Raw genomic sequence first — 70,744 nt, forward strand, 5'->3', positions numbered from 1 at the left:
ACTATAGATAGGTGTAAATATCATACTCTTTCTTCTCTATTTGTGTAATTTTCTTCATATCTCAAATCACCCTGCCAAATAGATTTAGATACAAAAAAAGTCATAATTTCTTAACAGAACCCAAGACCCACAAACATCGATTGATACCCAGAATTTTATGATTATAAGAAAAACCCAATCTTTTAATTTCCGCGTTTAGTTGATATACTTTATGACTCCAATTGTTCATATAGGCGATTTAATTTTATATGCACCAGAGGATTAGTCTACCTGATAACAAAAACCAAAAGAATGACGCCGGTTCGTCAAGGATGAGAGCAATCACTATAACCTTTTTCTTATCATCTACTAGGTTTTATGTTTTGTTCATATTCTTCATGTCTAGAATTGTGTTTTTTTTCCTTTTTATTATATTGAAATTAAAATATTAACCCTTATGAAAGACGCAATTAACAAAATTAACTACGGAAAAAATTTATGTATGTCCTAAATAAACAATTAAATATCATATTTATCTTGTCTAATATCTAAATATCATATATATATCCTATATAAACATGCATAATATCCTATTTACCCTAATTTTTTTATAATCAATATTTGTTACTAATGGCCTTGCATGAAGAGAGAGATGGCTTGATTTATTGAGAGGTGTTTGACATGTCGGAAGGTAAAGGCCGAACATTAGAGATCGCACGACAAGTTGCATCCTTTATAGATTCCTATGTGGAAATGAGAGCAAATCACCATGAATTTTATCACAAAACAACGAAGGATGACTAAGGGATTCGACGTTACTTGGGTGATTGTCAACCTCGTGACCAAGAGTGCCCATTTCCTTGCTATTCAGGAGAGTTCCTCGGCCGGAAAATTGGTCGATATCTACGTGTAAGAGATCATTGCTCGTCATGGTTTACCTATTTCCATTGTATGTGATCGAGATGTTTCATTCACTTCCGGTTTTGGAAGAGGTTCCATGATGAGTTGGATACTAGATTGTTTTTTAGTACTGCATATTATCTGCAGATAAATGAGCATAATGAGCGGACTATTCTGACGCTCGAGGATGTGTTGAGAGCCTACATTATCAATCTTAGTGGGAGTTGGGACTCCTACCTTCATTTGACTGAGTTTTCGTACAAAAACATCTATCATTCTAACATTGGTGCACCTTCTTATGAGCTTCTTTATGGGAGGAGGTATCAGACCCAAATTTGTTTGGAGAGGTCAACCTTAAGGTCATGGGGAGCACCGAGGTAGTGCTCTAGACGACGAGGCTCATCCAACAGACCAGATAGAGATTATAGACAACACAGAGTAGACAGGAGAGTTATGTTGACAAGCGATGTTTGGAGTTGGAGTTTCAGGTTTGTGATATGGTATTGCTGAAGGTATCACCCTTGGAGGGTGTTATACGCTTCAGGAAGCGGGGCAAGTTGGGCCCCAGATTTATCAAACCATTCTGATTCGTGGATAGAGTGGGCAAGCTGACCTACCGGTTGGATTAACCAGAGGAGCTTCGCTAAATTCATAGCACTTTCCACATCTCTCAGCTTCGAAAGTACTTAGTGGATGATATAGTTGTGATCCCGTTAGATGACTTCCAGATCGACGAGCACTCGAACTACGTGTAAAGACCAGTGACGATTGTTGATAGGAAGACTAAGGACTTACACAACAAGGTGATGCCCTTGGCTAAGGTTTAGTGGAAACATTAGAAGGTCTCATATTGGACTTGGGATCCCGAGGCAGAGATGCGCGAGCACTACCTATATCTTTTCTAGATTGAGGATTTTAAGGACGAAATCTAGTTCAAGTGGGGGAGAATTGTAACACCAGTTTAGATATATATATATATATATATATATATATATATATATATATTTCTTTTGTGTTCTTAGCAATTAAGACTTTAATATAGGATTTTAGTTGTCCACAACGTGGTGGTGAATACACCACGACGTGGAATCAGTCGATGAGAACACACATCTTTTTGGACACCATGATGTGGCAAGGTCTAGGCCACGACGCTGTGGTGGCCACCATGCAAAGCCTAATCTTTTTGGGTTTTAAGGCCTATTTAAGTTTTCTCACTCTCAGCCTCCATCACATCCTTTCGACCTAAAGCAAACCCTAGCCTCCATTGTTGACATTTTGAGCTTTTGTGGTGTTTTATGGTGCCTTGAAGAAGAAGAAATTGATCATGGTGCATAGATCCAACACGCAAACCTCCTCATCACTTTCTTGCATTCATTATGGACTCTTGCAAATCCACAAGTCTCTATCTTTTGTGTACACTCCTCTTAAATCTAGGTTTAAAAGCTTGTTGTTCTTCATGTTCTTGATATTTTGGATGGATGGATTCCATAAAGTTGGCAACTTTATGGATCCTTGAGGTCCATTTGTGGTTATATGCTCTAGATCTAGTATTTTATGGAGTCAATGATCTCATGCATGAGTTTTGAGTTCATTTCTTTCATTTTTTACCTAACTTGAAAAAGACATTGTAACACCTGTTCCAGGTATTGATTAATTTATATAATTTTAGGGGTTTGTGCATGGACTCGGCGAGTTGGGGTGCTTCAACTCGTCGAGTAGAGACTATTATGAGGATGCGGGATTTGGGTTCTACTCGATGAGTCGGAAGGCCCCGACTCGACGAGGAGGAGCTGTAAAGAGAAACCCTAATTTTTAGGGTTTGCACCCTATTTAAAGAACATAATCCACTTCTTGTGGCCTCCCTTATCACTCTAATAGTCAGAGAAAACCCTAGATCAACCTTGGATCTGAAGTTTGGGACCTTAGATCCCATTGAAAAGGGCTGAACTTGGAAAGGACTGAAGGAACTCGTCGAGTCCCTTAGCTGACTTGACGAGTCGAGGTAGGGTTTGCCCATTTCTGAGTTTCTGGATGAGTGCAGTGAAGGATTAGGGCTTTGGTCTGAACGGAATCTAGTTTTCAGGACATTTGAGGAACTCGATGAGTCACTAGGGTGACTCGACGAGTTGATGCGGGATTCAGAGGAATGGACTTGGGAGGAACTCGACGAGTTGCTGGATGCACTCCACGAGTTAAGGTCAACATGGACTGTTGACCTTGACTGTTGACCTGGACTTTGACCAGGGTTGACCAGGGTTGACTTTGAGGGTATTTATGGTATTCTGGGATCATGAAAAATTAATCACATGTTGGTTATAGGCAGTTGAGGGGGAGCATCGCGTGGGACATATCTGATCTTAGTTCAACACACGAGAGGTGAGTCTTCTCACTATACCAATGGGTCTACGGCACCAAGGTCGACCCATTTTATGATATGTGGTACACTAGCTGTAGTGGAGATATGTGGTATGATAGTTAGCTTTATGCTAAGTGGTATGCTAGTGATTATGTGATATTTGCATGGAACCGTGGCAGTTGGATATAAGACCATGTGGGGGAGCCCGTGGCATTCCTAGGTAAATACCATGTGGGGGAGCCCATGGCATGATGGTATAAGACCCTAAGAGGAGCCCACGACATCCTTATATGTTTATGTATGTGTTATGTAGTATGATAGATACTTCTGTGATATATGATATGCTAGTTGATTATGTATGTTATTGCATGGAAGACCTTGGGGGAGCCCGTGGCAGTTGGATATAATACCATGTGGTGGAGCCCATGGCATTCCTAGGTAAAGACCATATGGGGAGCCCATGGCATGAAGGTATAAGACCTTGGGGGAGCCCACGGCATCCTTATACGTTAGTATGCATGGCTTATGTGGTATATGTAGCTTTTATAGCTAATATGATATGTGTTATGTGGATTGTGTGTGGGGTATGCTCTGGGGGACTCACTAAGCATTAGCTTACAGTTTGTGGATTTGTTTCAGGTACATCTGAGCCCAAGGGCAAGGGCAAGGCTTTATGGCGCGACGTGTACTCTCTCAGGCGTTTTATGGGACACTCTGATGTTTAGAAATAATTTGAAAACAATTGTATTGAGATTTCATGATTTATGGAAAAGTGTTTGATTAATTAAAATGAAAAATTTTCTTTTGAAAAGTTGGGTTGTTACAGACATGTATTGGACATGCATGTCCATAAAGCAAAGATTTTATGATGCATTTGGGTGTAAGAAAGTCTCCTGGAAAGTATGGATGAATAGCTTAAGGATTAAGAGCTTAATCCATTTAGTTGGCTAGAACAGGTGTCACGACATGGTGGTTTGATCCCCACGACGTGGTGATAGGCAGTCTTGTGACTATTTTGTCGTGAGGCTACCACAATGTGGCCTATGTTTGGCCACAACGTGGTGGTCAACTGAGGTTGACTTTGACCTTTAACTTTTGACCGGGAGGGTTTTTAGGCTATAGATTGAGAATGTGTCTTTGATTGTTATATATATGGCTCGTAGCACCAGTCTTTGTTTCGTGCGAGCTGTGTTGATTGTCTACTAGTCTGTGAGGTGAGTTTTCTCACTATACCTTGTATTGCAGTATGTATTCTTTATATGTAGGATGTTGATATGTTGTACTGATCTGTTAGATTAGTAGAATTGTTATGATTACTTGTGCTTACTGGTTATAATTGTTTGTTTGTCAGCATATGTCGATATATTGTGGTTGGTTTGAGGAGGTCTTGCTTTGTGATGTAGGTCAGGATACCCGGGCGTTCCAGTTGATATTGTAGGCCCAATGAGAGCGGTCTAGATCCGTGTTGTAGGCTCAGGAGAGCGGTCCAACTATATGATAGCTCATGAGAGCAGTCCAAGTGTATTGTAGGCCTTGCGAGACGGTCCTCTCAGACTGAAGACTCATGTGTGCATGCATTGTATGCGTATTATTGTGATAGGTATACTGGGGAACTCACTAAGCTTTGACTGACAGTTGTGGATTTAAATGTTTCATGTACTTTAGAGGACCGGGGGAAGACGAAGGCTTGACTGTACACCTCATCTAGTGGTTTATATGTTTTTTAGAGATATTATGTTCTGATACTCTAATTTTATAATATGGTTGTGAAACAATATGTCACACCCCCAAACCAGAAAGGCGGAAACGTCCGGGGGTGGGTGACTTCATGTCAAGTATAACAACACATGCATTATAGTAATCAAAGTACAACAATCATTGCATTAATAATGTATAAGTTTTTACATAGGTGTTCAAACATTGAACATTTGACATCGAAAGTAGATAAAGTAAAAGACAAAAGACGCAGCACGGTACTAGGTTGTCTCCTCAAAGGCTCTGGGAGTGTACCTGTCTACTGGATTCCCTGAGAATACAAGTTATTTTGAAAGAGAGTATCAACATTTAAGTTGATGAGTTCATAAGTATTAATTTCATTTATGGTTGCCATAATTTTAAGAAAATGATAGAATGAGTTCCAGAAAATCCCCTTATTTTCTATTACAACTGAAAAGTAGTTTTAATACCATAAAACCGTTTCGTTTAAGTGTTATTGTACTCATAACAAAGGATAACATAATTTTAACTCACCATAAAATTATAAGAAGAATGTTTTCTGTTTTGCTTATGGAAAATGATTGATGCAGTAGTATTTCTTAAAAATACACTACTGGTGTAATAACTACCCTATAATTAAACTGGTTAATTAGGGTTAAAATGTGATGTGGTTATAACCATGCTGATTGACTAGTATAAACACGACGACCTTCTGGTGTCGAAACTGATGTGACATTTGTCACCCATAGACCGACATGTCCCACTGTAGCTAGCAGCGAGGTGTGGGATTGTCAGTCCCGTATAGATATATACACACAATGTCCGCTCTCCTTCCAGGAGACTCTGGTTACAAAACACGACATAACAAGTATATTGCTATGCCGTGAAATAGTATCTCACATTTTTGGTTTATCTAGTTTTAAGTAAATATTGAATTATATCCTTTTCTTAACAAAGTAGTTTAAACCTTGAATACTTATCTAGTAAAAATAGATTTCTCGTTTGTTTCATAAATTATACATATTATAATTTATATGTTCTATCTGATTAGCATGATCTCTCATGAATGTACCCCTTTGCTCAACGTGATACAAAGGTAACAATATTGATTGAAGTAACCTTTTATATTCTTATATGTATAATATATATAATTAAGAAGGAAACGACATTCGGACAAATAACTCCACCTTAAGCCCACATCCAAACAAGGAAAAGGAAATAAGGCAATTCATTAGTTCTAAGCCCTTTAAGTCTTATTTATATACTTATACATATATAAACATGATTTTGACAAATATAAGTTTAAAGAGTTTATAAGACATTTAAAAGAGTTTAACAGTGTTTAAAAAGAGTTTACATGACTTTAAGTCATTTTGGAAGTATTTGGTAATCTTTTATTGTAAACACAATATTTAAAAGCATAAGAAAACCTTTTGTGTGATTGTTATCACAGGTAAATATTAACACAATTTAATTGTGTTCAACTTGTATCCCCCCCCCCCTAAAAAGCATTTAAAACCATTTAAAAAGATAGATTATAGAGGTATGAACTCACCTTATGTTGGGGATTCGATTGAAGATTTGGTATAGGACGTTAACTCCACAAGTGAAGTCTTGTTAACAAAACCGGTCCTAAACACAATTTATGTAATATATAGGTATACTATTAATGAATATACTCATAAGAATTCTAGGAAAACAAACTAATTTGCAAGTTTAACTTACAAATAAGGGTGTTAGAAGCAAAGGTGGAGGGTTGCATGTTGTTCACGGCCAGGCTGTGTGTTCACACTACAAATAAAATGATATTTAGTGGCACAGAAAAAGTGCCACTAAAAACTAAAAAAAAGTGCCACTAAAGGCACCATTGGCAATCAACGGTACAAAAAAAAGTGCCATTAAGTTTACAACACCAAAATTATTTTCTGTAAAGTTTCAAACCATAGATAAAGCATGTTTCAGGAGTTGCATATCACAGGTTGTTTCATTCAAAAATATTTCCTAGTAATTTAACATAGTGTTATAAAGCCTCAACATTTAGATAATTGACAAAAAAAGATGTAATGATGTATAACACTCATCATTTATTCTTTTATGTATTCGTAAAAACTAAAACTTAAAATAAGTTACAAGAAAGATTTGTAAAACATAAACAATGTAAATAAAAAAACAAAGGAATACAAACTTAACCATCTTGAAAAAAAAATGAGAAACCATACCTATGGACTAGGGAGAGTAAAATATATGTATTAAACTATTAAGAATTAAACAAAATGATTACCTTTTGATGAAATTGTATGCAAAAGAAACTATGATCGATGAAATTACAAGGTGATTATTGTCGAACTCAATCAATTCCACTTTATGATTCTTCGTCCTGGATTAGACAAAGCAACACCTTCTCCCCAATTTCTGAACAAATTCCATTTCCTGGCCACCATAATTATACAGTACAGCCAACAAACTCTGTGAACCCAGGTCGAAACCCTAGGGTAAATAAATCGATATTATGGACAAGCAAAGGGTTTTAAAGTGATATAAAAACATGTATAAGGATGAGCTAAAGTCGAAGAGAGATGAAGAGACCCGCTAAACATAAAAATACAAATTAAAGTTTACCTTAGAATCAAATATCGCCGATTGTTAAGGTTCCTAATCCAGATTCGTTAATCTTTGCCAAAACTGAAGATCCATGCACCCCTATCATGTGTTTTACATTGACCCCCTCTCATAATCTCGCCTTTGTCCCTCTTTCTCGGCTCTAATTATTGTCCGATTTGTGATACACAAGCAACAAAGTAGGAAAATTTACGATCTCAAAAAAGGCAACGAAAGTTTAAGTGTGTAGGTCTGATTAAAATTTAAAATTTTGGTGTTGGCGGAAGCATTTTAATCATGGGGGGAATTAGGAAAGGGAACATGAAAATTAGAATTTTCAATCATAAAGTGGCATAAAATGATAAGTTCCACTAAAAACAATAAAATAGTGGCACAAAGGCTTGTGCCATTAAAAACTTGTGTCACTAAATGTAATTTTGTTTGTAGTGTCACGGCCCAAGAACAGGATACCCGGGCGGTCCAGTTGATATTGTAGGCCCAATGAGAGCGGTCTAGATCCGTGTTGTAGGCTCAGGAGAGCGGTCCAACTATATGATGGCTTATGAGAGCAATCCAAGTGTATTGTAGGCCTTGCGAGACGGTCCTGTCAGACTGAAGACTTATGTGTGCATGCATTATATGTGTATTATTGTGATAGGTATATTGGGGAACTCACTAAGCTTTAACTAGCAGTTGTGGATTTAAATGTTTCATGTACATTAGAGGATCGGGGGAAGACGAAGACTTGACTATACACCTCATCTAGTGATTTATATGTTTTTTAGAGATACTATGTTATGATACTCTAATTTTATAATATGGTTGTGAAACAATATCTCAATGACTGATGTTTTATAGAAAAATGTTTTATTCCTTTTTTTTAAAATGAAAAAATTTTATTATGATTTTTTGGACGTTACACACTGTCCTCATAATCATCATACAACGGAAGTGGTCTCTAAAAAAAAACAAGTAACCCAAAAGTAGAACTTATCTCAGAAGGACGACGACGAGATTGCCTGCAAGAGTAACCAAACCCAGACGATTGCCCCAGTTTGAAAATGGAACTACCCCTTCTACTCTTTCAGCAACGGAGAGACGAACCAACAGTACATGTAATTGCCCAAAAAAACATAAAATGCATATACAAACAAAAGAATCTAAGGACAATAGAAACCAACAAACCCACAAAACAATAACAAAATAGATGCATATGAATGCAGGAAGAAAACCCTAGACAATGTACCAACCAACAACGGAAGAATGACGAAAGAAACAAATGAAAATCAACTTTAGAGAGACCTAGAATGACACAAATGGAAAAAGCAAGGGAAAGCAAACATGTATACACCAAAAACCACTCTCCAAATACCCCCCCCCCCCCCCAAAAAAAAAAAAAAAAACAACAACGAAGCCAACTATTAACAAAGATCGACTCCAAACATGACGGTAACATCTTGCCTTCAAACCTGATCTTGTTCATAGGCTGCAACCCATGTCTTTGTTTCTAAAAAAATTTGTATACATTTTAGGTAGGGGTGTGTATCAAACCGCACCACACCAAACTGCACCACATAACGCGGTTTATAACTTTTACGGTGCGAATTGTGGTGTGTAATTTTGTTAAACCGCATTATGCGGTTCAGTTTGTGGTTTTTATTTACAATACTGCAGTTAAAACCGCACCACACCACATATTATATATATAATGATCTAGTAACTTTTCTATATGCATGAAACAATAACGGTTATAGTTTACAAAAACTTTGAGCAGTCATAATTAGTAATGAGAATGTAGGAGGTGCAATGGTGCTTTTGCTTCACATAGAAATCAATGAAAGTATATATTTGGTTGTTAGCTCACATTTTTTAAATCGACATATACAAGTTTCAAATGTTTATAAACATTAATAAACCATGTTGATAACGTATTAGCAATTTTGTCATTCTATCTGATTGGACTATTCTAAAGCACTAAAAGGAAAATAGAGTTTGAGAAAACAAAATATAATCATGCAAAACACCTTACATATACAAAACAAAATACAATGATGTATATACTCAACAAAGATTTGGCTAAATTTAATTATTTATGTTTGTCAAACTGTATAAACCGCACAAACCGTCCGCATAAAATTAGACCGCACCGCATAATATGGTTTAAAACTATCACCGTGCGGTTTGTAATTTTGACTCTAAACCGCAGGACGGCCTATTAAGGTATTTTGCATGATCACATTTTTGTTTTAGGTAAGAAAGATTAAAAAGTCCGTTAGCATTGGGCCAGCCTAAGTTTTTATGACCGGATTCGGCAGGCAAATATCCACCGCTAGATTTGATATTTTATCAAAGATCCTACCTACGCGATACCACATGTGATAATGGATCTCTTTCAACGGCTATAGTGATCGTCCCTCTCTCAAAACCCTAATTGTCGAAATTCTCTCTACTAAATCGCCCTCACTGCCAGATTTTCTCATCATCAAGGTACACCAACATCCACCTTCAGTAGATCAATTTTTCGTTTTTCCGTACTCAGATTCCGCTTACTCGCGCATATGCATGCACGTATTCATCCCTGAATTCAAAATTGGTTAGCTTTAATGTTGGATTTTTCTATTATTCAATAGGTCTGTTCATTCGCAAGGTTATGCAGTCGATTTTTGCAGTTCTTTGTGTAAACTAGTAATTTGATTTTATAATTTAGGTTAATTTAGAAAGTTTTGGGTGCGCTTCTTATTTATTGAATTATTTTAAATTTCTCTGAGTAAATTGAGTTTTAAATTCTCGCAGTTTTCATGTCACCAGGAACATTGGGTCTCTTTATTTTTCTGATAGTGTTATGTTTTTTAACCTTTCTTAGTTTTGGTGCCACCAGGAACATGAGTCGCTCTAGCAGAACTCTATATGTTGGCAATCTCCCTGGGGATATTCGCGAGCGAGAAGTGGAAGATTTGTTTTACAAGGTAATTACATCCGGTTTCAGAGTCACACCCAAATTTGAACTCGTATTTTTATTACGCCTGGTTTCAAACTGAGTTTCACATGTCCCAACAAATGGTTTCACAAGTGTGGCAGCATATGGTTTTCAAAATTGATTCCTTACACATCACAACACGGTTTCAAATTGAACTCTACATTCCAAAACTTGGTTCCAAACATTTTTCTAGGGTTTTACGTAGCCATTTAAGTGCATTTGCTAGATTTTATGCCTTGGTGAAAGTGGACAGCATTTCCGCTTCCAAGAGTTGTGAATTAGTTGGATTTTTAGAAGATATATATTTCAAAGCACAAATCAATATGATTTACCATATTAACCAGGAAAAAATAGTAACTCATATGAAGCACTTCATTTGGAAAGCAACATCACTCTTTTGTGAAAAGCTTTTGGAAGGAGAAAGTTAATCTGATTCATTCATGTATTAAATATGTCCATCTTACCCAAGAGTAAGAATGAGATGAATGATTAATCTAAAGGTTGTATTAATAAATTTTGTATATTTTTATTTATTTGGTTGCAGTATGGCCGCATAGCCCATATTGATTTGAAAATTCCACCAAGGCCTCCAGGTTATGCTTTTGTTGAGGTAAGCTTCATCATTGTTTTCATTTTTATCATTGTTTTCCTGATACATGTTAATGTTGTTTCTTTTAGTTTGAAGAGGCTCGTGATGCTGAAGATGCTATTCGTGGTCGCGATGGCTATGATTTTGATGGACACAGATTAAGGGTGGGTCCCACTCCCACATTTAATATCATTATTACCTTGTTTCTATTATAGTCAAAACATTTAATATGAATACTTTGAACAGGTGGAACTCGCCCATGGTGGTCGTGGTAACTCATCTTCTACAGACCGTCATGGCAGTTATGGCAGTGGTCGCGGTGGTGGTGGTGGTCGCAGTGGTGGAGTTTCTAGACGCTCTGATTACAGAGGTCTGTCTTTATTTTATTTTTACATGTTTCATTATGAATACTAATTTCTCAAATATAATTTTTTTTATTATATTTGACACAGTTATGGTGACTGGCTTACCCTCTTCTGCATCATGGCAAGACCTAAAGGATCACATGCGCAGGGCTGGAGATGTTTGTTTCTCCCAAGTTTTTAGGGAGGGTGGTGGTACTACAGGGATTGTGGACTACACAAACTATGATGACATGAAATATGCTGTAAACATTTTTCTATTTCACCTCTTCAGGGCTATGTTTAAAATTTGAAGCTTATAATTTCTTTTATAATTTTGCTTACAGATACGGAAATTGGATGACTCTGAGTTTCGAAACGCCTTCTCTCGTGGATACATACGTGTATGGTTTCAATTAATTAATATGGAAACTATGCATATATATAGATATATGATTAATATTTCAAGCATATATATATATATATATATATATATATATATATATATATATATATATATATTCATGGGTTATAAAGTATGTTTTTAATCTACTTGTAGGTGAAGGAATATGATTCAAGCCATTCTAGGAGCCGGAGTCGCAGTCGAAGCAAAAGCAGGAGCTATAGCAGGAGTCGCAGCAGGAGCATAAGGTTGAAACATTTTCTTATTGCATCATTTATCTGACATGTCATGAAAATGAAATTAACAAACATATGTTCAAATTCTGATGCAGCAAGTCCCCAAAAGCAAAACCCAAAGCTTCAAGATCTGTCTCACCTCGTTCTGGATCTAAATCAAGGCATGCTTCTTTTCTCCCTTGTAATATTTTTGTTTTGCTTTTTCTGACTTAAGATTCTATATTTTTATGATGACATGAACAAGTCTTATTCTACCATGTTAGTGATACTGCCAGTACTGTTTAGTTACTATGCATTGTTGCTTATCTCATTTTCAATGCTTTTCGTTGTCTGGATAAAATGATGTTTAAAAAATACTTGAGAAAACTCATGCACACATTGGGGAGTTGGAATATATATATATATATATATTTTTTTTTTCCTTTGCTACTTTTAGATATGGGTATATGGGATTATGATGGGATATGGTGCAATTGCCTATAACACTTTTGGTTGTTGAGGTATTGTGGTTTGTAGATGCGAATTTTGGAATTCCTTGTGGTGTTGTTAAATAAGCATATTGGGAAGAAGAAGAATGATGGAAATGGATTTGCAATGGTAAAGCTGGAATGTGAAGTAGGGGACTATACGGTACAAAAACAAATTTGGACCATCTGATTGCCACATATACAATACACGGCTTAATAAATTTAATTATAATTTATTTTTGGTTACCTCGTAATTGATTAGATCCTGCATGTGGTATATTGGTCTCTGTTGGGCTGCTAAACATGTGTGGATTTTGCGTTGATTAATACTCTATTGATTATGGAAGTGGGCATCAAGGCTCTCTCCCACTCTCTCTCTCTCTCTCTCTCTTGGATCAGAGGAACATGTGGATATTAAACTCGCTTGTTTCTGGAACTTTTGCAGATCTCCTTCAAGATCCAGATCTCCCCTACCATCTGTAAGTCAAACTCAAACCATAATTTTATCTAATCTGCTAATTTTTAACCTTTTTGTAGTTTGGTCTAAACACAATTTTTGATTTATTTGTTTATTTATAGCATCTTATTTTTTGATTTATTTGTCCATATAATGATTGTGTGACATTGGAGTTCAGCGCCCTAAGCGGGTAAGTAAAAGCCCAAAAAGACGCAGTCCTAGCAAGAGCCCCAGCAGAAGCAGGAGCAAGAGTTTATCTCGGTATATAATTTTTTAGCCTCATTCTCTCTCTCTCTCTCTCTCTCTCTCTCTCTCTCTCTCTAAAGATATATGTATCCAGGTAATAAGTTAGCGGGTTGATGATTATGGAGGGAGTGGAAAAGGAGCATGAGTGATATGGTGATGTTGCTTACTATTTCAGTTATTAATAGTGGTGGATTATGATTATGATTATGATTATTGATGAGATTCGGGAAGAATGGATTTGTGATTTTGTTTCAGTTATGTGACTGAGTTTGGTGTTAGTTTCTGCTCTATTTGAAACAATTTGTTCTTGTTTTTCATGTATCACTTGGTACATAAAAAACTTTGCATCATTTATGGTAATCTTTTATGGTGTTTGTGTTGTCTGGAAGTCTTGGAACAAAGGCTTTGTTTGTTATGCATCACATGATAGAACACACAGATATCAACTGGACAAAAATTTTATTTTTTTAGTTCATTAAAAAGGCTACCAGTCTCTCATCAAAGGTTAAAAATGTTATACACTATACCAGTACAAAAAGGTATAAAAGCAAATATGTTGTATATCTTTTAAACCAAAAAACCACTAGGTTAAATAAACTAATGGCTAAATATGTAATTTTATTTGCTATTTGATAACAGGTTTATTGCAATAGATACGAAATTGATTACTTGACTCCTAATATATAAATAATCAAAGACAATTTCTTTATCTAAAGACAATTACCTAAAATCTCACAATAGCAACAAGTTTCAATGTTAAAATATAAGTTTAAAAAAAAATACATATTAGATATCTAACAAATTTTCTAATGACAGGTGATTTACGGGGTTTGTTTATTTAAAGTCTTAAGTTGGTATTGGTAATAAAATATTTTTAGTGTTTGCATATAAGAATATTTTTGTTAAGTGAATTCACCACTGATTATTACTTAAATAAAAAGTTTGTCAATATGCCAAATGCCGTATGCCGTATGCCGTATTTTACAAGTAGAATATGGTTGTATAAGTTATACAAATTAGTAAAAATATGAAATATTGTAGCGTAAAATTGGTACAAAAATAAAATAATGTTGCATGGTATAAGTAAGTATTTAACATGTGTCACTGCATGTACTAAAGATATTTGATACAATGTTAGCATATTATACTCTTAGAATGAACTGTGATTTTATATTTCGTTTAAAAACTCAAACTTATTGCATAGATTGAGAAAAAATGGAACCCCATTATATAAAGAAAACACTCAACACCTTTTATGATATAGGTCTAAAGCTGTCTCGAAGAAGAATCCAATTTGTAATTTGTGTTGAGTATTTACTATTAACCATGCTCAATTAAGTATTTAACCAGCTTATTTACAACTTACATACTCCCTCCGTTCCAAAATTATAGTTCATGTTTCATTTTTGGTTTGTCCCAAAATAATAATCCACTTCTAAAAATAAATAACATTTTTACCAAAATACCCTCTCATTATTACTTAACCAAGTAAACATTTAATGGAACATTTAATGCAAAGTAAGGGCAAAGTTGTAATTTTATTAAATAAAGTTAGTGGTAATTAATGTTTTCTTAATATGTGTGTTTTTTGTCTGTAGACAATAATATTGGGACGGAGGGAGTATTATATAAATTCCAAAGCCTCGATACGATCAAATCTAGTCCTTACAATCTTGAGCTGACTGGTTGTATGTTTCAAACTTGTTTTTATTTTATTTTTATTTTATTTTATTTTATATATATTGATATCCTAACCTGAATTCGATAAAGATGCTACTTAAACGAGCTCGAATAACTTAGGCTCATCTACAGCCATGGAATTAAACGTTATATAGTAAACAAATATACGACACACGTCCTCCCAAACTATTGGTTGATGGAGATTATGTCGTACAAGATGCCGTTAAGGCTAACACCGTCTTATTCTGCTGTCAATTCCCCCAAAAAAGCTTTGCCCACTCAAAACCCTCTCACCCGAATCAAATCCCTGATTCGGATCATCAATTTTACCTTGAGCCCTAGACTTGAGAATTCTAACCTAACGCTTCTTCTTTCTGATTCGTTAATCCAGAGCAAACGAATCGGACACCAATTCGATGTGTTTTTACTGGTGATTTGATAAGAAATGTCTGAAACTGTAGCTGAAAATGTGTTTTCGTATCTCCCCGATGATGTAGTTCTTAACATATTCCTCAAGCTTGTTGATGATCCGCGTAACTGGTCGCGTCTCGCTTGCGTTTGCACCAAATTCTCATTTCTGATGCGCACGATTTGCTGGAAGAACAAATGCCATCAAATGATCCCCGCCGTCGTCTTCAATCTTCTCCCACCAGACGCCTCCGTCAATTCAACGGTATCTCCTCCAGGCGGCTGGGCGTCGCTGCACAAGCTCGCCGTCTGCTGTCCTGGCCTCATGCATTCCGGTGTCCTCCTCGAGAATTCCGATTTCGGACTGGAGCGTGAACTAGGTCCCGACGAAAACTTTCAGGAAACGAAATTGTTTCAGATAGGTAAGTCTCAACCAAATCCTTCCTGTTCTAGCACTGTTGATGATGATAAGATGAAAGAGGCTAATGTTTCTGTTACTACGTCTGATTGTGCGTGGTCGTTGTACGATGATCTCTACTTGGATACTGTTTATAACACCGCTTCCAAATCTCAAGATCAAGGTGAGACTGAGGTATGCGAAGAAGAAGACACAAAAGCTTCGGCTGTTGTTAAAACAGCTTGTGATTTTGCTGTTTGTAAGAGGAGAAAGATGTGTAGATCTTTTACGTCTCATTTAGCATCTGAGGGTTGGAATTTCAGCCGGGAGCAAGGAAACAAGCTGTTGGCTAGTAGGTTTAGAGGCGATTGTTTATACATTTGTGATTGGCCTGGTTGTGTTCATACTGAGGAGAAGCGAAATTACATGCTGTTTCGGGGTGTTTTTAAGAATTTCAAGAAATCTAGGGTTTGGAGGACCATTAACGATGGGAATCGTAGCAAGATTGATCTGAATTGTGCATTTTGTCCTAGCAATGAGGTGTGGGATTTGCAGTCGGCTTTCTGTTTGAGGCCTGCTTATGGATTCCATGATGATGGGGAGCCAGTTGTTCGAGCTTATGTCTGTGAGAATGGACATGTGTCTGGTGCCTGGACTGATTGGCCATTGTACACTTGAAGATAAGTATTGCCTTATTTTTCTTTAACTTCATCTCTATTAATTAGATTGTTAATTGCTTCAAGCATCCCATGCTTATATCACTTCCTTTATGTATTCGATTCTATGTTATCTGATAATTACTTTTGGTCTGTAATTGCACCTATGATATATTCCTTAAGTTCAACTATGTTTTTTTAATCAAATTAACAAAACCTTGATATAATTTTGCTAGGAGTTGATGATCTCTATTTTTTTAGAAGATCTGGAACTCGTTTATTGATTGCATGATCCAGTTTCCTATCAACAATGAGAACTGATTTGTACACAATAGTTTCTTGTCATACACAACAATGATATACTTTTTTTATATATTTATAGTTGTGTATGGCAAAAAACTGTTAGTCCCATCAACAATATTGTATAGTTGTTTCAGTGCCTTCCTTTAATAGTTGTTTCAATCAAGACCCAACCACTCCTGTTGTTTTCAAACTTTAATAAAAATGAAAACAATCGCCTAAAACGGTCCATTTTTGATCTTGACATACCACCTTAAAACCCCAATGCAATGGCATCTAAACCTTTTCATATTACAAAGTAAGATATATATGTCCACAAAGTTGACACATCTAAATTCTTTTCGATTAAGAAGAAAATATGAATACGACCCATGACCCAATAAATTCGACAATTTGACATCAGACAAAAAGTTGATGTAACGGATCTCATTTTGGTTCCTTCTACGACTAGGTTCATTCAGAATAGCAACTTTTTCAAATTTGAGAAAAAAAAATACAGCTGTTTATGATATGGGTCGTCAGCTATTCAAGCTGTTTTTTTTTTGGTGGACCAGGTTTCTGACCATTTGACTGTTTGAGACTTTGAGTCCATTACCACAGCCCACTTAATAGTAAAGTTTTAGAGAGATACTATTCAATTACCTTAAAATCACATGACTAAGGTAGTGTTTGTTTTTTGTCTGCAAATCTGCGTGGCCTCTTCTGTCTGCGCCGCGCAGACCACGTGCAGACATTAGCCTTCGCAGACTGTTTGTTTTTTTGAAGACTGCAGACCTAAAAATGTCTGCGCGCCCTCTTCTTGGCGCAGATGTGGACCAGACATCTTCTAGCCTAAAAAAACATATATATCTTTATTTTTTTTAAGTTTTTTTTTTAATTTATATTTTTTCCAACTTTATTAATGATAAACAATTTGAAAAAAAAAATTACAAAACTTAAAAAAAAACGTTCGACGATACAAACATGATATTTTTGACAAATTTATAAATAAAGATTTATTACAATAATAATCGTTGAAGTTGTTTATATAAATATGAAAAAAAAAATCAAAATATATTCTTATATTTTTTTGCCAAATTTTGTAAAACATTATTTAATACAGTATCGTCAATTTCTCGAGAAAATATTTATGGTACGTTTTTAATAGATTTAATTGAAAAAATCGAAGTTTATTTCCATCTATTTATGTATCAAATTCTTTGATCACTAATTATAACGTTTAGTTATAACTTTGCAACTAAAGTTGTTGGTTTTATCAAATATATATGTTAATTCATACCATATTTATTTTTATTTTTTATACAATAATACATAAAAGTTGATCTAGATTCGTTAATTATTTATAACAAAGTCATAAAAATATTAAAAAATCACTTTGAAGTTTAAAAAAATCAGTTTATTTATATTTCAGTTTATTTTAGTAGCCCGCAGATGTTAAAAAAAAAACAGTCTTTTTTTTTCAGACTGCAGACGTTTGGTGCACCTCTTCTACTGCAGAGGTCTACAGATGTGGTCCGCAGACTGCAGACATTTTGTCTCAGAAAAAACAAACAGCACCTAATACATAACATGATGACATTAGAGTTTCATAAAATAATGATTCAGTTCGAAAAAAGTTTTTTTTCCGAAGTATTACTTTATTTTTGAAATACCTAAAGTTGAGTAAATTACACGAATCGTCTCTAATCGTTTCTCGTCCAGGTGCCAAAAGACACATTCAGTCTCTAATTTCAAAAATTAACTTGGACCGTCGGTTCAAACTTTCACGTTTCATCCCTAAAAGACAATTTTATTACGGTTTTAGTCCGTGCTATATCTGAAATGACCATAATACCCTTATATATTTATTTTTCAATTAATCTAATACTATTTATTATTATTTATAATTTTAAAAAAAGCATTAGGCCCCACTCTCTCTCTCTCTCTCTCTCTCTCTCTCTCTCTCTCTCTCTCTCTCTCTCTCTCTCTCTCTCTCTCTCTCTCTCTCTCTCTCTCTCTCTCTCTCAGATGAAGAAGAATCCCGATCGCCAGAATCACCGAAAGGTCCGACCACATCAATAGATTTAGCTTTATCTGATATGATGACCAAGCTTCCAAATAACTTACATGTGACAACTTTGTGGAGTTTCTATAAAAAACAAATCCACGATTCCCCATCCTCTACCTTCCCCACCTCATAGGCCAATATCAATGTTTGGTTTTATCCATCCATGACTACCATTAGAAGCAACATTCTCTCGTAATTCCATTTCAAGTGGGCAATATCTATAATGGGTACTCCGTGCAAACTTGTAACAAACATCCAGAATGATATGACTTTAGCAATAAATTATATGATATACATATAATGTTTACGGCATAATAAATATGAATCTTATCACACAACCAAGCGTAAGGAATAATAACTCAAACCGACTGTCTTGATGTGTTATGATGCATTCACTTGCTTTTTTAAGATTATGACCACAGGTTAGGAAGTTGCGTGGACAAGTTTTCCATGGTCCCTTATAAAAGTTGCAATGCCTCGCATTTCACACCCCCAAACTTGAGCCTTAAAATATCTTTTTTGAATTGAACATTTATATCACGAATGATACATAATACTCTCATTACTATTATTAGCCATTACACCTTTAATAATGGCCCAACACATTTTTGTTTGCTTGACGATGGTTGGGATGCATTGGGGTTGTATATGCATGTGTGTTTATTATGTTATATATGAAATTCGTAACAAATTAACATCTTTAGCTAATATAGCCTAATACTTATGGGTTGGTTTTTGTTTTCATAACATTTTGCCTAAAACCTGTATGTCGTGGATTTCGTCACTTTTATATCAAATCCCTCTTGAACACATTTCAAACCCAACGATATTTTCAGATCTTATTTGTTTTTTAATAACACCATATTTATAATATTAAGTGTTGGTTTGAGAGCGATTGATGGTTCCTCTATGAAAACGGGATTTGAAAGTTGCAGTGGGTAAGGCAACATCTAAAAAATGATGGTTTTTCTTGTACTTAGGTCTATATCATCAACATAATTATATAGATCAACAAATTATTTTGATTACATACATTATGCATTCAGGAGGTTAAGAATATAACCTTATATGTGATTCAGTTACATAAACTTTGCTAACAACAACTAGAATCCAATCAACATAATTAATATTTGTTGGCAAATGTATATTATACTCACTTCATGCCGATGTGGTGTATTTCATAACTGTCATTTCTTCTTTACCATGTTCTTCAAGTATGTAGAGGACCTCTAAACATTTGGCATGCCGGATCCACTATGGTTTTTTTGGTTCCTAAGCTAGTGTTTTCTAAAATGTTATCTTAAGCGTAAGGTGGTTGAAATGTTCCGGAATTTCGAAATTTCGAAGTAGATATGCTTATTTGAAAAGATCGTGTCACCTTTATAGTTTCGTACAATTTTACACATGTTCAAAAATTACAAAGTAGTTTATGTCGATAGAAGCGATTTGGAAATTTGTTTAGTTCGAAAAATTAACTTCGAAATTGTCAAATTTCAAATACTGCGGTTTGTTAGATGTCATTTCATGCATCTTTTGGGGTCGTTTTATTATCATTTTAGCATAATATTTTGTACATTTACATGTCATTTATTTAAATAATGTTCAGCTCATGTCTTTCGTTTGAATTCTCGTATTGTTCATGTTTTTATGTCAATTTCAGATAGTTCAAGGGGAGCAGTGCTTTGGGAGTAGCTGGATGCATGTTTGGAGCTTAAAATGGAGCTTGGGACTTATGGAGTATGTTGAGGAATGATTGGAAGATGCTTTGGTCAAGAAACATTCGATCGAATTGATCACACGAAGATAGAATCTGCAATCTAAAGTTAAAGGATGTTGCTGGCAGCTTTGACCCCCTGTCAGTATTTTGACCATATCTCATGAACCGTAACTCCGATTGACGCGATTTAAAATGATCTGAAAAGTAAACGAAATTTCGGACGTCATAGGCTAAACATGCGATCGCATGTTGTTATGCGATCGCATGTTGTCACTATGCGATCGCATGGGCCTTTATGCGATCGCATCTTTAGTCGCAGCTTGTCTTCGAGGTTTTTTGTGCCAAAAATTCATCCGGGAGTGAAAATTCAAAACACGCGATCGCAGGTTGTGCCCATGCGATCGCAGGTTGGCCAAAATTTCTCGAAATGGTATTGTACTTCATTTAAAAGGCCCGGGACGCGTTTTCTTTAATACATGCGATCGCAAGTTGTCTATATGCGATCGCATGCGCGTCGTTTTTGCTGTTGGACGTGTAAATAGACCCTCATAACCTTCCAGTAACCGAAGTTGGGGATTCCAGAGGTTCCAAACGATGAAAATACGACTTTGGAGGCGTTTCTTCTCCGATTTCAACGATTTCTAAAGATCTGAAGACTGTGGATCATCTCCTTCAAGTAGATTAGTAAGATTAGTTGTTTGATGTCTCTTTTCATTTGTTTTTATCAGATTTTAGCCATGTCTGGCTAAAACCTTAGTTTTCAGCTCTGCAAAGACGAGTACTTTCCATGTGATTGATCTTTAGATCTGGTTTTTGATTTGTGTTTCTATCTAGATTCTTCAGTTTTGTTCTTAATGAATGTTTGATTTTGATTCTTGTTAGTCTGATCGCCTAGCTAGGGTTTTATCATTTCAGTTAATCAGTTAATAGAATCTGTAATTGTTCTTGTCAACTGGTAAAAGTAACAAGTATCAGATTGGTTCCGTTTTGGGATTAACTCTGGTATAAACTGTAAAAAATCATATCTTTACGTTTCTGAGCTTGTGAGAAGTATTGGGTATTGCTGGGAATTTTACATAGAACTTAATGCAGCTTTTCTGATTTAATTAAGAGTTTGTTTAAATGAACAGTAAAAAGTTAGGGTTAATTCAAAGAGCTTGTTTTGATTAACTAATTTAGGTAAAAGAGATTATACTAGAGTTTGTTAGTTTTTCTCAGTACCAGCTTAGATAGAACACATCTCAAATAATCAGGTCAATATTGATTGCATGATTAGGAAAGTCGTAGCAGAACTGAAATCCTTTTTTTATATTGATTTTCGTTTAATTTAATAGCACTGCATTTTTAGTTTTAGTTTTTAATTAAAACCCTCTTTTATATTCTGTTTCTTGACAAGATGTGTCTGATGCAAAAAGACATTGACTTTTAGGTTGTGTCCTTGAGGATTCGACCCTACTTCCCCGTGCTATATTTTTAGTGCACCCAACAGTGATAATTTATTTGCTTAATACGCGCGCGACAGCGTGTTAACACGGTTATTTAGCAATTTTCGAAGTCAAGAGGTTATTATGTAAGACCAATTTGATTTTTAAGGTCACTAAGGTCAATAACTCAAACTTTTATAATTTGGCTAATTACAAAGTAGTTTATGTCGGTAGAAACAATTTTGGAAATCTGTTTAGTTCGAAAATTTAACTTCGAAATTGTCAAATTTCAAATACCGTAGTTATTTTGCGATTTTCTCAGTCAAGAGGTCATTATGTAAGACCGATTTGATTTTTAAGGTCACTAAGGTCCATATCTCACACTTTTATAATTTGGCTATAGAAGCATCTCCAACCACACACTATTTTTAGAGTGTAAAATAGTGTTTAGAGTCTTTCATCTGCAACCACATTCTAAAATCTATTTTACACTCTAAAAATAAAGTGTAAAAATAGATGAGATGATATAACTTACACTCCAAATTTAGAGTGTAACTATTCATTTCTCTATTTATAGAGTGTAAAATAGAGTTGAATTTGAGTCTTTACTCTATTGGACAATATTCTTGATCAGTTTACGGTTTAATCCAAACTTTTATTTTTTATACAGAAAAGTCCCGATTATTTTATATTTTGCCTAAATTAACGAAACAAACCTTATTTTTTTCAACAGAAAATGAAGTGAGCAGTCTAAAAGTGATCTAAAATGCATTTAAAAGTTTGTTTACAACCTATTACGTAACTTTATTAAAAAATTTAAATCCTTATTTTAATAATAGCTTTTGTAATGATACTTTATATATATAATTAAATTAAGAAACAGGACAAAAAGTTCAGTCCTAAAAAAATTGCATGTTTTGAGTGGTTACCCAATCATGCCCAAAACAATCATTTTGCCACCCATACAACAAAGACTCGTTTATGATTTTGTATATATGTGATTGTGATGTAAAGAAATTATATATCCTGATATGGTTGGTGTATGGAAATTTGGTTTCACAATGGAATATAGTAACCATACCATCAAAGAGAAAATATAATTTCAAATTCAACCTTGATGGACGGTTTAGATCAAATCTAATGGGTACTATCTCCGCCTCATTGTAAGGGCATACAATTACAAATATATCGTTTTCACAATATCAACACATAGAAATATACAAAATTACAAAGTTCTCCTTGGTTACCAATTGTGTGTATATATATAGAAATGTTCATATGGTCATCCAAGAAGAAATAGGCAAATACCCCGATTCCCAGTCCCCAGAATAAATCTAAGTGGAATCTCTCTTATAAAATATTCTTGAATGATATGTAATGGTTGACTGGTTTTGTTTGTAAAATTTGTGAAAGTATTAACAGTAACAGGAGGACTCACCTTTTTTTTTTTAAGACCAGTGAGTCCGATGATGAAATGATCCTGATCCTGATCCCCGGGGGTTGTTCATGATGGGAACATGTGATGAGTCATACTCTCTTTCATGTGTACGATAATAAGAATTGTAGGAACTTTGTTCATGTTCATGTTCATGTTCATGTATGTAAAACCCACGCCTACCACCATGATCACCTCGATTGCTGACAGCTGGCAACACCATACGCAATCTCCTAAAAATGTTAAACTTTAGCTAGGAAACAGTTTTAAAATATTGATAATGGAATTTAATACTCCATTCCATTCTGTTGTATTATTTATGAAACTGAAAAGAAAAAAATGGGAGAGCTTACTGTTGGGTATTATAGTGCAATGGATGAAGAAAAGAGGTGGATCTCAATGTGGCAGGAATACCATGGTCTCTGTCCGCATTGTAAGGAAGGAAATGACAGTTCCACCCCCAAGTTGGGTGTTGGATGTTAGTGGCACGAGGGGTAGATATGAAATTCAAGGGATGATGGAAATTATTAGCATGTTCACTTGGTTGAAAATATGAAATATAAGAGGGAGCTGAAGCTGTATGGTCAATAATCATAGGATGGTTTGCCTGGAAGTTAGTAACTGCATACACAACATTATTTTATTTACTGGTGTAGTATTATTTATTTTATAGCATCAATGTTGAAAAAGCTTACATGTATTTAATGAAGGTTCGGATTCCCTGAAAACATTTACAGATACATACATAAAGGTCAGTCATTATTTCCATATCTGATTAACTGAAAGTATAAAGAGGAGACTTGGCTTACTCAATTGATGAATGAACTGTAAATCCGCTGAAAGGACACCAGTGAAACCCAAATGGCTGAAAAAAAGTTTCAGTTATTAAATACTACTGATGAAAGAATATGTTAAGTGTTAAGTAACTCACCCTTCTGGAATAGCTTAAGTCATGTGGGCCCTCATTTGGCATCCAGTCTCTTGCACTAGTCTCAGAAATTGCATCTGCAAACAGCCATCTGCCACTCTCAACCTTTCGACAGTTTGGACATTGCATTGTTCCCTTGGAATTAAAAGCCGATCCTATGCAATCTGTATATCACAACCAGGTTAAAACTTAAATCATGCATTCTGTAGCAAGAAAATAATGCAACACATTCATAGGTAAGGATTAGGTTATGATGAGATAATATTTAGTTTCAGTGTCGTTATACCCTGTTCTAGATTCAGTATTGATTACTTCAGTTGTTGATGAACTATATTCAACTTATGGAATACAGTAGAATGAGCCTAATAATGCTACTAGCAATCTTTACCCTTCTTCTCAAACAAGAAACCAAACCTATTCCGACTCTTATCTTCTTTTCCTCCCAAATTGTCACCTCAAGTAGTCCAGAATGATGTGCTAATTAATTCTAATGTAGTTCTATAATTGCCTATGCACCAATAAACACTTCTATAGCATCCTCAACACTTTGAGTTCAGATTGCAGTTTGAAATATATTAAACGAGTTCAATTCTCAAAGTGAAAAAACGACATTGCATATATATGCATACATAAATTTGGTCACTGCAATTAGAATCGACAAAAAAGTCACAAAGTTCGGGTACAATTAGCGATTATTGTTACCTTAATAAGTAAAATAAAAATTGCAACTAATGAACCAACGTTGAGTTTTGAAATCGTCGAACGATCGATTCACAATTTGAATCGAAATAAAAGATCGAAATGGTTCTCACCAAGATGAAATTTGTGGCCGCATTGAAGCTTGGCTGTGGACCTCTCCCCTTCATCGATGACTAAATCGAAACAAATCGAGCAAGGAACCGATGAAGAGCAACCTAACGCCGGCGATGCATTATCGGCAACATCGGCATTGATGACGTCAGTGATTTTTGAAGCAACCATGACTTTATCACAAATTTTCTGTTGATGTAAATCGAAATTCTTACATTGAATCGAATCAGCGGAAAACACGTTGAGATAAGGAGATTATCTGAGACGAAATTCGGGGAAAAATAGATGAATATATGGAAAATATTTCGGATTATATAATCTGATTTGTACTAAAGTTTCTCATTCAATCCGGCCTGTCAGATTACGTGGCCAATGGAACCGATTACGACGGCCACGGATTTATTACAACATGTATACTATACTCCGGCTCTTGGCTTTTTTTTTTTAATTTAATTTTATAAAGTAAATACTCCTTCCGTCCCAAAATTATTGTCCACAGACAAAAAAAACACATGGATTAAGAAAAACAATCATTAGTTTTGTCTTTTTAAGTAAAATGACCCTCTTACCCTTTTGTAAAACCAATGGGAAATGAGCGTTTGTAATTATTCAAGTTTACTTTATTAAATGTTAGGGGTAATATGGTAAAAGTGTATATCTACTTTTGGTAGTGGACAATAATTTTGAAACAAACTAAAATAGTAAGGTGGACAATAATTTTGGGACGGAGGGAGTATATTTTAGTCAATGTGTTTTGGGAAAAAAAATTGAATTTCTATAGACTACAAAATATGTGGTGTATATTTTTACTATAAGGCTAGAGGGAACAGTATTGACACACAAGCACACAATACTAAGAAATGGTAGTGTCTTATTCGATTTTGATTAAAAAAAATCATTAACAACCCATCAAAGCCTCTTCTTTCTCTTTAATGAGCCATGGTGTACACCCTTAGCGCACTCTAAGGGGAGGTGTTCAAGACATGCTAAAAGGTTGGCGATCCTCTTAGCGACAGGCCGACAGCCACTCCATTTAGTCTAAATTTGATAGATTCGTTATAGGTTTGATCCATTTATTTTACCCTAGATTTTTTCCATTTGATTTTTTGTCTTTTTCAAAACCAATTTCATAAAAAAAGTATGTCTATAAAGACTTTTTTTTAATTTATAATTTAAAGATTTAAATCTCAATTTTTTTTCTCGAGTACAAACAACAAATTTATTATTTTCTCTCTTTATTATTATAGATTTTGTATTCTATATTTAAAGGAGTATGTCTATATTTTTTTCAATCCTAATTTACGTATTTTAACATATATTTCGATTGAAAATTTTTAATTAAAGACCGAGATATTTATAAAAATATCTATTTAAAAATTAAGATGCATGCAATGAATAAATAAATAATATATTTATAATTATTTAAATAGACGTTCCAAAAAATAAATGAATAAATAATAGATTTATAATATATAAATTTATTATTTAACAACTTCAATAACTAAGTAAATAATAATTGTTTATTATTCATCGGTAAAAACGAGATAAATAAAGAAGTTTATGTATTATAAATGAAATAAAATAGTTTATATAGTTAAAAATTTAATTAATTGACAAATGAAGTAATTTATGGGTTTGGGCTAATTGAGTTAGTTGATAAAGAAAGGTTTAAGAATACAAAGGGAGTTTGGTAGATCATTTTAGGGAAAAAAAAAAAAGAAAAAAAAAACTAATCAACTCTCCTCTCTAATTATAGGCACAAGTCTTTTTTCTTTTTCTGGTCGATAGACTCATGTAAAGAGAAAGAGAGAGTAGTCTTGATAAAAGCACATTTTATTCCAAACTTTTGAGCATTTAGCCATTTCTATAAGGTTAAATTACAATAAAGAGTCATTAAGTTAACTGAAAATTTTGATTTTGATACTCTCTCTCTCTATTAAGTCACTATATTTACAATTTTGTTGCAATATCAACCAAATGACCGCTTCTCCATGTTCTCCAGGAAACCAGTCTTCCCAAATTGCAATAAAGTCAGTAAGTTTCGATTTTGACACAGTGTTTTGTTTTTCTCAACTATGTCCTTACATTTACAATTTTATTGCAATGTCAACCAATTGACCGGTTACCAAATAAATGACATGATAATATTATGATGTGGAAGCTACGTCGAATCTTATGTGGCATGATTGAGTTTCAAATATAGGATGTGCATCGAACCTAATTTCACATATATTCTTCTCTTTTTCTCCTCTTCTCGTCAGAGTTTCTTCTCAAATGACGTATGAAGGTCGATCTAGTGGTTCAAACCCATTTAAAATTCAACAAAAGGTTATACTCACCCTTTCAGGAGATATTATGGTTTAGAAGTTTGATTTGTACAACAAGTAAATCAAGACACCTGTATTTTTTGTTTTCTGGCGATTTAGCTGATTTTTCTTATATATCGGAATATAAAGTCTTGTATTTTCATCATAGATTGATAAATATTATATATTTAGTCTACTGTATTGACGTTCATAGGATTTGCGATCGACAATTGGTGACAATTTTGGTGATTGTCATAGTATGGTGTGATGTTATCCCTCCATGAGGTTGAGGGTCCAAGTCTCATTGTGGACATAAGTGGTATATATGAATATGTTAGGATTCAATTAATATTTTTTCGTTTCAAGAAAATGTTACGCTTGACAAGATGTATTGATTTTAAGGTTAGTCAAGCAAGAAGGGGTGTGAGGAATATGGAAGTAGCATAGATGATGATGGGCTAGCTAGTGGATTGGGATATTGAATTCCGGTATCAAATATTCATTAGGAGTGGCAACTGGCACGGATCAACTAAATTTAAAGGATGGAACTTATATGGTATGAACATGTCCGAAGGAGACTACCATCATGGATGGTTAGAAGTATTGATTCAATGATGGTTGATGGTAAGAGGGGGAGAGGAAATCCAAGAAGGATGATGTATTGATGTATGACTAATCATAGAAGAGGTAACTCTTTCGTAGAACACAAACAACATCCTATATGAGGGTGTCGAGGTTTAATATTTGATAGTTGAGTAGGCTAGGTCCATATAAATGACTTAATTGTTTGTGTTATTTGTAGATTTTCTTTTGTTACTTGCTTACCTCTTGCATGTTTTGTTTTTTGATATTGTTGTGGATACATGCTTTATGTTTATATGCTTATATTTTTATTTTATTCATTATGTATCAATCCTTACATCGACTTACTTCCCTATGTTTGCTTCCATTGCAAGTCATCGAATTCATTTGCTTGTATTACGATTTACTTATTTATGCGTTGTTAATTACGCTAACTTACTCTCTTTTTGTTTTCCTCGTTACAGATTTACATTTTGCACGTGTTGGAGGTCTTTTATGTGAAACAATCATTCTACCATGATAGAAACAAGACTATCACCCCTAGCCCTTTCTAATGAGATTCCTAAAATGTTGTTGTTTAACTATACGTATTTATAGACTATAAATAAATCCATAACAAGTGGACAAACGTTTCAAACAAATGAACACCCTTACAAGATTGTATTATAATCTCCATACTAAAAATGTTACATCTTTATTTAAAAAATCATTTGTTATTATATATTCATTCAACGATTACCTTTCAAAAGTAAAGGGTATGAAATTGTATATATTGAAATTTTAATGTTTTAGAATTATCCAGGACAGCATCTTCATATGACCCTGAAAAGTGCCAAATTTCAATTATTTATTTAGAGGAACGTATAAGAAGCAGCACATCATTCCCAATTTAATTTGCAAAAACACGATGAAATTCTGCAAGAAATACCAGGAATACATGCAAACGCAAGATCAGAAGAAATTACCTGCTGTGGGTTTTAAAAATCTCAAGAAGATCTTGAAGCGCTGCCGTACTGATACAATTCTTTCACAGAATTCTCGTCGATCACAATCGCCGTCGCCTCTTAACGATTCTCCTCACGGCAGCTCTGCAATTTGTCCTCATCATTGCTCTGGTACCATTTATTATGCATTTTTCTATAAATGTTTTGTCATTGTATGTGAGATGTCGATCCTTATTGATTCGGCATTTAAACCAAGCTGCAGACGATGCGTTTTACTTTCATCGTCTCATTTTGTTGAGTCTGTCCTGAAGGTGTTTGATTAAATGTCAACAAGGAAATTGATTTACAATCTAAAACCACAATAATTTCATGATCAGTTTTAGAACACACATCGAAACCCCCTTAGTTTATTAATCCAAGCCGGGAAGATAACGATTTTGTTATGCTTATATCAGCTGATGATATCATTTTTAGTTTTCATATTTGAATGATTCATATGGATCGATGTTATGATTTTTTTTATGGAATGAGGTTGATACAATCTTATCTAAATTGAATTTAATTATACAACTTTGTCTAGTGTGCGATGGAACTTTCTTTCCTTCCCTTTTCAAAGAAATGTCAGAAGTGGTTGGATGCTTTAACAAGCGTGCACAGAAACTGCTTGATGTGCATCTAGCAACAGGGTTTCGCAAGTACTATGTTTGGTGCAAAGATAAGTTGCAGGGTAAACATGGTGCTTTGGCCAAAGAAGGCAAAGACCTCGTCAGTTACGCAATTATCAATGCCATTGCTATGCGCAAAATTCTCAAGAAATATGACAAGGTTGCTTTCTCATTTTTTTTTTTCTTAGGTGATGTTTGTTTTTTATTTAATGGGTTTAATGAAAGAAACATTTAGGTTTTTTTTTTTTTTTTTTGCTTAACGGATTAACAGGTTAAGCATTTAGACACATGGGCTTATTGGGTTAAGGCAAAAAGAAATAATAATAATAATAATAAATTGGCTAAATGTTTAAGACGCTAAACCTATACCTATTTGCCCTTTTATTTTCACGTTAAAATTCAACAATCTTGTTAAAACTGATAAAGATTGGGAAATTTGTCTTTTTTAAGAATGTAAAGATAAAACAGTTATTTAATCTCATCGAGTGTATTCATTTTAGAAGAGAAACATACCTTGTGTATAAAACATTTTATTCAAACATATATCATTACCCAATCACTCATTTTATCCATACAAGACTTAATGCGGAGAAAAAAAAACAATTGATAAGTTATATGTGGTTTTTTTTTAAATATCTTAATCCCGGTAAAGGAGGTTTTCCCATTAAATGTTATAAATTTGTTATTTTTGCATTCTCAAATATATTTTAAACATGATTTATACAACAACACTTAATTAATCCAAAGAGTGATGTTGTGTTTTATGTGTAATCTAGATACATTACTCAAAGCATGGGCAAGCGTTTAGGTCACAAGTACAAAGCATGCACATGGATATCTTACAGTCTCCATGGTTGTGTGAACTTATTGCGTTTCATATTAATTTGAGGGAAAGAAAGGGAAAGGGTATTCGTTCTTCTGAGTTATTCGAGGGCTGTTCTCTTGTGTTCAATGAGGGAAAGCCGTCACTTTCATGTGAGCTCTCTGATACCTTGAAACTTGAGATTGGTTTGACTTGTTCTATATGCTTGGTAAGCTTCCATTCTTCTTTTATTCATCTATCACTATTCACTACGCATGCATTCTTTAGTGGAAGTGGAAGTGCATTGTTTATGTTCCACTTGTTGTTTGTTAATCAGGCTAAGCATTGACCACTTCTAAATTCTAATTGCTGGATACTCTACTCCTTGTATTTCCTTTTCATCAACTCAAAACGAAGGATGGATTGACACTTGTCTAGTGCTAATTCAGATGCCAATTTCCACCACTTACATCGTGTTATATTATTTAAATCAAATGGATTACGAAAAGTCCCTTACCACATTTTAAATGCTATTATTAAAAATAGATTTGTTTTAAGGAATAATTACTATGAAAAGGTCTCTTAAAACATTTTGAATTGTTTTATTAGAAAAAATATAATCAGTTTTAAGAAATCATCACTAAATTCACCAATATGGAATCTACCGTACCATGATTTTTTTTATTTATTATTATTTTTTTTTTTTTGTTAAACTACCACTAAATAACCATAGATCACGTAAAATAATCTTTGTGAAAGTGTTTTGATTTCTCAAAATTATTGCCCTCTATGAAAACACTACAATTTTCAATTATTTGGTGAAAACTCCTATATTATGCAAAATAAATAGCAAACACCACGTTTTTTTGTAATATAAATGGCATTCATTAAACCAAAGGTATTTCATGAAATCTATTTTGCACCATGGATGATTATTTATACTATATGTTTGTCAAATAAAAAGATAACTTATAAACTAACTTTTTAAAAATGTTTTTCGTAATAACACTTCAACTTCAACGAGCTTATTGATTTATTATTATTATTATTTGTAAATTCTCTCAAATATATGATTTATTAATTATAATAAAAACAATCTTCTAGATTTATTATTATTATTATTTGTAAATTCTCTCAAATATATGATTTATTAATTATAATAAAAACAATCTTCTATGTATATGTTTCAAATAGCTTATCAACCAGTTTAATTTAACGTCATTGCTTAGCCTTAGGGCATGTTGGGGATTGCTTCTCAGTTTTTATTGACTTTTTGAAAATGCCAGAAATTTAAAAACCTTTATTTACCAAAACACTTTTTCAATTTATTGTCTTTTTAAAAAATCAATAAGCTAACAAGTACTCTCATCACCCACTTAATAACAATCTTCAAAAGCTACCCTTTTGGTTATTTTAGTAAGTGTCTTTTATCCTAATAAACTATTTTTTAATAATCATATCTACTATAAAATTCTTTACAAAATTCAAGAAAAACAAATTTAGTAGTAACCAAGAGCCGTTGAAGATTTAAATAAGTTATAATAGTAATATTAACATACAAACGAATTCGTTGATTTAGAAGGTCAAATTTCAAACCGTACCTCTTTTTTGGGAAACCTTTATCTACCAGATTTGATATAAGCACCATCACTTTGATAAAATAAACCCAACATGTTTTGCTTTATAAACCCAGATTTGATATAAACACCATCACTTCTTTACATATTTATTTATCCTTTGATTTGAAAACTGAACAGGATACCGTATTTGATTCAGTGGCTCTTACTTGTGGGCACATCTTCTGCTACATGTGTGCTTGCAAGTCTGGCTCAGTAACAATTGTAGACGGATTAAAAGCAGCAGAGCCAACATCAAAATGTCCTCTTTGTCGAGAGGCATGTCTCTACAATTTATGCAATTAACCTTTCTTTCAATCTTTTTTCTTTTTTCTACAAATCATTCCCCATTTCCCCCGATGAATTTTGGTGGCTGTTTTTGTTGATTTCCAGACAGGAGTTTATGAAGGAGCTCTTCATTTAGATGAGCTGAACATTCTACTAAGTAGAAGGTGTGTTTTATTAACCATTGTCCCTAGGCTAATATTTACCATGGTTGTAAAAAAAAAAAGGTACTTACTGGGTGGGTTTTTATAAACTTTAACAGTTGTCCTGAATATTGGGAAGAAAGACTAAAGAACGAAAGAGTAGAAAGAATCCGCCAAGCAAAGGAGCACTGGGAATCCCAATCACGTGCATTTCTTGGAATTTAAGTGCAGGATTTTCACCACAACCCCTTGAATAACTAGCCTCAGTACTAATCCTTGTGCACAGATGTTGTTTCATTTTAACTTTTTCAGACAAGCATATGTATTTTGTAATTTTGACATCATAAGATTAAAAAAGTTCATAATAGTTGACTCAATAAGAAATGTAAATAGTTGCATATATTACCCGAAAAACATACAGGATTACACTACAAATGTCAAAACTAGGATCAAGAAATGTGAATTTGCTGTAAAATGCAAATTCCAGGGACTAACATGTAATAAATCAAAGGGGAACAAGCATTGGATTCTTATCTTTACATATGTGATATCTCTGGCAAAGCTTCTCAAGAGTGGCTACTGAGTGCTGCAGCTTGTTACGCTTGGTATCCATGAACATGCTCTGCAAACAGGAAGCCAGTGAACACAAGAAAAATAAACTTAGCATAATAAAACTATGTTTCTAACCTGATAATCATCGCCATATTTCTCTACTAGTGCTCCTATATGAAACCTTTGCATAGTCGTTAATGGTTGCAAAGGGGCTTTTTTCCCGTCTACGCGCTTTTTCCCAAGTGCTGATTTTACATCTGCAAAACCAAACATATCATCTGGTTCAATGAACTCCTAAACGAAAACCTGCCCTTGGACTCTATGATTCGATGATAATTTTATATCAACAAAAAAGGAATCAAACTTCATGCGATATACATCTCTACGAGCTAATTCAATCAAAAGATACGAAACATAAGCAACTGACCGTCTTCTTCGAGTTCGCTGCCAGAATCCATTGGCTCAAATTCAGAGATTGGACCATCTAATTTGGGAGGAGGGAGTTGAAGCGATTCACTCTCTATGATTTTCGAAGTGCGAGAACGAACACCGAGCAGATTGGGGTTCGAAACAACACCGAAAGACTTGTAGTTCTCAAGAACACTGCCTTGGTCGTCCCATTTGGTTTTCGACAAATCGACAATGGATCGAAACTTTGGTGGGATAGAGAAGGCTGGCTTGAAAACGTTAGGGTTCTTCTTCGGAAGCCCTACACGGACCTTGGTTCTGGATCTCTTGTACTTTCTTCTTGAACCACCCATCTTTGTTGTGCTGAGTGTGAAGGGCGTAGATGAACAAATAGGGTAGAGGAACGCAGGGTTTACTAGGGTTTATAATCGGGGCTGAAAGTCTTGCGGTCCTTTATATTATTTTACTTATACTTATATAACTATTTTATGAGTAAATTACATCTTTGGCAAATACAAACCTTTTAGTCTTTGGTTATTACTGTCAAGATCCCTCATATCTCAGACCCATAAAGGCATTTTGGTCACTTAGACAGATCATCTTTTTATCATCCTATTGATCTCTTCGTTTCAAGCATATTTTATAAATTATCAATGACACATATGGTGTTGGTAATTTTGGTGTTGGTGAGTGGGGAGTGCGCACATATATAATATCAAATGATAAGTCGGTACGACAAACAGGGAGTTAAGGGGGTCGCGACCCCTAGGGTCTTAGGGGAAACGCCCCTAGCGGGGTCCAAGGAGGAGAGCCCCTGACGGTTGATTAAGTCTTCGGGAAAATCGAATTCTAATAGGTGATTATAATAAGATTGACATATCTTATCAATTTTGGAAACTGGAAACCATTGATTATGTCATTAAATTTGTGATTTACTTAACTAATTTAGAAGATGGACGCCTTAATTTTCAAGTATAGATACAAGTCTTCTTTTTGAGTCGTGATATACCCTTCTCGGCTCTCTCTCGTCTAAACTAGAATTCGTTTGGCAAGTTGCCTTGTGTTTCTGTGTCTAGATTCACAATTGTCCTTTTGGATTATCCTAAACTGGATTTCTTGTAACCCAAGCATAGGTTGAAAACATCATTTCGGAAAACGAGCTTACGTGATCAATTGGGAATCCGGTTCTCCAACACAACCCTTTCCAATAATCTAACATATGAAAAAAAAAACATGCATAAAAAAATAAGAACACAACCAACACCAATAACATACACAAACACCAAAAACACACACAAAACATATTAAACTTTCAACAACAAAGATGTTGAATTAACCCAAACATCTAAAAATAGACAAAAATTAGCCCAATTACCAAAACAACCATCTATTTAAAGAGATGTGGTTTGTAAAATTACATGTAACTATGAAATGATGATGTCATTTTGAAAATGGTGCAAGAAGTAAACTCTTAAGCTTGAAAGATGTTAGTCTTGGTAGAAACTCTTAAGCTTGAAAGCAACTACCCAAGTATCTCTTTCAAGAGAGCAAAAGGTGCAAGAAGTAAACTCTACAAGCTTTCCAAGAGAGTGAGAGAGAGAGCTTCAAATTTCGTTCATTGCAAGTCCATGTGAAAAAAAATGAAAGCATTCTCTTTTAATGCATAAAGCAGAGTCTTTATCCACTAGTTTCTTGCACTTTTAGACACTCATGTCCTTATTGCTTCATGAGTGCTTTCTTAGGCTTAAGGCTTTTGAATAAATAAAAGAATAAGCCCTTCCTTGCCCCCCCTCCCCCCCCCCCCCCTAACTAGGTTTGGGTTTTAAGGAAGAAAGAGCAAAAGTCATATATTTTATAAACAAAGTTTATAAAATATAAACTCTAACTTTTAGGTAAAAGATAAAAACTTATACATGATTATTAATTCATACCATATGAAATATTATGTTACTTATTATTGTAAAATAATTATTTCCATGAAATAAACATTTTCTCAATGTATTATAAGAATTTATGAATATTTATTAAAATCAATTTCTAATAAATAATCAATTGTATCAAGTTGTTGTTAGTGTGACCCTTATGATCATATGTTATATAGCAACATCATTTTAATGACTCTTAAGCATACTAGATCTTTCAATCTCCTACTTGCGCAAGACTCATATTAGATTGATATAGATAGTGGTGAACGTCTAACAACATTTCACTTCCCCCAACAACATACGACTCCGTGCCATTCTATCAACGCCCAATTCCCCATAAGCTCAACGCTAAAATTGGTGTATAAGGTAAGTGTATCAGTTATCCATTTGCTACAGACATCATATTGAACATGAGATATATATCACATTCAATCTCATATAAGTGTTCAAATTTACGTCGGGCCTTAGATGTCTAACTCTCAACGAATAAGATGAACAAATCCCATCTTGACTACATACGCCCCTTGTATGGTTCACATCATACCCGATATTAGCTTTTATAACTACATGTTTAAAATAAAACATTTGACTACATCAAAGCATAACACTCCCCACACTCAAGTCCCATATATGAATCTCAAGTGTTAAGGATATACATATATTACCTTTTTATCAAGTATCATTCATGACAACGATCCATGAAGTGATCTTAAACGTGTTAATCCAGTACTTGCTCTCTAGCAAGTACCTATGAAACATGTTAGAACACTTTTTCAACCATTTCAATTCATGTTAGTCTTATTTCATTATTGTTCCAACAATAATAACTGACTATGGATGTTAAAGTGAATAAATTTACTCAAGGATTAAACATGTTAATAAAGAACTCAACAAATATTTAATGAAAAGATCATATGCCATATATATCATAGTCATTACAATAGATGATGTTACATAATGTTCTAATACTCAATACCAATACATTGATCAAAGCCAATCACTAGAATATCGAATTCCAGATCCTCAAGCATAACCTTCAAACTTTGCTTGAGTAAGGGACTTCGTGAAAGGGTCCGCCAAATTTTGATCGGTGTGAACTTTGCGAATACTGATTTCACCTTCTTTAACTTTATACCGAATGAAGTTGAATCTCCGGCTAATGTTCCTAGTCTTCTTATGTGATTTAGGTTCTTTTGCCAATGCAATAGCACTCCCATTGTCACAGAAGATGTTGAGGGGATCCTGAATGGAAGGAACCACGCCCAAATCTCCAATGAATTTCTTCATCCAAGAAGCCTCTTGTGCAGCTTCTGAAGCAGCGATGTATTCCGACTATGTAGTGGATTATGCAACAACACTTTGCTTGGAGATTTTCCAATACATTGCACCCCATTTACAATGAACATATATCCTGATTACGACTTGCAATCATCTTGATATGTTGTGAAGGAAGCATCGGTGTAACACTTTACACTTAAGCTGTAACGCCTGGTTCCTGGTATTTATTTAACTTGTACTTTATTTCATTTTACAGAGCAACTCGACGAGTTGGGAGCCCCAAACTCGTCGAGTAGAGATCATAAGGGCCGCGTAATTTAAGTAACCTACTCGACGAGTTGGGAGGCCTCAACTCGACGAGTAGGCTGGAAGACATGAAACCCTAATTTTCGGGGTTTGCACCCTATTTAAACACCTTAAACCTTTTCTCTTGGCCTCATTTCCAGCCTCCGCTGTCCTAACCCTAGATCTCAAAACCCTAATGCTATTGTGATAGTTTGTGAGCCATTTTAAGTGTTTTAGTGTGTGCTTGAAGCCAACGGAAGAAGGAAAAGCTTGAAGACACAAGAAGGAGTTTGTAGATCCAGAATCCTTGCCTCATCAACGACATTTTGCTCGTATAAAGCTTGAACCTTTCCTTGTAGTTGTTTAGATCCTCTTTTAGGGTTATTTTGCTTGGTTTTGGTCCAAAGGATATGATTCTTGGGATTTGGACGTCCCAAGTGAAGAACACTTCAGATATAAGGCCGTGAGGGGTTTTCATGGCATAAAGGTGCCAACTTTATGACCATGTAAGTCCCATGCAACCTTTAGACCATCATTTTGGTCTTTTGAAGCTCTAATGGCCATGCATGAGGATAAATTTTAAGACTTTACGTGATCATTTAGTCGTTAGACTCCAGATCTATGACCTCATGGTTTATCTTGTAGTTTTGGTTGGCCTTGGATCAAGACCTTGACCTTGTTGGGTTAGGGTTAGAGCTTATTTCTTCTAGAGTAGGTTTTAATGGGTAAAGTTGGAAACTTTACCCTCCTAGGTGTATTTTCGGCCCAGATCTGGAATATGGGACTTGGATTTGAAGAATAATAGCTGAATGGATTAAGAAGGGTTAGCAAACTGAAGAACTCGACGAGTTCATAGAGGAACTCGACGAGTTGAATGGAAGTGTCCTGATGTTGTTAATAAGGAAGAACTCGACGAGTTCATGGAAGGACTCGACGAGTTGGATCGCGAAATCACAATTTTGTGATTCATGGGAACTAGGCGAGTTGAAGGGTAAACTCGACGAGTTGAGTCAACTCAAAGCGTTGACTTTGACTTTTACCTAGACTTGACTTTGACCATGGTTGAACCTAATGGGTTATGAGTATGAACTGATATCTAAGGGGTTGCTCTGTTTAGGGGTTTAAGTAGAGTTGATTCCGGAGCAGAGACGTTTCAGCTAGCATCCAACATTTGAGGTGAGTTTTCCTCTTGTAGGAACGGGTTGAAGGCACCAATGTCAGCCAGTATGTATGATTGTATGTTCCAGATTTCGATCCGATGTCGGGCGGTGCCCGATGAATGTTTATATGCTTTTCGGACTACGGTTCGATGCCGGGCGATGCCCGAGGAATGTTTGTATGCTTGATGTCTTCGTGATTCTTGCATGTGTCTGTGTTTATATGTTTTCTAGACTAAGGTTCGATGTCAGTCGGTGCCCGATGAATGTTTATATACTTTCTGGATTTCGGTCCGATGTCGGGCGGTGCCCAAGGAATGTTTATATGTTTATGTTATGTGATTATTCTATGTGTATTTGTTGATATGTATACCGAGCTTTACTCGATGTCTAGCGGGGCCCGATGCCGGACATTGTCTGATGCGTGGCGGGGCCCGATGCCGGACATTGTCTGATGCCGGGCGGGGCTCGATGAAGGGGCGGGGCCCACAATATGTTTATATGTGATTATGTGTATGGTATGTGCTAGTTTGGGGAGACTCACTAAGCTTCGTGCTTACAGTTTTCAGTTTTGGTTTCAGGTACCTTCGGTAGCAAAGGGAAGAGTTTGGGATGACTGCATTGCACACACCATGATGTTTTAGCCTGGGATGTTTACTCTAATATATTTGACAGATGTTCATGATGTTTTGAGATACTATGACTTATGATTTGATGAGATGATTTTGATAATTATGGTTTTATTAATAATTAAAAACGAAACTTTGGTCATGATTTTTGGGATATTTCATAAGCTTTCTTCAACGCCTCCATAGACGATGAACATATCATTAGTTCTGCCCAAGTACTTAAGGATGTTCTTCACAACTATCCAATGACTCTTCCCTGGATTTTGTTGGTATTTGCTCACCATGCTCATAGCATAAGCAAGATCAGGTATAGTAGAATTCATGGCATACATGATGGATCTAACTACCAGAGCATATGAAACATCTTTCATTTTGTCTAGCTCAACCTTTGTACTAGGACACTGAGAGGAACTCGGTATAGTGTCATATGACATTGGTATAAATCTTCTCTTAGAATTTTCCATCTTGAACCGTTTCAAGACTTTATCAATATATGTACTTTGACTTAAACCTATTAATCGTTTTGATTTATCTATATAGATTTTGATTCCAAGAATATATTGAGCCTCACCAAGATCCTTTATTGAGAAGCACTTTCCTAGCAAGCCTTTACACCTTGTAAATAAGTATTTCATCCACATACATGGCCAAGAAGGTCACCGAGCTCCTACTAGTTTTCATGTAAACATAAGATTCATCTTCGTTTCTAACAAAACCATACCTTGTGGTTTCATCATCAAAACGATGATTCCAATTTTGAGATGTTTGCTTTAACTCGTAAATGCATTTCTTGAGTTTACACACTTTATTATGATGCTTTTGGTCGAAAAAACCTTTGGGTTGAACCATATAGACATCTTCTTCTAAGTGTCCGTTTACAAGAGCAGTTTTGACATCCATTTGTCATATGTCATAGTCATAATATGCAACTATGACAAGTAGTATCCTAATAGATCTAAATCATAACAACTGGTGAAAATGTTTCATCATAATCAACCCCTTAGGTTTGAGTGAATCATTTAGCAACAAGTTTTTCATTGAATGTGTGTAAATTGTCATCTATGTCAGTATTCTTCTTGAAGACCCACTTACTCCCTATAGTCGTACATTGGGGAGGAAGTTTAACCACCACAATCACCCAGTCCGACAGTGGTGTTGTCCAAAAAAATAACTAATCCAATAAAAATGAAATTAAAAAAATAACTAAAAGAAACTAATAAAGTAATATTTATTAATATATAAATATTATATATTAAAATAATATTTATTAATATATAATTACCCGATAAAAAATAATTAATCCAATAAAAAAAAATTTTAAAAATTTAAAAGAAATTAGTAATCCAATAAATTAATATTTTATTAATACGCAAACATTATATATTAACAATAATATTTATTAATATATAATAATCCAATAATAAAGAATCAATCCAATAAAAAAGAAATTAAAAAAATTACTATTTAAAAGAATTTAATAATCTCATAAATAATATTTATTAATATATAAATATTATATATTAAAAATAATATTTATTAATATATAATAATACAATAAAAAGAATTAATCGAATAAAAAATTATAAAAAATAATATATTTTAATTAAATAAAATTAAAAAGAAGATATTATAAATGATTATTGTTGTTTGGTTGTAGAAATTCTCCAAAAACAACATTTTAAAAAGTTAGCAATCAAATAAAAACACTAGTCCATTAATACACCACCAAACATTTGTTTGCTTTTATTTATTTTTTTGTTTTTTTGTTTTTTTTTTTTTTACAAAAAGCACATCATTTTGAGGACATTTTTTCAATTTTGTCAATAAATTAATGATAAATAAATATTTAAATAATATGGCTTCCTAAGGGAAAAAGAAAGAGCCTAAACCCTCGGCCCTCGGCGGCACACCGGGAGTTGTATACCTTCCGCCTCCCAATTGCTTGGTTGCCAGTTGCCTCGCCAGTCGCCACAAATGGACGCGACAGATATGGACGTAGAAGTAAATGAACAACATAACCGCATCATTCCCGATTCCAGCAGCTCATCGAAGCGATTTGCATTAAAAAACTCCATTCAAACCAACTTCGGTGATGATTACGTTTTCCAAATCGTCCCCAAGTATGTTAACCCTATCCATAACCTCAAACATGTCGGCTTTATTTGTAGAATTAGAATATAATTGATTGATTCGTGTGTTTGTGTGAATTCGGTTTTAGGGAAGACTGGACAACGATGGCTGTGTCTCTGTCGTCCAATACCGTGAAGCTGTACTCACCGGTTACCGGTCAGTTCGTCGGCGAATGCTGCAGAGGACAGCATTCTGATAGTATTAACCACATCTTATTTTCGGGTAATATATTGCACTCTTGCTCGTCCGATGGCACTCTCAGGGCTTGGGATACTCGCTCTTACCAACAGGTTTCTCTCTTCCTGTGTTTCTAACAATTTGATTCGTGATTTTGATATTTCGGATTCCAATTTTGTGAAGTGGTAGCATTTCTATCTCAGTCTACAGTGCAATTATATGCATAGGTTCTTAGATGAAGCTATGTTGTTCACTATGTGTATAAATTGCACGTGAAATGCAGGTGTCTTGTCTAAATGCTGGTCCCTCTCAAGAAATATTTAGTTTTTCATTTGGCGGATCAGGTGATCATCTTCTTGCTGCAGGTTGTAAATCTCAGGTAATGCAGTTGCATCTTTACATCTTATTTTTTTTCACTTTTGTGCACGTTTGCAGTTCTATATGTGACATTGCATGTGCTTAAGATGTACCTTGGTTGATTAAAAGCATATTCAATTAGCACAGCCCGTTTCTTCTCATTGATGTTCATTCATCCCAAAGAATTATGAGCTGATATAACAAATTAATCTGCTATTATGGCTTTTGATCTGCATTTTGTATCGACTTATCGAATCCTTAGTTCATAATCACAAAAACAAGAATCCTGAAACTGAACCATATTGATCTAAATAATAAAATAGATTCTATGTATTGTGCTAATAAAGCTAGTATTAACATTAATGTTCCTGATATAATATTGCAAGTAGATACTTTTCTGGGATTGGAGAAACAAGAAGCAGGTTGCCTGCTTGGAGGAGTCTCATATGGATGATGTGACACAGGTTTGTTCTTATGCTATGGTTCTTATCATGTTTAATGAATAAGAACAGTATGAATCATGTTTATGTTATTTTTTCAATTTTGATTTACAACTTGATCATATAAAGAACTTATCATGAATTACGATTGGTGACAGGTTCATTTTGTACCGAATGAGAAAAATAAGCTTATATCTGCCTCTATTGATGGACTAATTTGTACCTATGACACCAGTGGAGAAATCAATGATGATGATCATCTGCAATCAGTAAGTGTGGAATCACCAGATCTTTTATTTGTTTTTTTGATATGATTTTACTGACATGATCGATGTGATGGAGGTGATTAATGTGGGGACATCTATTGGAAAAGTGGGGCTTTTTGGAGGGACATATGAGAAGCTATGGTGTTTGACTCATATTGAAACTTTAAGGTACTTATAAATTCATTTGAATATGGATGCATGCTAAAAGAATTTTTAATTTAAATAAATAAATACTTGATGTTTCTAATAATTTGTTCTTGGTTTATGTCTCTTGATTCAGTATTTGGGATTTGAAAGAGTCTAGAGTTGAAGCCAACTTTGAGGATGCTCGCTCCTTGGCCTCTAATAGCTGGTCTCTAGATCATGTGGGTTATTTGCTTTCTAAATTATTTATTTGTGTATTACAACCACCTTCTACTTTCATTAAACTTGTTTGTGCATTTCCATTTCCAGGTTGACTATTTTGTTGACTGTCACTACTCGGGTGTGGATGAGCGTTTATGGGTTATAGGCGGCACTAATGGCGGCAGTTTGGGATACTTTCCTGTAGGGTATGCAGAAGGTATGAGATCAATTTTGTCACCAGAAGCGGTTCTCCATGGTGGCCATGGTGGTGTTGTTAGGAGTGTGCTGCCTTCCCCCACCATGAGAAGTGTGATGAACAATGAAAACCAGAACCAGAACCAAACACAGGGGATATTTGGGTGGACAGGTGGCGAAGACGGACGATTGTGTTGCTGGTTGTCTGACAATTCGTCTGACGTAAATCAATCGTGGATATCGACTTCATTGGTTGAAAAACACCCCAAAAATCGCAAGAAAAAGAGGCATCAACCTTATTAGAGACTGCAAGTGGTGTGTGTATTTTGATGTTGTGCAATACTTCCTGTTTTGCTTTTCTTTATTTACTTTTTTTTTCTACTTCTTTATAATTTCTTTTCACGACCATGTCAAGTTCTATGATTTGTCAGTGTCTACTCTCTCGTTGTGTAACAAAAAAACAATTCATTTTTAGTGAAAACGTGTATCAATGCTTTTTCCATCACGTCTTAGTCTTGTTAATGAGAAGATAGAATTATTAACAGTTTAAAAATAATTGATTTGTTTAATATATTGCAAAGTTATATTACTATGTTAGTAATTTAATATTAAACAAAACTTCATAAAAGGTCATGTGGTTTCCCAAAATTTTGGATATAGTCCCTAAGGTGGTGTTTGTTTTTTGTCTGCAGATCTGCGTGACCTCTTCTGTCTGTGTCGCGTAGACCACGCGCAGACATTAGCCTTCGCAGACTGTTTGTTTTTTTGAAGACTGCAGACCTAAAAATATCTGCGCGCCCTCTTCTTGGCGCATATGTGGACCAGAGTCTTCTAACATCTTCAGACATCTTCTAGCTTAAAAAAAACAAATATATCTTCATTTTTTTTAAGTTTTTTTTTTATTTATAAAACTTAATGATAAACAAATATATCTTCAGACATCCTCTTCTTGGCGCATATGTGGACCAACTTTATTAATGATAAACAATTTGAAAAAAAATTACAAAACTTAAAAAAAAACGTTCGACGATACAAACATGATATTTTTGACAAATTTATAAATAAAGATTTATTACAATAATAGTCGTTGAAGTTGTTTATATAAATATGAAAAAAAAAATCATAATATATTCTTATATTTTTTTGCCAAATTTTGTAAAACATTATTTAATACAGTATCGTCAATTTCTCGAGAAAATATTTATGGTACGTTTTTAATGGATTTAATTGAAAAAATCGAAGTTTATTTACATCCATTTATGTATCAAATTCTTTGATCCCTAATTATAATGTTTAGTTATAATTTTGCAATCAAAGTTGTTGGTTTTTATCAAATATATACGTTAATTAATACCATTTTTATTTTTATTTTTATTTTTATTTTTTATACAATAATAGATAAAAGTTGATTTAGATTTGTTAATTATTTATAACAAAGTCATAAAAATATTAAAAAATCACTTTGAAGTTTAAAAAATTCAGTTCGTTTAGATTTCAGTTTATTTTAGTAGCCCGCAGATGTTAAAAAAACAAACAGTCTTCTTTTTTCAGGCTGCAGACGTTTGGTCCACCTCTTCTACTGCAGAGGTCTACAGATGTGGTCGGCAGACTGCAGACATTTTGCATCAGAAAAAACAAACAACACCTAACTTTAACTCATAGAAAGGAGAAGAGGAAGACAATCAATGGCGATGACAAAGTTAGAGCCGCTAAAGGTGTATTTGGCAAAGTACAAGGATATACAAGGGGAAAAGAAGACGTTATGGATCATATGGATCATCCGGAGGTGGTGGTGATGCGGGCCCTATTATTTATTGCCTTTCCTTTTTTTCTTTTTCTTTATTAAAAAATAGGTTTAGTTAATATATATATATATATATATATATATATATATATATATATATATACTAGGTGTGAGCCTCATGTATTACATGGGTGTATTTAAAACAATTAAATATGTATAAACATTTGATAAATTTGAATTTATAAGAAAAATGAGAAAAATATTGAATTATTAAAATTAAAGTGTTTTTTTTTCTCTTTTAAATTTAAACAAATAATTTAGATAAATAACAAAAGCAAATTAATGAGATTTTATTTTAAAATTTTGAAATTATAAGGAAAGTCCATTAATGAAATTGATATGTATTTATTATTAAATTTAAATACCATATAGAATTTAATAAAATAGGAAAACCACAAAATTACATATGGAATAAAAATTCATTCAAAATAACCACAAAATGACATGTGGCAAAATGAATGAGAGTGACAAGTGGCAAAAAAAACCTTCATTTATTATATATATATATATATATATATATATATATATATATATATATAGAGAGAGAGAGAGAGAGAGAGAGAGAGAAAGAGAGAGAGAGAGAAATGAAAATGATGAATAAGTCGTTTTAGATGGGCGATAGACCAACCACAATAGAGATTATATCTTAGATTTTGAGAAACCATAGAAATATTATTAGTAGTTACCAATTATGATGTTTTGTTTAATCTGGACGATCTGTTTCATATTTGGATTTAAGATGAATTTATTGACTTTTACTTGCTTGGCTCTATAATAGCAACCAAATTCGTCCAGATGAATTGGAAATTGATACTTGTAACTATGCTCATTCTAGATTATTTTAACAATTTAGTGTTTGTTTTTAGTAAAATATAATTGTTTTATTTGTTCGTAACAAAGGGTGGATAAATACAGATTGAAGAGTAAATAACATTACATAAGAAAGTGCATACTTGAAACATTAACAGGCATCACATCATTTAATTTTTAATATTCTAGGAAAGATATCAACAAGGTTTCGTGGTGTAGTTGGTTATCACGTCAGTCTAACACACTGAAGGTCTCCGGTTCGAACCCGGGCGAAGCCAAACTTACATTTTTTTTAACTGGACAATGACTGCCAACTTTTTTTCACCTAATTTCTCTACATCCACATCCAGTTTGGATCATGTTGATCTAAACTAATTTGATGGAAGATCAATCGTCCAAAGTGTATTTTTGTTATTTTATGCAACCTTCGAAATCATTTAATTTTAGAAAATTAATTACTTTTGTTAATTTAGCTTATCTAATCATATATGGTATATTAATGATTTAACCCATCATTCAAACTGTGAAATAGAGGTACAAAAAGATGCATTCAACTACACCAGTATGAGGCCTTTCAACTCGCAGAATAATTTTTAATAAAAATAATGACGTTTGTTGAGTTTTGATTTGGTAGAATCTCTAAAGCCTTACTGACATTTTTCAGCTTTCAGTCCACACATAACTTAACTTAACAAGTATTAATGTACATACTCCCGAAACACAACACAAATTGACATTGACCTACCAAGTTAAAGTTAATGGTGTTTGATAATCTGAAAACATGATGAGATGGGATGAGTTGCATTAACGAGTCTTACTCTATACAGTTGGCTGCCTAATAATGGTTATTTAAAAAAAAAAAAAAAAAAAAAAAAAAAAAAAAAAAAAACTCTTGGTCAAACAAAGTAAAGACGATTCTGTTGCTATACACTCGGTTTGGTTGACTTCACATGAAATAGCTGAGGAGTTTCTTCTTCCTGGATCCACCTTCTCCATACAGTTCGTTCCATTGTAGCAGCTCATTCATATTTGCCGACTCCGAGGATACACTTGCACATACCTGCACATAATAACATTCTATTTATGACATGTTTTTTCTCATTATAAATGAAAGAGCAACTCAAATTTTAATCATCTGTGGCTGTGGATGTGCTACAACCAAGTCAAAAAATGATGCACATATATTTTTTGTTACGTACCTGTTGATGGGCACTTTTAAAATCATCCAAATTTATAGGCCGAACATCTGCACTGCTATGCAAAGGAGGTAACACTCTGTTTTCTGCCAATGCCGCAGCCTTCTCCTGTGCATACAAACAATCTCATAAATCAACATAAAGATTTAATAATAATAGTATGTCAAGCTGTGCATATATATTAATTGGATGCTAACATCTTTTTAAAAACTAAAAAGTGAGACAAACCTTCTTTTCCTTTTCCAAAATTTCTCTTATTGGATAATGTGCAGCTGCCACACAAAGATTCTGAAATTCCAACACAACTCTATCAGTAACCAAACACTACACACAAAGTAAAAAAATACCCCAAATCCACACACAGAGACAGAGAGAGAGAGAGGGAGAGAGAGAGAGAAAAAGACGATAATAACCTTCAAATCACTCCCCGAGTAGCCATCTGTCATATTTGCCACGGCTTGAAGATCAATATCTGGTCCCAATTCCTCTTTTGCCAAAATCACTCTTAGAATCTTCTCTCTGTTTGCGGCATCCGGTAAATTCACCATCAACCTGCAAATATTATATTATATTATAATATATATCATATTATTACCGAAAAAAAGGAAAAAGGAAAAAGAAAAAGATTTAGCAACCTCCTAGGTAGTCTCCTAATTACAGCCTCATCAAGATCAAAAGGCCTGTTGGTGGCACCAAGTACAAGTACACGCTCTCTGTCCTTTGTGCGCAATCCATCCCAATTCACCATAAACTCATTTTTCATTTTCCGCATTGCTTCATGTTCACCTGGATTTTCCCTTCTACCCAACATGCTGTCCACCTATTACATTTTTTTTTTTAAATCACAAAAAATCTATTAAGAAAATTTGATAAATAACTAATTGATACAAGCTTTGTAATTGTACCAGTACCAACCTCATCCACAAACACAATACTGGGAGCTATTTTACTCGCAAGACTGAAAACCGCTTTCACATACTTCTCCCCTTCACCAAACCACTACAAACAAACAACCATCAACATCAACATGCTAATTATATTCATTTCTACCAACCTAAAAATTATCAAAAATGAGATTTTTTATTTTCAGTGAGAATACCTTTGAAGAAATGCTTGACATTGATATGTTGATAAAATTTGCACCTGCCTCAGTTGCAATAGCTTTTGCTAGCATTGTTTTACCAGTGCCAGGTGGCCCAAAAAGCAAAATTCCTTTGCAAGGCTGGAATACAACAAAAACTTTACTTACCTCCGTTACAACAAAGAAAAAAAATATATAATTTTACCTTTGTTAATTGTCCTTTACAAAATAATTCAGGCCTTTGGAGAGGTAGCATCACCAATTCTTTTAAAGTATCCTTCACTGTTTCTAAAGCTCCAATATCATCAAAACTAACACCAATATCATTTGGAGGAATAACTTCAGATAGGAGTCTCTTCTCAAATTCATTTTCAGTAGCCACATCCTGCAATCAATCTCATCTCATCTCATTATTTTATAATTTAATTCTTCTACTTGTATATGAACATGTGTCTCATTTACTTGGTTGCATAATGGAAAGAAGCAGCCTTTACTTTTTTTTTTTTTACCTTTAGTGTCTTCTTTGAACTTTTACTCTCATTAAGAGTACCTTGCAATATGTCGAGCCCATACTTGATGCTACAATACATAGCATAAAACACAAAGTAAGCATGAATATACAATAAAATAATGAAAGAACAATAATGGATTGCTCTTGTTTTGTTTGTTCCTTTTTAAGGATACCTTTCACTAGAAATCACGACTTTGGTGTCTTTAGCAAAAGATTTAGAACTTGTCATAAAGTGATGACTAAGCGCCCATCCAACAACCTTTTCAGCATCTATTATAACAAAAAGAGCAATTACTTAGAAACTAAAAAAATAAAACAAAATGAAAATAATTGAAGAAAAAATGGAACTAACTTTCATTTGTCAAGGCTTGATCTTTTATGCAGGTTGCTTCAAGATCTGAGCAACCAAGACCTACTCGATTCAAAACCTGAAATCATGACATTGAGTGAAAATAACGCTACAAATTTTAAATAGTGATTAAAAAAATCATAATAGTATACTCACTGTTTGAATGCTGATAATGTTTGACTGTGATTTCAAGGTCTCTGTATCTCGGTCTAACTGTTGCTTCCAGTCTGAAAGTAATGTTTCATCCTGCCATGGACATGGTTATAAAATTAAAAACATTAATTAATATCCTCAAACACATACAAAATCCTAAAATGGGATTTAGTTACCTGAGGCGTCTGTATGGTGACTTTGTTCGGAAAAAGACGAGTGACTTGCTTCAAGGCTTTTGGGCTTTCTTTGCTTTTATCATTTAGTCTACCAAAACTATCCTGAAATTAATCACATCACATCTTTAATTGATGTTTATTTGAAGTACCTTTGTTTCAAAAAATAAAATTAGCAGAACTTACCGGGAAAGCCAGGTCAAGTAATGTAGTCTGATTGTTCCCAAATTTTGTAAACACTAATCCACCAGAATGAGTCTGCAAAACAATTAAATTAGTTAAATAAAAGTGTAAATGATTGGCATATAAAATTTGATGTTATAATTTAAATTCTTACTTTCTCTTTCAGGTTGTCCATTTGAGCATGTGAAGCAATGACAACCACATTCCCAGGCAATTTCTCAAGCTTACTTTTAAAAGAAGCATAGGCATCAGGGTTTCCAAGCATTGACTTTTCTATATCTTTTACAAATATTACCAATGGATTGATTCTACTTTCTTTTATAGCAACCTGCATGGATAAATAGTAAATACAACATTTTCTGTAATTGTTTCAATGAATACAGTATAAATTTTTTTTTAAAGAAAAGCAGGTTCAAAACTACCTCAATAAGTTCACTAATTGCAAGCTTCTCAATGTCATCTGAGCTCGAAGAATCAAGGCGAAGAAATTCAGCTGCATATGATACCAAAAAAGAAGTTTTTTTTATTTATTAATTCAAACTGTAACTAACAATGAAAGGTATGAAAAAGTACGGATTACTTAAATGTTTGGATTATTACCAGCACAGAAAAAACCATGATCTTCTTCACAAATGCCTCCAAGATCATTGCCTTCTGGAATTTTTTTATCAAATCTAACACCAATCTTGGAATGCCCATTTTCAACAAATGCAAGAAGCACTTTTCCCTTATAACCATATGCAGGACCCCTATGAAATAAATAAATAAGTAAATATATATATACACACATTTAACAAGCAATACTTTTTAAGAATCCAATGCATTTCTTCTTGAGTTTAAACAAAAACAAAGAACTCAATGGATGTAGAAGTGAAGATACCTCACGGGAGCTTGTAGAGGAGAAAATCCAGATGACAAGGGACCCACATATTTAACTCTATCACCTGCCAAATGTAAATTGAAATTTTCCATTACATAGATGAAGTTACGAGTTGTTTCTTTTTTCTCCTATTAAGGGGTTGTTTAGGATTGCTTATTTTAAAAAGTTTATGTTTTTGAAGTGCTTACTAGCTTATGCAGTACCAAAACAGAGTGTAGGGAAAAGTGTTCAGATTAGCTTATGGGGTACCAAAATGCAACAAAACAGATAAGTTGGTTTTTAGTGGTTGGCAAGTTCTGCTTATACATGTAAAATGACCAAAAGGGATTAGGGGTAAAAGGGTAAAATTGGTATCTATCACCCATCATGAAAAAAAAACAAGGGTACAATACATATGGCTTTTAGGGTTAAAACGGTGGTGAAAGCCTGAAGGGGTTAACTGGCTTCACATATAATAAACACTTTCAAATAAGTTAGAAGGAAAATAACTTACCAAAAACTGTTTATTTAAGTCAATAAGCACTTTTCATTTTATTCTATCTAAACACTCGAAGGTGCTTATTAGCACCTTAAATAAGCAATCCCAAACACCCCCAAGTTCTGTATAGGTAAAGTGGTTGAATGAGTAATGATGTTTGTTTGAATAAAGTGTTGCATAAATAAAGTTTGTTTCTTTTCTAGACTGAATAAACCGTCTAAATGAGACTAAACGATAACTCTACCCTTACATTCCAAAAAAAAAATTCAGAATAATCATCAATTTTATCAATTGTGAGACGAGTTAGGAAGAAAAAAGAAGGCAAATAAGTAAAGGGTTAGTGTCTGAATACATTAAGTCATGCTTTTTAGCTTATGTCATTAAGTCATTCTCTCCAGATTAAGTCAAAAAAGAACAACCATGTATAGTTGTCCAGATCAATTGCTTAACCCAATTAAGTCAAAAAACAACAAGATAAGATACAATTATATAGTGACATCAGCAACATAGACCATTTAGAATGCAAGGATTATATATATATACCTTCTTTAAAAGTGTAATTTTTTGATGTTGCGGTGGATGCCTCTTGCTTTGGCAGAGCAAGAGAACCTGTAAAGGATCCACCTACTATATCACCTTCAACACTTGATGTTGGTTTTTTAGAATGTATAACACCTGCACGTGAAACTCTTTTTGTGAAAAAACTTGCCCTTTCTGCCCTTGTGCTCTCTTTCAGCGGCGTGTCAGTTTCCTTAGCTGCTGATAATCCCTGATATAATAAAACAATACAAGTCCATTAAGGATGGTTAAATAATATCAAAGAGTAAACTGCAAATTTTATGAAGAGCTTACACCAGGTAATGAAAGAGATTCAACTACGAGCAATCGGGCACCAAAATGTTTGGCAAGAGCCTTTGTTAATGTTTCTTGGTATATTTCTGAACCTGTGTAAAGCCATACAAATTATAATTTCATGTAAAAAAAAAAACAAGAAATATTTTTTTTTTTGCCCAAACGGTTGAAGGAGTACCAGTTGGGCCAGATAATAGTATTCTGGGGCATACGGTAGGTAAATTTGAGGTGTACTTCACAAACTGATTACACTTCAAATGTATATATGTTGAAGCAATCAACACACTTTTTGTGGTTTCACTGTAGAATTTTAATCAAATAGCAACATTACTAACAATGTCTATACATAATAATCAGGACACCATGCACATAAAACAAAGAAACTTTTCATTTTTACATAAAAAACTACCATCAAGTATGAAACTTCCAGTTTGTCAGTAAGAGAGTTTAGACATAAAGATTAATATGATCAGATTGAACAAAGGATGAATGAAAGGTATGCAAACTAAAACATTGAAGGAAGACACTATGTTACAAAAATGCCCACCAAAGTTGAAAATGAAAAATAAAATAAAGAAGTGAATGTCTTCTAATATCTAATTTATTTGTGTATAATAAAATTATAACCAAAAAATCTAGCTCTAAAGAAAGATCAAGCAAGATTAAAAAAAAAAAAAAAATTGTTGAACGCACAGCACAAAATAAGACAAATAGCAACAAAACTTTACACTTTTTATCAAAATAGGCAACATGCTTTATTTTGTACCCACAATAGCAACCAACTTTTATTTTTCTACCCATTTTGACAATATATAACTTAGAAACCTAATAAGATTCACATTTGGTTTTGTTTTAATTGTTAGCCGAAAAAATAGAGGTAGTGGCCAGAGATATTATGATTAAAATCGTTAAAAAAATTGCAAATTGGTTGATATTATGATTAAAAAATAAAGTACATTGCCTATTTTGGTAAAAAAAAATGCAAAGTTTGTTGCTATTAGGTGAATTGACACAATTAACCTATTATATATCCAAAACTGATTTAGTGTTTGCACCTTAAGTAATACGGAAAATTGTCAAACGAAACCTCAATCGTATTAGGATCAAGAATATGTTTTTTTAATCTGTCCTTATAGGCTCGACGACGTGCTGATAACGAGATTGGAATATCAATATCCTTAAAAAGTTGTCTGATTTCCCTTTGCGCATCAACAAATTTTGAAATTTCAATCTCACGAGCCGATGATCCTGCAAGCATCCTCAGTAATGGCCTTAATTCATGACCTGCCTCAGGGACCTTTCCCACTTCTGCATCAACCGGATCATGTACAACAGCTTTCTCACTAAATTCACTACCTCTCCCATCTGGAGATGGTACAGGTGGCATTCCAGATTGCAAACCCTTGCCAAGTGGCGGGAGAAGTGATAACTCTTTCTGGATGCTTGACAAAGATGCTAATACTGATGCTCCTGCAACATCAGATGGGTCTCTAGATCTTTCCTCAAGCTGCAGTCCCTTAAGTGAACTGTTATGTGCTTCTAGAATACTCAGTGAAGGTGTCACACTTGCAGGCATAGCATCATTCAATTGCTTCTGAAATATCTGATACTATGTTAAGGAAGTTGTTTCCTTCCATTTAATGATGCACGGTGAGAACATAATTGAAAAAAAAAAGGAACATAAGAAACCATGAAGTATGAAGATGGTGTTTAGGATACATAAGCATGCCTTCCTGATGAACTGAAGATCACCTCATCTCCTGCTTTAAGTGGAACAGTTGACTTTTTAGGATAAATTTTGCCATTGACTTTGACAGCGCCTTTGTCACCCGTGATTTCAAGTAAAGTAATGGACGAACCTCCTCGCTGTGTAGAATAAACAGAATAATAATGTTACATAAGCTAATTGCAAAAACGAGAAAGAAAATTAAGATTACCTCTGACTCTATGTGTCGAAGGCTACACAATGATTTACTGATGGATTGATCACCAATGCATAAGTCACATTGGCGGCCTTGACCAACAGTGAATAGAGAACGATCCATAACAATATGAGGAATCTGGACATCATAAAAGCATTTGTTATAAGATCACAAACATTCCAACAATAGTTTGTCATAGAAAATATTAGTAAGTAGGACTTTGCATGACAATGAGAAAAATATAGAAGCCCAAAAAGAAAATCCATCTCATGCAATACCATAAAAACTTCAATTCAAATATCATGACTAGAGAATAATCATAAACAGGAAGGGAAAGATCAGGAACATATTCATGTGTCGAGTTTCCACTATTTATTAACTTGTGCTGCAGTTGAAAACTGAAGTCTTGAAAGTTATATGCTTAAAAGGCACATTGGCTTTGTGGATGAAGAAAACAAGGGGGGCAAGGAGATTTTGATAGATTTCTTTTATGTGATGGACATTTGAACCCAAAAGATATGACATATGACAAGGGAAAAAATGTGTTGGAATCTAGTATTAAGCACATATAAATACATATGGGGTGTTTTGTGCTAATATTGAAAGTACATTACCTATATGAGAAATTAAAAGTAAATATGATGCTAGTCATGCAATGAATGCATATTAGTTCATTTAACATGCCAATGCAACAATGCTTGATATATATATATATATATATATATATATATATATATATATATATATATATAGCTTGAAATGGGCCATGTATTGTTGGATGAGTTGGTATTTTGGAGCTTTGGGATTGAGGTAATGAGGTCTTAATGAATGTAACACTTTTTTGTTAGATTAACATCACAAAATCAAGGAACGAGCTCTTACTATCTTCTTGAAGATTGAATCACAATTAGGCTTTATAAATTGTGGTTCTTGGGGTAGAAAGGTGATATGTCTCCGATAATTATCCCTTTATTATTATTTCAAATTAGTAGTTATCTTTATTTAAAATTAGGATATCTGTTAGTATCTTTTAATTTAGGGTAGGATTATCTATTCACACTTATATATAGGGTTTTGATATGACTTTTTTGGATTATTATGGAATAAGAATTATAGAGTTTTACTCTGTTTTAGGAGAATCCCTGTGTCTCGAATAACAGGTCTTATCAAAAGGATACCTTTTTGTCTTATGATCTTTTGTTAGTTATACCCGCCTTATGCGCTTTGTTATTTATTTTGTATGTATGGTTGAGCATGTTTGATACAATTTGTATGTCACCTTGGGTACCTAAGTACATCTTTAGTGAATTGCCTATAAGATTCAGTTAATTTTATTTTAGAAAGAAAAAATTGGGTGTACTTTGTAAATTAGGATGTTACAAAAGGTCATAGATGGGCAAATTATATGGTATTAAAAATGAACTTCGCTTGAAAAGAGCAAAAGAGTACCATGACCCAAAATTACAAGCTATGTGAATATTTCAATGTGGCTCTTTTAACAGAAGATGCAACATCTAATGAAATCCTAATGTCTCGTGAATCTACCAAGCAAAATCTTAAACTCTCTTCATTGTCATGTGACATGAAAGAAGTCGACTTTTGGACAAGAAGCGATCCTTGCATGTTTCTTCACAAAGTGAAGAAGTAGAGACCTAAACATTGTGATATGTACCATGGAAAAAAAAATCAAAAATCATAATACTAGCACAAAGACATAATGGTGAAAATCTTATTTCACAAGTTCAAGGAAAAATCTAAACGCAGTAGAAACTAGAACTTGATAAATCATTTTATGGTGTGATGGTAAGGGTATGGGTTTTCTAAAGTTATAGAAGATCAAGAATGATTGAGACTTCTAATAAGACAATGTCCCACGTTATCTTTATTGATGTTACAAGTTGGTATTACTACTTTAACTAATGATTTTACATATGTACCAATTTGCTCTATATAACCCCTAATATGTCTAATCGTTTGCTCATGTCTTGATAAATACTAAGAGTGGAGTTAGAAACTTAGAATTGCAAGATAACTTTAGAAATATAACCTTAGAGGATTGGGAAAGAAGCTTCCCCCATGCAACCCCAACATTAGGTTTTGACTGTCTTTTCTTGGAGCGATTTAACACCGTTGAACCACCATTGGTCTCAGTCATCTCTGAGTCGATCACAGAATCCCCTAAAAACCATATAGAATAAAAGGTAGGAACAGTAACAAAGATTTTATAAGACATGCAATGAGAAAATGAAAGATGAAAACTTCAAAGCACCTAAAGACATAGGTGACACCAACGGTTCGCCATCCACTTGCATAACTGGAGACTTTTCATCTAGAATATTAGTAAGCACAACGTCACCACATGCATCGATCTCTTTCTTAGTCGGATCAGCCGACCGGACCTCCTGTTCTTGAGACTCACACACGCCTGATTCCTTCGCCACTGCATCAATTGGCTCTTCAAGTAAGCTTGTAGTAGACGACGATGCCCCTTCCGCAGCCTGCCACCACCAACCGTAAGAAAATTGAACCAATTCCAAACACAATTCGACAATAACAAGGGTTTTGTTAACCCTAGGTCTTCACAATTTGGATTATAATGGCCATTAACAATACCTTAGATCTTTTGCCTGTAGAGCGCGGAGAAGAACATGGTGATGAGAGTGTGCGTTTCGAAGAAGATGAGGTGCGCCTTGTTTCTACCATGTTTAGATTCCTCCCTCGTTTCAGAGTTGGTTTTGCAGATGATTACAAAGAATTGATGAAATATATTACCCTGCAAGGAGATGTAATGATTGAAACGGGAAAATGATTTGTTTAAGGGTTTGTGAGTGTTTATAATGAAACGGAGTTGGGGTTGAGAGTTGCGACGCGGAAGGAAGTAGGAAAGGGCAGGTTTAGGTGAGAGCAGTGATGTGGCTCGGTACAGACTACGCAGAAATATATAATATTTTATAGGTATGTCACCGCTACCGGCAACCAAATGTCATTAATGTTTGCTAAGTGAGTAGCCCTCAACTAATTTTGTTTTGGGATAAACACAAAAACTACCATTAGCTAGACGGAGTGACCAAAGGGCTTCTAGCCCAGAGGAAAAAAAAAAGCTAGACGGTGTGGAACTTAGCAACCTTCTGCTAATCAGAGGTATGTACAAAACAATCATTGTTATTCCGAGGTATGTACAAAACAATTATTGTTATTGAGTAGATTCTTTTAAACTATCTATTCATTCTACTTGTTTAATAAAAATCTCAAATGAATAACGAGTCTAATGTATCACTTCCTCTTTCTCACGACTTAAGTCATGTTTAAGAATAGGTGCATACTTTCAAAATATAAGTCACAATTAGTGTAAATTGATGCATTGTTTACTGCTCTTATTAGCTTCATCATAGTTTTCTTTAAATTTGAATTTTTTTTTTCAAACACAAATGGATGGAGATGGCTTTTTAGCATGATTTTGTTTAAATTTGGATAGCATTGTATATTATTATGGTTAGACCAATAGTATGTTTATTGTTAAGTATAATGTTGTATGTTTTATGCTTGTTTGTAAGATTTGTGTTGGCATCGTAGGGAAATGTGTGACCATGTTGATGTTTGGAGCTTGCAACATGTTTTATCGTTGGGTTTTTATTTTGATTATCTTAGTGAAAGGTTAATGTTAGTTACAACCTCCTTTTCAATAGCATGTTAAGTAAAAGATGCATTTGGGCTAGTTTTGCATGAAGTAAAAGAGGCATTTGGTCATGTTTTATTATATTGTTGTTACATTACACATTACATAGTATATCGTTCTGATTAGAATAATTGAAAAACATTACTCATATTCCATTACTTATGTAGAATAATTTGTCATCACATGGTGTGATTATATTAATCGCATACCATTACTCATATGTCATACATGGTGTTGTTATCTATCAGATATTCATCACAACGAAGGAAATCATTAGTTCAACATGGACATTAAAAATTATGTATTTGTCTTATAAAATATTCGGCATACATACATTAACATCAGTTATGATAGTATGTATGTATGATTCAAGGATTCAACACAACAAATAAAAACATTCAAAAATCATAGGTGATGTTATCTATACATGCATATTATTGTGATTGGAATAATTTGATACCATCACTTATATGCCATTATATGGTGTTATTGAAACATCCCAAGTATACAGACCAAAATTTTCGTTTTAAAATATTAAATAAATCATAATTATCTAAACACATGTCATAATATCTCAAACATCATATCAATGTATATCAAAATATCAGAGTATAAACATCCCAGGCTGAAACATATGGTGTGTGCGCTGCAATCATCCCGAGCCCTTCCCCTTGCTACCGGAAGTACCTGAAACCAAAACTGAAATTATAAGCATGAAGCTTAGTGAGTCTCCCCAAACTATCACATAGCATACACATATAACATGCTACTAAGAGATACGGGCCCCGCCCACACTCATGGAGATACGGGCCCCGCCCACACTCAGCTACTACACATATATGCAAGTATCACACAGACATCAAGTAGAACTAATTCTATCAATCAGGCATATATCCATAATCAAACTAAGTTGTGAGATACGGGCCCCGCCCACATTCGGCTAACTGGGAGATACGGGCCTCGCCCACACTCAGCTACTAACATAATCATACTACGGGTCGGCCTTGGTGTCGTAGACCCGTTCCTACTGAAGGAAACTCACCTCTCAAACTGGATGTTGAACTCGTACGTGAGGAATCTCTGCTGGCTGCTCCCACGACTCCCCGGCTAATTCTATACAATAATACTTAGTCAGAAAACTGAGAATCCTTCTAATGATAAAATGGCCATTTTACCCATGCTAATATAGACTATTTTGAAAACAAATCTGTAATAACTATTGGTTTTTAATGTTTTGGAAAGTTTTAAATTGGCTTAAATTTTTGGGTGTTACAAGTTGGTATCAGAGTCTTGGTTTGAGTGAATTGGAGGAACACTCGTGTGACTCCAGTCTCAAATCAAGGAAAGGATTTTTAAAATGATTTTAAAAAGGTTTTCAAAATAAGTAAAGGAGGATGCAGGGTGTACGATCATGCCTTCGCCTTGCCGCGATCCCCCGATGTACCTGAAACAATAAACTAAAATTGTAAGTCCGATAGCTTAGTGAGTTTCCTCAAAATACCAACCTCATATAACCATAATCATATCGTATCAACTAAGACAAAACAGCATGCATAATGACCCTTCAGCCTGACTGGACCGCCTCACAGGGCCTACAGCCTATCTGGACCGCTCCCGAGCCTTCGGCATGACTGGACCGCCTCGCAGGGCCTACAGCCTATCCGGACCGCCCGCCGGGTATGTTGGCCTACAACATAAAGCAGAACCGCCTCAACCCAACCCCCAACCAAAAAAACATGTGCACATAAATATCATACGCTAGCTCATATCATATAACAGTTAAACCAATCTACCAGATCACTAATCATAGCAACATCCCAATAACCGAGATATAGACCTAACCGGTCACTAACATAACATCATCCTATAACCAGGACACTGACCTAACCATGTCACTAAGCATAAGCATATCACCATCCTAACTGCCAGGATGTAATCAATAACATATCATGCCATAATCCGGATACAATTCATAAAGGGTCGGCCTTGGTGCCTTAGACCCTGTTGATATAGTGAGGATAACTCACCTCGCAACTGTCGACTCGAAAGATAAGCTCAACCTCTCGGATCACCGACACGAACTCCACCACCTATAGTTACCATCAAACCATGTTCATAAATTCCCAAAATGCCCCAGAAGTCCAATAGTCAACCCTTGGTCAAAATCAAAGTCAACAGTCCATGTTGACCTGAACTCGTCGAGTACAACCAGCCACTCGCCGAGTTCCTTGCATAACTCGCCGACTCGCCGAGTCACTTGAGTGACTTGTCGAGTTCCTAATGTTGGTGGTCGTGAACTCCTTGGCCAACTCGTCGTGTTACCCTTGCAACTCGCAAAGTTCACGTGTGTCCAAAGGTTGGGAAAACCCTAGCTGACTCGCCGAGTCTACGACAATCTTCATCGGACTTGCCGAGTTGACCATCCAACTCGCCGAGTCCCTTTAGTCCTTCATCCATACAGATGCTTTTTAAGCCATGTTAAGGTTCCATAATGCAGATCCAGCTTTCCAAGGCATGTTTATCACGTAAAGTTGCAAACTTTACGTGCATGCAAAGCTCTAGAGTCTTAAAATGACAAAACCAAGCTTATAAAGAAGTCTCACACTTGAGGGAAAGCTCATACTTGTCAAAGCTGGTAACTTTATGGACCTAGAGACCAAGAAGAGCTCAGATCTGAAGTTGCAACTTCAGATCTTAGGTCAAACACAAGAAAGGATTCCAAAGAAAAACACCCAAAAGAGATCTAGGAAGAAATGAGCCAAGATAACAGCTTAATACCTTCAAAAGGGTGCCAACTGAAGTAGATCTCTGATTCCCACGAGTTCCTTGCTTCTAATCACTTGTTTTCCCCAAGCTTTTCTCTCCAAAAATCCTTCCTCAAAGCTTAAATACACCAAAGAAGCATACACACACGAATTAGGGTTTTGAAATGTCAAGGGGATGTGAAGGGGAGGCTGGGGAGGCCAATGATCCTTTAAATAGGGTGCCAAACCCCGAAAATTAGGGTTTCATCCTCCAGCTCCTACTCGTCGAGTCCCTACTTGGACTCGACGAGTAGGTCACTTAAACACGCAGACCAACCCGCTGCTACTCGACGATTCGGGCACCCAACTCCTCGAGTAGGCCTTGAAATCAAGAAAAAATCTTATATAAACAAAATCAATACCTGAGAATTGGGGCGTTACACTCTACCTGTGGCTACTCCTTCATCTCGTGCACTGGAAGCAATACCACCAAACCCTCTTTCTTCATAATTTCTTGGTTGGTCGACGTCGTTGCTGGTGGTGTTCTTATTTTCGACGGCGACGTCCACCTTCCCCCCATATGTTCCAGTTGTTTTATTTGCCTTCTTGTGTCCGTCATTCCACCACTCAGGATAACCAAGTAACCAACCAATTTGAAGCACTGGTTTGTAGTGTGTTTGAGCATACCATAATGATCACACTTTAGTTTTGACTTATCAACCCGAGATGATGACTTTCCTATGGAGCCTGATCGGCGTTGTTACCCACTTGTAACTAGCCCTAGCCCATTGTTTTCAATTAATCCGCCGACAACAAGTCCCGCCGCCACGCCGGACTGTGATGATGAGGTTCGATAGGTCGTTCCAAGAATTCCTTGGTGCGCCATCTCCTTCCTAACAGCCGCGTAGGCTCCCTCTGGCGAGGGTAAAGGATCTCATCGAAGTATTTCTCTTTTTATAGGATCAAATTGTCGATCAAGGGCATTTAGAAATTGGAAGAGTTTTTGTTCTGACCTGAGTTTGTTATACGTTGCTATGTCGATTGCACAAGTCATTGGATTTGGATCCATCCGTTCAATCTCGCCCCATATACCTTGCAAAGTAATCCAAAAGTCTTCAAGGGGCGAACCATTCTGCTTAAACTCATTTGCTTTGACGTGTAAATCAGAGGTTTGAAGTTTGTCTTTCCCACTGCTATAAGTAACGACCATGGCATCCCATAATGTTTTTGTAGTGGGAAACTCAGTAAGATTGCTGGCAAGGGCGGGTTCTATGTTTTGTATGAGCCACGAGAATACAACTAAGTCGTCTTGTTCCCATTGGTCGTACCCTTCATCCAAAGGATTTAATGGATTTCCTGAAAGATGGCTTAACAGTCTTTTGGATTTACCTCCTATAGCAACTCAGATCATCCGAGCCCAAAGGGCATAATTATGGTTGTTTATCTTGAGACTAATATTCAAGCTATCAGAAAGTTTGGGGTTTGGATTTTGGCTATTGAGGCTGTTTTTGAATAAGTTTGCGAGTTGGGTTGTAATAGATTCATTAGTATTGCTTTGGTTTGAGATACTGTCTTCAGTCATGGCAACTCTAGGATTGGGGTATATGATGAACTTCAAAGGAGGGCTTGGTTCATGGATCGTCTCACTGCTCTGATACCATGATAAAAAACAGAAAGCTTGAATACTTTTAATTGTATTGATTACTTTTTTCTTATATTTACAATGAACTGGAAGCTACAATTTATAGTAAATACAAGACCCGTACATGGAAGGGGTACACCAATTAGTAAATGTGAATGAGCTGGAAACGGGCTGTGATTAAGCCTTAATTTTGGGAAGAAGGGATATGCTGATTTGATTGATCACTAGAAAATGTTTTCCTTTTTTGTGTTCCTTTTCAACAGTCGTGGCCACGAAATTTTTTCATGATTAAAACATAAAACTCATACCTGAATCCGAGTGTTACATATTCATCAAAACAAAGTACCATGATTATACAAACTACGGATAATTAATAATAAACATCAAAAGTTTGTAAAATTGTAAGAATAAGTAAAGGTATAGATGAAAAATGTGATCAAATTAAACATGAATTATCCTTTCCCTCGTCATTCTAAAAATACGTCCAATGACATTCATAATAAAAGACTTCAAAATCTTTTAGGAATTCTATCCACGCCCTTCAAATGTGTTTCTTGCATTTATCATTTCCCTCATCATTTTAATATGAGTCTCCTTATAAACCTTTCTACATTACTTTGATTCTTCAGTTATTTTTATCTTGAGATTATTTATGACATGGGTACAAAAGTTTGCAGTATACATGTAACATGATTTTACAAGCTTTTTATTATGCAGAAAACATTATCTACCCACGTCAATATTCCACTAACCCTTGATGCAATAAACAAGTTCAATGCTACAGTAAGCAATTCCAGAAAAAAAAAAATACTTCATAAATTAGAACAAATAGAATAACAACTTATCAAAGCCTATGATATAGAATGATTTAGAATCTACATGATCCAGAACATGCCCCCAAATCCAATTATGCCAAACTCGATCTTATAGAAAGATGAATAGAAAAATAGAAAAAAATACCTCAAAATTAAATTGAAATCATGCAACCTGTTACTATAATGATAATCATAGAGGTGAAATTATACCATTGTTTATTCACCTGAATAAAATATAAACCAATCAATCTCAACATCTACCACCTGTAACTAGAATATTAATCATAAGCATAACTTGTATACTAATCATAATCATAACCAAAATAATAACCGATCAACCTCAACATTTATTATCCATAACCAGAATACAAATCATAATCATAAAATAATTAGAATTAAAATCTAGAATGATTCAAGAGCATTGATCATAAAAGTTAAATAAGAAGGATGGCAAAACAAATTAAATAGTTAGTTCCATGTTTATGATAAATGAGTATTTACCTTTTGCATGAAAACTAAAATTTGAATCCAATTTATACATCATTGAGAGATGAAACAGAGCTCGATACATTTTTTATTTTTGTGATTTGAGAATGGTAGAAATCGATAACTTGATTCAAGAATGATAGATTTAGAGACAAAATATATATACAATTTAAAATCATAATCGAAATCACAAGGACGAAAATCATAATGACATTGAGTAATAGGATTTTTAGGGTTTTTCAATCAAGATCTGAACTCGATTTTTTCAATCAGAATCAAATGAATCCCAAAGTTGAAAAAATAACGAGAGGAATCATTAGGTTGAAAGAAAAACATGATCGCGATTTAAAATCGACTCGTTAATCGAGATGGCAGACAATGAAGAATAAGGGTTCTTAGTGTTCATCAGGGGATATGGTTTTCTGCGTGCAAAGGATGAAGAAAACGTATGAATCGAGATTTCAGATTAATTAAAAAGCAAAGTTACGATATTGTCCCCCTAAGTCCTTTATTAATCCCAAACTTTCATGTATTTACAAATAAGCCACCGCTATCATCTTCATTTAATTTCATTCAATCTCAACCTTAAATCTAGCTAGATGAACCATTCAGATCTTGTCCCATTGTCTCACAAATTTTCTTTGTCTCACATGAACCTTTGCATATATATATATATATATATATATATATATATATATATATATATATATATATATATATATATATAAATTGAATATTTTATCATACAATGGAGGTTAGTAATGCATTTTTCATTATGATATCATCTTGATGTTTGGAGTTTTTAATCGCAGACACTATAAAGTTTTCATCCTCTAGATCATCTTTAAAATCATCATAAAATATTAAGCTCTTGTTAAGAATCTATCTCAAAAACATTATAATGACTATCATCATCCTTTGTATCTTCCATTTCATGAACTATACTATGTGTATGAATAGTGAAATAGATTTGGGAAGGTTATCTGTATTGATTTTATTGTTGATTTACATAACATGTATACAGGAGTATATATAATTGAATGTAAAGCTATACTAGGAGATAAATACGGAAGACTAAAACAATATTGACTAAGTAAAATACACGTGAATAGAATGGGTAGAGATAAGAATGAATCTGATCAGGTTATATCTTAATATGCCCCCGCAAGATGGACGATCTGGAGATGAGGCCAATCTTGGAAACCAGGTGATGAAAACGTGGTCGATATAGTGGTTTGGTTAAGGCATCAGCTAATTGATCATCTCTTGCAATGTGTTGTACTCGCAAAGTTCCTTGTTGTACTTTTTCTCTCACAAAATGGAAATCTAAGGCAAGGTGTTTCATGCGAGAGTGAAAAACTGGATTGGCAGAATAGGATGTGGCACTCAAGTTATCGCAATAGATAGTGGGAAGTGTGCTTGAGGAGAACCCGAGTTCACTAAGTAATGAGGTGAGCCATTGAACTTCAGTGGTGGTGGAAGCAACAGCTCGAAATTCAGCCTCTGTAGAGCTTCTTGCAAGTGTGCTCTGTCGTTTGGAGCTCCAGGCAATTGGATTGGAGCCAAGATAAACAATGTAGCCAGTGGTGCTTCTGTAATTGTCTTTATCTCCTGCCTAATCCGCATCAATGAAAGCGTGAAGTGTGAGAGGAGACTTGTGTTGTAAAAGAAGACCATGATATAATGTTCCATGAAGATACCGTAGAAGACGTTTCAGGGCTGTCCAGTGAAGTGATGTTGGAGCATGCATGAATTGAGACAACTTGTTGATTGTGAATGCGATGTTCGGCCTTGTTAAGGATAGATATTGTAAGGCACCTACTAGTGCCCGATATTCAGTGGGAGTAGGATGAGGGATACCGCCTGTGAGAGTTAAGGGTTCAGAGGTAGTTATCGGTGTTGATATTGGTTTACATTCACGCATGTTGGCCCATGTGAGTATATCAAGGATATATTTGTGCTGAGAAAGGAAAATACCTTTAGAATGAGGAAGGACTTCTACTCCTAAGAAGTATGAGAGAGAACCAAGATCTTTGAGGGAGAATTTAACAGCTAGATGGGAGATGAAGGTGGAGAGATGAGTGGGGGAAGGACCTGTGACAATAATGTCATCGACATATACAAGAACTAGAATGTATGTTGTAGAAGTTTTAAGGATGAAAAGTGAGGAGTCAAATATTGTTGGTTTGAAACCAAAAGTAAGAAGATAAGATTTGAGTTCATCATACCAGGCTCGTGAAGCCTGACGTAGACCATATATGGATTTATTTAGTTTGCATACATGGTTGGGAAGGGAAGGATTTGTGAAGCCAGGAGGTTGAGACATGTAGATTGCTTCATGAAGATGTCCTTGTAAAAAGGCATTATTTATGTCTAATTGGCGGAGGGACCAATTATTAGAGACTGCAAGAGTGAGCACAAGACGGAGTGTGGCTGGTTTAAGGACTGGACTAAATGTTTCCCGATAATCAATGCCAGGACGTTGATGAAATCCTTTTGCAACTAGTCGGGCTTTTAGGCGATCGATTGAACCATCAGGCTTGTATTTGGTTCTGAAAACCCATTTACATCCAACTAAATTATGAGCACTGGAAGATGGAACAAGTGTCCATGTCTGGTTTCATTCTAAAGCATTGAACTCATCTTGCATGGCAGTGCGCCATGATGAGTTTTTGAGAGCTTGGGTAATATTAGAAGGTTCAGAGGGATGGGTAGGAGCTGCTGTGTAGAGTTGGAAGTTTGAGTTAAAGTATCGTTGGTTTGGCTTGGGGTTTAGACAAGTTTGCATTCTGGGGTTTTCAATGATGGGAGGTTGATGTAGATGTTCGTTGTGAGGTAATGGGGGTATGGGTGGTGAGTTCAAAATATTAGGTGAATGAGGAGGAGATGGGGATGGAGGAGGTGTATTGTGTGTCGAAGAGATTGGTTCGGTTGTGGTATGGGATTGTATTATTGGAATGGATAGCGGGAGCCATTGATTAAGATCTGGTGGGGAGATAGGTTGATCTGTAGCGTGAGGGGTAAGTTTAGGAAAAGGAAATTTAGTTTCAACAAACACCACATGTCGTGAGGTGTATATTTTAGAGGAGGCTGGATCATAGGCGTAATAAGCACTTTGGGTGGGAGAATAACCCACAAATATACATGGGGTGGATCTAGGGTGAAGTTTGTTTGGGGAATATGGTCTTAGCCACGGATAGCAAAGACATCCGAAGCTTCTGAGTTTGGAGTAATTTTGAGATTTGTTGAATAAACAGTGAAAAATAGATAGATTGTGTAAGGTGGAGGTGGGTAGGCGATTTATTAAGTAGGCAGCAGTGGTGAAGGTGAAAGGCCAGAAGGAAACTGGGATGTGAGCATGAGAGAGTAGGGCAATACATGTTTCTACTATATGTCTGTGTCTTCGTTCAGCATATCCATTATGTTCCGGGGTGTGAGGTGGTGAGGTGAGATGAGATATACCAGAGGATGAGAGATGAGATTGAAGTTTAAGGTATTCACCTCCATTATCAGAGAACAACTGTTTTATTTTGGTATTGAAGAAGTATTCAACTAGAAGTTGAAATCTAGTGAATATGCTCAGGGATTCTGATTTATTTTTCATTGGATACAGCCAGATGTACTTAGTGAAGGGATCAACAAAAATTATGTAATATTTGTAGTGACCAATAGATTTAACAGGTGAGCACCAGACATTAGAAAAAATAAGTTCAAGTGGAGCATTTGATGTAAGAGATGTTTGATGAAAAGGCAAACGATGACTTTTATTGATTTGACAGGAGTTACAATTTTCAATGAAGCTAGAACTAAAAGAAAGAGAATGCACCCCAAAAATTCAAGCCAATTTAAAACTTTTTAAAACGTTTAAAACCATTAAGTCATTACATTTTACTTCCAAAATAATTTAAACATCAGAGTATCCCCAGAATCAATCATGAAAATGTAAGGAGGTGCACGATCACGCCTTCGCCTTCGTGCGATCATCTGAATACCTGAAACAATAATCGATAAATGTAAGCTCGAAAGCTTAGTGAGTTACCCCCAAAATACCAACCCATACTAACCAGAACCAATATCATATCAATACAAACACATAACAACATGCATAATGAGCCTTCAGCCTGACTGGACTGCCTCGCAGGCCTTCAGTCTGTCTGGACCGCTCTCCGAGCCTTCGACACGTCTGGACCGCCTCACAGGGCCTTCAGCCTATCTGGACTGCTCGTCGGGCCTTCGGTCTGACTGACATGCCATCCTGGGCACGTAGTCTATCCGGACCGCCCTGGATATGTTGGCCTTCAGCACAAAGCACGACCGCCTCAACCCAACCCCCAATCAAACAAACATGTGCACATAATATCATACGCTAGCATGCATATAACAGTTAAACCAATCTAACAGATTATCAATCATAACACCATCCTAACTACCAGGATGCAGATCTAACAGATCAATAAGCATAGTGTCATCCTATCTACCAAGATGCAGAACTAACAGATCACCAATCCTATCAAATCGTATACATAATGAGCCTTCAGCCTGACTGGACCGCGTCGCAGGCCTGCAGCCTATCTAGACCGCTCTCCGAGCCTTTGGCACGTCTGGACCGCCTCGTAGTGCCTACAGCCTATCCAGACCGCTCGTCAGGCCTTCGGTCTGACTGGACCGCCTCGCAGGGCCTTCAGTCTATCCGGACCGCCCTGGGTATGTTGGCAGTCAGCATAAAGCATGATCGCCTCAACCCAAACATACACATACATATGCTGACATACTCATAACACATAATCAATCAACAAATCAGCACGGATCATACATATCATAACAACATACTATAATTAGGATAACAATCCAAAAAGGGTCGACCTTGGTGCCTTAGACCATGTCGATATAGTGAGGAGAACTCACCTGTCACTGCTGAAGTCCTGCAGAATAAACTCCAGCTGCTGGTTGACAGCTTCCCGAACTGTCAACATCAAACAATACCCAATTAATAATTGGGTCCCATGCTCAAAGTCCAACTCACACTCCAAAAGCCCAAAAGTCAAGTAATGGGCCAAGGCCCAACATATGGCCCAATTTTCCAAATTGGGCCCAGACCTCTACATGGTCTTTCCTGAAGGCCCATCAAATTATTCCAGTCCAATTCCCATGGCCCAATATCATATAATCATAAAGGCCCAATTATGGCCCATCTATGGCCCAATTTTCCAAATTGGGCCCAAGACTCTCACATGGGCCTTATCCTAAAGCCCATACAATTATTTAGTCCATTTACTTATTCTTGAAAAGCCCATTAATAGTCCAATCACCAAAGCCCACTAGGAAGGCCCAACTCAAGGCCCAAGTGAAATTAGGGTTTTCAAATGAAATGACGATTAAGGTTAAGTTTTCCTACTTAACCCATCAAGGACTTAATCCATTAAGTCCATTATTGCCTTAGGTTAATTTACCAATGATAATAATTTAATTTTTTTAAGTTTAATAATTAATTCAAGTGCGGGTCCTGATATTTCCCCAAAATTAGGGTTTTATGCAATTAGGGTTTTCCAAACCCTAATTAGGAGTTCCAACCCAATACTAGCCTATTAGTCCATTGATTGGGCTTTTAGGTCACATTGGGCCTTCCGAACGAAATCCTTCCCTAGAACTAGTTACCACTAGTTATCATGCCCCTGCGACTCTAACAAATCTTGATCCAACCGATCTGATCCATGCGTCAAATCACGTCGTTACCAAATCCACGGCTAAAAGTGATTGCTACATGACCAATAGTGGACTTACATCACAAGCAACCTTAAGCAATCCTTTGCTTCCTTGGTCTCATAACTGTAGTGACGTTCCTACAGTCTTATCACCGGCTTAACCAAGTCTAATCCCTCTGGGGAAACCCATAACCCAATCCGTAGATTTCCATATCCTCACTGCCACACCCGAACTAGTGGTTACTACTGTCCCTTCCGCGTCCTAGCAACGCGCTCATACTATCTACCAACCTAGCGAATGTTGCGGCTACACCCACAGACTTACATCACTCTAGCACTATTTGCTAACCTAGTGAATGCTACGGCTACCCCCGCAGTCTTAAAACACCTTCCATACTAATTGATCGCTAGTGAATGCTACGGCTACCCCCGCAGTCTTACAACACTTCCCATACCAATTGATCGCTAGTGAATGCTACGGCTACCCCCCGCAGTCTTACAACACTTCCCATACCGGTCGAACACGCGCTCGACCTAACACACCACTGAACTTAATTCATGGCTAGAATCCCAACCTGATTTCCCCAAAGTTCTGCTATCAAGCACCGAGTGTTGGGTTTTGAGCATTCTAACACTCCTATGGTGTACATGCAACCCTATAAACCTTGGATCTATGTTTTCTCTATTATACATGCAAATATTAACTATTCCAAGGTTTCATCCTAACTAGCATATTATGAAGCACCTATACTACAAAGTTCTAGTTAGATGACATACCTTTTGATGTAGCTTGATGTCTTCAAGCTTTAAGAGCTTAGCCCCAATAGTGTGGAAGCCTCAAATGGAATCACAAATCACCAAAACACCATGGAAGAACTTGAGAGAATATGTATGCACACTAAAATCGGCTCACTCTTATTTTCACACACTTGTGCCAATTTTGTGAGCCAATGACCCCTTTATATATTATGGAGGATTAGGGTTACATCCATGTAAACCCTAATACCCATCACCTTTCATTTACATAGGATCCATGGGTTAAAAGCTCCATGGACCATCCATGAAAGCTTAGCCCAACCTAAATGAACTTGGCCCATTCCATATATATAAGAGTCCATATTTAATTAGTTCTTTTTGATCACTTAATTAATTCTAAATTAATTCTTGATCAATACTAATTAAATAATATGATGCCATATTAATATATTAGAACTTATAATATATTAATATAAATCATAAATATACTATTCTCAAAAGACTATCCATATAAATTGTGCCGGTGAAGTGCAACCCAAATGGACCATGTCGGGTCGGGTCAAGTACATACCAAATATAGTTATGGACTTAGACATTAATCCAACAGTCTCCCACTTGGATAAGTCTAAAACTATTATTGAGTATGACTTCAAAACCTAACTGGCAATCGTAGCTCTTAAAGCCGTTGTCGAACTCTGACCTTGTCAATGACTTGTCCATTAGATAAGGGATCATATATTCATCCATTCTAGATATCATATGGACTGAGACATGGATTATAATTATTCTCTCTGTCCATTTGTTGTTTCCCGATTTTCGATTTATGATGACTGACTGATTGAACAAATCAAATCAGTCCTGGCTTGGCCAAGCACTCACATGTGTCATCGCTAAATCATCGAGGGGCCCACAGATATCGCTTTTATCCCGAAGGTAAAAGGAATGGATAAACTTCGACTCATATGACTTGTTCTACTACTTGTTGAATCATACACAAAGGCACGTTTTATAACATCGAGTTACCAAATGCGTTTTCGTGCAATCAATGTATAACCAACTCATAGTAACAACTCATATCTCTAGGTTTGAAGAATATAAGATATTATCGTCTCATGATCACTCGTGATAAAATCCATGAAGTGATTCAAATGAGCGCGGGTTGAATCCAATACTCAGAACTTATGAGCACTCATGAGTGTTGTAGCACCACTTTGTCCACCAACTTGGACCTTTACAAACCAACCCATGACAGTCTTGATTCATATCTACTTCCAACATATGACCGACTGTGGATGGTTTGAATAACTTAATCATTCAGGAATAGCGACTTAGTTATTCTGGAAGTCAAAACATGCAAAGTGAAACACAAGAATAAATGAATCAAATATGGTATCAAACCCTATGAATATAAATAAACACTTTTATTTATCACCATACTGATTACTCATTATTCATTGTTTCGGTTTTATCAACTTTATACTTGAATTAAAAACACTAGTTGTCCCATGCTCCAAGCATGTACACTATGTTTTTCTTAAACAATAGGTTTGCCATACACCAAGTATGCACTCTATGTTTGTCTATGATCCTTACTTTGTGAAATAAACCAATTGAACATAATTTCAATGATTCTAATTTCACACTCCCAAATCCTTATCGAAAAATGTGAGAATTTCAAATTCCTATCATTTATCGAAATCTGTTTAGATTTTAAACTTATATGCACTGACCCTCCTGTAATGAATATGTACAAAGTCACAAAGACTTGTCAACAATCATTATAAGGTATTCCAATGGAGATCAACTCCATGGAAACTAAGTCTCATATTCAAAGTACATTGCTTTGGACATGCTTCTTGCATTAAGTTTTCTAATCTTACACAGATAACTTCCACCTATGGAGACAACTCCATATTCTCATTTTGACTATCACTTCTGAATAAGAGATGCCTCTTTTCAGAATATGTCAATATGGTC

At 35.1% G+C, this 70,744-nt stretch overlaps 7 protein-coding genes and 1 non-coding gene across 13 annotated transcripts; 5 read left to right on the plus strand and 3 right to left on the minus strand.

The window, feature by feature from the left end:
• The first annotated feature begins 9,886 nt into the window (after positions 1 to 9,886).
• Positions 9,887 to 13,653, plus strand: SR34 (RNA-binding (RRM/RBD/RNP motifs) family protein). Of its 4 annotated transcripts, none has more exons than XM_079064725.1 (12): positions 9,887 to 10,036; positions 10,428 to 10,515; positions 11,071 to 11,136; positions 11,205 to 11,279; positions 11,362 to 11,485; positions 11,568 to 11,722; positions 11,804 to 11,860; positions 12,016 to 12,107; positions 12,191 to 12,256; positions 13,008 to 13,041; positions 13,198 to 13,280; positions 13,360 to 13,653. In XM_079064725.1, exons 2-12 carry the CDS (start codon positions 10,432 to 10,434, stop codon positions 13,361 to 13,363), a joined length of 840 nt encoding a protein of 279 aa, XP_078920851.1. In that variant the 5' UTR covers positions 9,887 to 10,036; positions 10,428 to 10,431; the 3' UTR covers positions 13,364 to 13,653. The 4 variants fall into 4 exon arrangements, with proteins under 4 accessions (XP_078920851.1, XP_078920853.1, XP_078920850.1 ...); XM_079064727.1 differs by having other exon boundaries at positions 9,907 to 10,142; XM_079064724.1 differs by having other exon boundaries at positions 9,907 to 10,113.
• A 1,444-nt stretch (positions 13,654 to 15,097) lies between these two features.
• Positions 15,098 to 16,564, plus strand: LOC145133302 (phytochrome A-associated F-box protein-like). Of its 2 annotated transcripts, XM_079068248.1 has the most exons (2): positions 15,103 to 15,775; positions 15,929 to 16,564. In XM_079068248.1, the coding sequence occupies exons 1-2, from the start codon at positions 15,391 to 15,393 to the stop codon at positions 16,426 to 16,428; spliced, it is 885 nt and encodes a 294-aa protein (XP_078924374.1). In that variant the 5' UTR covers positions 15,103 to 15,390; the 3' UTR covers positions 16,429 to 16,564. The 2 variants fall into 2 exon arrangements, with proteins under 2 accessions (XP_078924373.1, XP_078924374.1); XM_079068247.1 differs by having other exon boundaries at positions 15,098 to 16,564.
• Positions 16,565 to 22,980: 6,416 nt separating this feature from the next.
• Positions 22,981 to 25,415, minus strand: LOC145128856 (E3 ubiquitin-protein ligase RFI2-like). The gene is made up of 6 exons (XM_079063641.1): positions 25,070 to 25,415; positions 24,261 to 24,421; positions 24,139 to 24,194; positions 24,025 to 24,050; positions 23,683 to 23,950; positions 22,981 to 23,562 (listed from the first exon to the last, which is right to left on the minus strand). Exons 1-6 carry the CDS (start codon positions 25,236 to 25,238, stop codon positions 23,343 to 23,345), a joined length of 900 nt encoding a protein of 299 aa, XP_078919767.1. The 5' UTR covers positions 25,239 to 25,415; the 3' UTR covers positions 22,981 to 23,342.
• Positions 25,416 to 28,790: 3,375 nt separating this feature from the next.
• LOC145133030 (putative E3 ubiquitin-protein ligase BAH1-like 1) lies at positions 28,791 to 32,775 on the plus strand. Of its 2 annotated transcripts, XM_079067973.1 has the most exons (6): positions 28,793 to 29,070; positions 29,480 to 29,724; positions 30,341 to 30,595; positions 32,124 to 32,265; positions 32,380 to 32,434; positions 32,530 to 32,775. In XM_079067973.1, coding segments are annotated over exons 1-5 (852 nt in total). In that variant the 5' UTR covers positions 28,793 to 28,862; the 3' UTR covers positions 32,382 to 32,434; positions 32,530 to 32,775. The 2 variants fall into 2 exon arrangements, with proteins under 2 accessions (XP_078924101.1, XP_078924099.1); XM_079067975.1 differs by lacking the exons at positions 32,124 to 32,265; positions 32,380 to 32,434; positions 32,530 to 32,775 and adding an exon at positions 30,704 to 31,382 and having other exon boundaries at positions 28,791 to 29,070.
• Positions 32,776 to 32,783: 8 nt separating this feature from the next.
• On the minus strand, positions 32,784 to 33,813 carry LOC145133032 (nucleolar-like protein). The gene is made up of 3 exons (XM_079067976.1): positions 33,390 to 33,813; positions 33,098 to 33,219; positions 32,784 to 33,032 (listed from the first exon to the last, which is right to left on the minus strand). The coding sequence occupies exons 1-3, from the start codon at positions 33,721 to 33,723 to the stop codon at positions 32,916 to 32,918; spliced, it is 573 nt and encodes a 190-aa protein (XP_078924102.1). The 5' UTR covers positions 33,724 to 33,813; the 3' UTR covers positions 32,784 to 32,915.
• Positions 33,814 to 40,495: 6,682 nt separating this feature from the next.
• Positions 40,496 to 43,059, plus strand: LOC145134847 (Transducin/WD40 repeat-like superfamily protein). The gene is made up of 8 exons (XM_079069660.1): positions 40,496 to 40,764; positions 40,863 to 41,064; positions 41,235 to 41,330; positions 41,698 to 41,772; positions 41,907 to 42,017; positions 42,091 to 42,182; positions 42,295 to 42,379; positions 42,468 to 43,059. The coding sequence occupies exons 1-8, from the start codon at positions 40,619 to 40,621 to the stop codon at positions 42,855 to 42,857; spliced, it is 1,197 nt and encodes a 398-aa protein (XP_078925786.1). The 5' UTR covers positions 40,496 to 40,618; the 3' UTR covers positions 42,858 to 43,059.
• A 2,313-nt stretch (positions 43,060 to 45,372) lies between these two features.
• TRNAV-AAC (transfer RNA valine (anticodon AAC)) lies at positions 45,373 to 45,446 on the plus strand. Its single transcript has one exon. It is a non-coding gene; the product is annotated as a tRNA-Val (tRNA).
• A 387-nt stretch (positions 45,447 to 45,833) lies between these two features.
• On the minus strand, positions 45,834 to 55,877 carry LOC145134705 (uncharacterized). The gene is made up of 27 exons (XM_079069548.1): positions 55,560 to 55,877; positions 55,216 to 55,444; positions 54,994 to 55,124; positions 52,962 to 53,084; positions 52,744 to 52,890; positions 52,080 to 52,627; positions 51,203 to 51,324; positions 51,025 to 51,116; positions 50,716 to 50,941; positions 49,695 to 49,758; positions 49,415 to 49,563; positions 49,237 to 49,307; positions 48,969 to 49,142; positions 48,818 to 48,889; positions 48,635 to 48,736; positions 48,462 to 48,551; positions 48,309 to 48,384; positions 48,130 to 48,226; positions 47,955 to 48,024; positions 47,651 to 47,830; positions 47,464 to 47,586; positions 47,280 to 47,363; positions 47,000 to 47,184; positions 46,778 to 46,916; positions 46,593 to 46,652; positions 46,368 to 46,472; positions 45,834 to 46,228 (listed from the first exon to the last, which is right to left on the minus strand). Exons 1-27 carry the CDS (start codon positions 55,647 to 55,649, stop codon positions 46,115 to 46,117), a joined length of 3,663 nt encoding a protein of 1,220 aa, XP_078925674.1. The 5' UTR covers positions 55,650 to 55,877; the 3' UTR covers positions 45,834 to 46,114.
• Positions 55,878 to 70,744: the final 14,867 nt, after the last annotated feature.

The sequence above is a fragment of the Lactuca virosa genome, chromosome 8, assembly GCF_052849685.1.
Source record: "Lactuca virosa cultivar CGN04683 chromosome 8, Lactuca_virosa_CGN04683_v6, whole genome shotgun sequence".
NCBI classification, from domain to species: Eukaryota; Viridiplantae; Streptophyta; class Magnoliopsida; order Asterales; family Asteraceae; genus Lactuca; species Lactuca virosa.

Excerpts from the sequence above, each read along its gene's own strand:
- SR34 (XM_079064724.1), top strand. Across the intron at positions 10,516-11,070 it reads TGGAAGATTTGTTTTACAAG|TATGGCCGCATAGCCCATAT; the intron begins GTAATTACATCC and ends ATTTGGTTGCAG. Across the intron at positions 12,257-13,007 it reads CGTTCTGGATCTAAATCAAG|ATCTCCTTCAAGATCCAGAT; the intron begins GCATGCTTCTTT and ends GAACTTTTGCAG.
- LOC145133302 (XM_079068247.1), top strand. The coding sequence starts at position 15,391 with ATGTCTGAAACTGTAGCTGAAAATGTGTTTTCGTATCTCCCCGATGAT.
- LOC145128856 (XM_079063641.1), bottom strand. The coding sequence starts at position 25,238 with ATGGTTGCTTCAAAAATCACTGACGTCATCAATGCCGATGTTGCCGAT. Across the intron at positions 24,195-24,260 it reads ACTTAAGCTATTCCAGAAGG|CCATTTGGGTTTCACTGGTG; the intron begins GTGAGTTACTTA and ends ACTTTTTTTCAG. Across the intron at positions 24,051-24,138 it reads ACAGTTCATTCATCAATTGA|GGAATCCGAACCTTCATTAA; the intron begins GTAAGCCAAGTC and ends AAATGTTTTCAG.
- LOC145133030 (XM_079067973.1), top strand. The coding sequence starts at position 28,863 with ATGAAATTCTGCAAGAAATACCAGGAATACATGCAAACGCAAGATCAG. Across the intron at positions 29,071-29,479 it reads TTGTCCTCATCATTGCTCTG|TGTGCGATGGAACTTTCTTT; the intron begins GTACCATTTATT and ends AACTTTGTCTAG. Across the intron at positions 29,725-30,340 it reads TTCTCAAGAAATATGACAAG|ATACATTACTCAAAGCATGG; the intron begins GTTGCTTTCTCA and ends TGTGTAATCTAG.
- LOC145133032 (XM_079067976.1), bottom strand. The coding sequence starts at position 33,723 with ATGGGTGGTTCAAGAAGAAAGTACAAGAGATCCAGAACCAAGGTCCGT. Across the intron at positions 33,220-33,389 it reads CAGCGAACTCGAAGAAGACG|ATGTAAAATCAGCACTTGGG; the intron begins GTCAGTTGCTTA and ends TTGGTTTTGCAG. Across the intron at positions 33,033-33,097 it reads AATATGGCGATGATTATCAG|AGCATGTTCATGGATACCAA; the intron begins GTTAGAAACATA and ends TCCTGTTTGCAG.
- LOC145134847 (XM_079069660.1), top strand. The coding sequence starts at position 40,619 with ATGGACGCGACAGATATGGACGTAGAAGTAAATGAACAACATAACCGC. Across the intron at positions 41,331-41,697 it reads CTGCAGGTTGTAAATCTCAG|ATACTTTTCTGGGATTGGAG; the intron begins GTAATGCAGTTG and ends TATTGCAAGTAG. Across the intron at positions 42,183-42,294 it reads ACTCATATTGAAACTTTAAG|TATTTGGGATTTGAAAGAGT; the intron begins GTACTTATAAAT and ends CTCTTGATTCAG.
- LOC145134705 (XM_079069548.1), bottom strand. The coding sequence starts at position 55,649 with ATGGTAGAAACAAGGCGCACCTCATCTTCTTCGAAACGCACACTCTCA. Across the intron at positions 55,445-55,559 it reads CTACAGGCAAAAGATCTAAG|GCTGCGGAAGGGGCATCGTC; the intron begins GTATTGTTAATG and ends TGGTGGTGGCAG. Across the intron at positions 47,587-47,650 it reads GTAAAGGACAATTAACAAAG|CCTTGCAAAGGAATTTTGCT; the intron begins GTAAAATTATAT and ends GTTGTATTCCAG.